Below are 72,089 nucleotides of genomic sequence, written 5' to 3'. Positions count from 1 at the left end.
GATAAAACCAGAATATCTGAAACAATATACCTCAATTGACAACAGTTATGCAATAAATTGGAAGTGCAAGCAAACTTTGACCTTCTTTTTCTCTCAGTAGCTCCATGGCTGTGGTTGTGATTGGCCAAACATTTGTTGAGTCCCGCTGAAGCTGTGAACAAGAAATAGGCCTATTCCCCAAATCCGTAAACTGACAGAAGCAATTTCATATTTAAAAGACTGGGACCTGGCCGGTGAACATGACTTGTCTCTGCGGCCTGTCTGGGTAGCGTGAAACAAAACAAGACAGGACAAGACGACAAAGGTAGCAGGAAACACATCAACAGAAATGTCTGCATCATCAGATTAAACACAATGCCTGGTCTCCAATTTCATAAAGCAGTGGACAAGCAATATGTTAGATTAAAGAAGATTAATAAAGTTTAAATAAGAAAATACAATTAAGATCATTTCTGCGCATTGCTAAGCTAAAGCAAGTAGTCTACGGATTTTTTTTTTTTTTAACTGTGCACCATGTGTGTGAACTAGTCGTGAAAGGTATGTGTGTGAGAGGTTGAGATGACCACTCCCATGATAAAACACTGTAGAATCCAACATCTCCCTCTTTACGATGAACCACTTCCTAGATCCGTCTATCCAGCAGTCTATGTGAAAGTTGTGCATTTTACTCCTCCTCCATCCGAGCACACAGTGCAGAATCATCACTGTCCCTGCTGGTACAGGACAGTCCTGTAGGTGTCTCTGGTTGTTTTTTGTAGCCCCTATTGATGGGCAGCTGTCTATATACAGTACAGAGCTCAGTTGATCCATCAATCGTACTTTGGATCACCCAGTGGTCAGCTCTGAATGTGGGGGTGTTTCCAATGTCTCAGCGATCTCCCCCAGTTCATCCAACAGCTCTGTGAAGGCAGGTCTCCTAAAGGCCTCCATCTGAACCAGGGGGGAAGAGGAGGATGAGTGAGAGTATTGTTTGGCGCTTAAATTGAACCGGGGGCCCACATTTGATAGAAAAGGGCAGGCACCAGAGTTGTGTTGCAATCTTCCATTTCACGGCATGCTATGTTTACACACATTTACACACCTCTCTGTAGCGGTCAGTATAGACATACTCACCAAGCAGCAGCTGGATGCCAGTTCTAACACACGCGGAGGGCAACCTCTCACCAGCTCCCTGAATGCACTCACGTCCAGCCCATAATCCTGATAAAACATCCCGTGAACAAACACACACACAGGCCGACAGACAGACAGATAAACAGACACATGAGCTCAGTTTTAACTATACAGGTGGCTTATTTACACTATGCAAATCCATAATATATAAACAGAACAGCGATACTGTAAATCTTTCAAACCTAAACATTACACATTCTTTCTGTGTGTGTGTGCGTAGTGTATAGTGTACAGCCTGTGGATAGTATACATGCATGTTTATGTTTATAGAATTTCATTTTGCCAGGCTAGTTAGCCATGAAGTTCAGTGGAGGTCTACCTGAGTTCTTGGAAGAATCTCTGGGTCTGCAGGAATCCTCGCCAGTATCTCACACAGAACAATCCCAAAAGAGAAAACGTCAACCTGGTGTTAAACAGGAAGTCCACATGAAGACAAATCAGTGTTTAAGTCAGGTTCGATATAATTATGAAGTCCCATATGCAGTCATCCACCGGTCTCCATGACACTGTTGTCTCCTGATATGAACTGGGTGCCATGGTTACCTTGCGGTCGTACGGTTCTCCACGCAGCATCTCAGGGGCCATCCAGAAGGCGGAGCCAACAAGGGATAGCTTCCTTTCTGCGTCTTTGACAGGAAGTTCTACCACCTCCCTCGCCAGCCCAAAATCAGTCACCAGGGCCTCTCGGCCACGGGCCGTCACTCGAATGAGACAGTTCTGAGGAACACAACAACCAAGATCAACTCAGTTGTTTGACTTCCACCACATTATTCCTGAATCATTCAAGACTTTGACACAAATGCCTCCTTCATATATCTCGGACCTTTTAAAATTGCACGCACCCATTAGGTCACTGAGGTCTGCGGACAAGCTTCTTTTATATACTCCCCGATCACGCTGTGTACGTACAGGTGATAGGGCCTTTGCAGTTGCTGGTCCTAAGCTGTGGAATCAGCTTCCCCTATCTATTAGGCAGGCTCCTTCATTGTCTGTTTTTAAATCCAGGCTTAAGACCCACCTTTATGTTCTGGCGTTTCCCACCACTTGACTTGTGCTGTTGCTTGTTTTCTGTTGTTGACTGTTTTGTATTTTGTTTTACTGTGTTTTTTTATAGTGTTTTAAAAATGTATTTGGATTCTGTTTTTGTGCTTTGTTCGGCACCTCGGTCAGCCTTGCTGTGTTTTGAGTGTGCTTTATAAATAAAATGTACTTACTTACTTTACTATTGTATAAAATACCTTGAACTGCGGCTGTACATTTCACCAAGTCCAATTTATGTCTAGAAAGGATGACTAGTTTATGCCAGCAGAGGGCAGTGCAATACAGTGACATAATTACTGTGTTTGCAAGGATCCTTTAAAAGGCATTCTACACAACAGAACAACAGTTGCAGAGAAGAATTCAGCACAGACAATTCATTGCTCCTGGTAAATGTCTGCTTGGTAGCTATAATACTTTTCTCTCTCCTTTACTGATCAGAGAAAAACTCTGAACTGACACTGAAGAAAAGACATGTCTCTTAGACACATACAACAGAGGCACAGCTCTGTATTTTCCACCTTTAACTAGGATATAATGTACTGTGTATATGTCAGATCAACTAGATTTAATTTAATTTTGATTACTAATTTAATAGGATCTCTGCTATGCAAAAGTATTCACTAGTCTAGGCCTCTGATAATTGACAACACAGTACATAATCTTGCCATTACGGATTTCTGTCTGGAACAAACAAAGCCAATCAAGGCCCTGAGAGGGAGTAGTCATGGCAGAACGCAGTAGGTGAAAAGAACAGCAGTCGGTGGATGTAGAGTGGGAGGGCTTTGCTGGGGGATGCTAGGTACTGAAGTTATATAAACCAGAGTGGGTGGGTGGCCAGGAGGAGACACAGACAAAAAGGCAGGCAAGCAAACAGGCAGAACTACAGTGTGGCATACATTTATACACATACGTATGGACAGACAGACTACAATACATACTGTACCTGTAAATGCAAACATACAAATGTATATGGATGTATAGGCAGGCAGGCAGGCAGGCAGAGGGACAGACAGAGAGACAGGCAGACGTGCAGGCAGGCAGGCAGGCATAGAGACTGTCAGACAGACAGACAGACAGACAGACAGACAGACAGACAGACAGACAGACAGACAGACAGACAGACAGACGAAGGTAGGCAGGCAGGCAGGCAGGCAGAAAAAGAGGCAGAATAGGTAGACAGAGAGACGGATAGTTAGAGAAACCAACCATGGAGACACACAGTCCAGGCCAGGGTGTACTGCAGGAGCTATATCTGCTGATTAGTGGAAGCAGGCAGAGGGCCCTGGCTAACGTTGGAGCATCTGGATCCCATTAGAAGCCTTTAGAGGCAACAGGCCCCTCTCTCTCCCTCTTTCCATATTTCCATTCAGTAGCCTGTGATTGGGCTAGGCCCTCCAGGGATCTATCAAGTTCCAGACTTGACCACTAAATTTAGCACAGGCCCTCACTTCTGAGCCAAGAAAAGCAACAGTTTCAGAGAAAAAGGTGACACGAATAAACAGAGCAGCTGTATGTTCCCCAAAAAAGAATTATAGACTTAAATAGTTCCTTGTAGGTTGTACTAGAAAGATACGCCGGTAATGCAGCATACTCATTCTAATTAAGTACACTTTGATTAGAGTATCTATTAGAAACACGTCACAGGTTGTGTTCTTCATGGCCTCATGATTCCAACTGCATCACTAATTGGATTAGCATTACAGGTTCCAGAAATCAATCAATGTTGTTTTGTTGGATGCCTAGGTCTTGGCTCCAGACTAATTTCTAGGGAATTTAAGTTCCCCTTTTCAGCACTGAAACAGTTTCCACATGAGGAGGTCTGCTTGACTAATCCGTGTTACCCCTGCAATCCATCCTGCCAATACTCACTGGAAGCACAATCACTAGTTAACTGTTGTGGGAAGCTGTGAATAGATGTGCAACCTTTTGTCGAGCCTAATGACTAAGGCTTCTAGAATAGGATAGACAGTGTTGAATTTTCATTATTTCAGGGGACATGCCACAGTTGAGAAGACAGTGATGATTCGTCTCTCTGGGTGACGTGTTGAAATGTCAGCATGGACCAACGTCAGCAACTCCATCTGTATTCCCCTGGTCAAGAAGTGTGTGTGTGATTGTGAGTGTGCGTGTGTGTCTGAGTGTGTTTGAAGGGGGCGGGTGAGAAAGGGTGATGGTCCACTACTTATGAACCCTTCTTTCTCAGACAATTGATACTGTCTGAGTATGTGTCATGTATGGTATAACATCTCTGAAAGTGGCAGTGCATTAGCATGAGAAAGGGGGGCCCAGTTGCTTCATCCCCCTGCAGTTCAGTCTGCCACTTCTGTAGAACCTGGCAAAGTGACAAATCATCCACACAGCCCACTACAGGAGAGAGTCTGACTCAGTCTGAAATACAGTCTCCTAATTCATTCAGCTAATTTATGTCACATTATTCATCTTAAAAAACAATATAGTAAGTATATTGTGGATTATATCACAGAGCATGAGACTTGGCAACATGAAACATGATACCGACATGACAAATGAAAGTAATCAGAGTTAAGGACACACCTTACAAGTGGTCCTAAGGTAAAGGTCAGAACATTCTTTGTAGAAGTTTTCTATTGTACCTTGGAGTTGAGGTCTCTGTGGTAGATGTTCTTATAGTGCAGGTAGATCATTCCTCTAGTGATGTCACAAGCCAGGTCCACCTTCTCCTTCCAACAGAGGGACACATCCTTCCTGGCCAGCAGCTCTTCCAGACAGCCTCCACTCACGTACTGAAAGACACACTAGGTAGTTAAGAACCTGGAATGGTACCTTCTTATAAACACACACACTGGATTTAAGTAAATAAGCTGTTTCTATAGCCATCCTCGTATACTGAACAGACCAACACACTCACCTCTAAAATTGGGTACAGTTTGTCTTCCTTCACACAGATTCCCAAATACCTACAGTTAGAAAAAAAACATTGTTTTTGCCCCGAACAATATACAGAACAATGATGATAAGCGATTAATGCAAGAGAGAGAAACAGTCCATGACTTTCTCACATATCTGACACATGATTTCAAGGACCATATCATGTATTTTTGTTGGGCTTGGCATACAAACACTTCTTGTGACTTGAAAGGTTATGACCAATGCCTTCAACAATTCAAGTGTCATTGTCTCCTTCACAATGCTCTGATGCTGAAGCCATGGAACACAGGCCTCCACAAACACACACAGATGCATGCTGTAATCAGTGTTTGAGTTAGGCCCACTCATATCCAGCTGGCTCATGGACTCAGATCACTTTCATCCGAGACTCCTTACACCACTGAGCTCAGCAGATATGGTGTGCTGTGTGATAAGCGCTCAGATTCAGAACAACGTTGTGAAAAGGCTAAAACGAGATTGCTTTGATAAACACGATCCCTTCGCACCTTATGTAACCACGTTACCAAGGCCAAAATGGCAGTTGGGAAAAAGTGTGTGAATATAGCCCGCAGCTAACCTTCAAAACATTCAATTGACTTTATTCCTTCAAAAAGCGTACATTTATGATAATCCAGCAAAATAGCTCAAGTATCTGTTAAATTTGCATTTGGGCTATCAAGTGTCACGCATTGAGCGTGACAGTCACTCATTTCGGTCTTTTGTCATGCACTCTCACCACACATTGTATTTCTCACGCGGAAAAAACTATTTATAATATATTTAATATGCTGCAGCGCCCAACCAAAATTTCTCTGGCCGCGCCGCTCTCACTTAGCCTGGTCCTAACCAGACTCATATACATTGCATTTGTACAGATAGTCTGGGCTCGATCCATTGACAAGCGTTAACTTCCTTGAAGGCGGGTACTCTGTTGAAGTTTAAAACTATTGGATCTGCCCAGAGCCACTCTGGACCTGGCATAACCAATCGCTAGCGTTCGCCCCCTAATACTAAAACTTCCTAAACTACAGATAACAATAGATAGTACACTATACTAACCCTAAATGCACAAAAACCTGTTTCAACCCTATAACCTATTCTAACCTAAGTGGAGTACAGTACAATGGTGCAAATTTGCAGATCAGTGACTATGTCAATGACCATACAGGAGCCTGTTGGCGAGGTACAGTGAGGTACAGTATAACATTGACAAAACAAGTAACGAACACTAAAATGACGAACAAAAAGCTAGGTTTTTGCGGAGCTCTCGTCAGTGCGGCCATCTCTTAGGCGCACCGGATGCGCCCTACATATGATAAAGGAGTCCAAAAAGGCAATCAACACTTACAATAAACAACACCAGTCATAATCTCTTTTGTTAACTGAATAAATACTTTGTATTTGGTTGAATTGTCAGTGCCATGTGTCAAATATTTTCTTCTGCAAGTCAGAGCAATTATTAATAACAACAACAAAAACACTAATAATAATATTATTAATGAAACACCCCCATTCCCACGACCCGTCCAACCCGCCCCCCTTTTGACCCCCTGACGGGAGAAATGTCACTCCCGCCTGTCTTTAAACCTTGAGAGCCCTCCATTAGGGATTTGTATGCAAACTAGAAAAACTGTATTGTAGGGGCTTTATATTGGTAAAACTATTTGAGTAAGAAGTGAGCGAAGGAGTAGGAAAAGCCAGAGTTGAGGAGAAGCCGTCAGGAGATCAAGAATCTAGAGAGCAAACCTCACAATTCCCTACTACTACCCAACAAATTAGACCACATCTTGACCCGGCTGACTTATCAATATATGACTTGCAATGTAACAGTACCGTATTTTTCGGAAATAATACCGCGGCTTGTACCCCGATTTTACAGTTTTCTTGTGGTTATATGGCTTATATTTCGAAGCGGCGTATAGCCCGGTTTTAGAACAGAAAAGTGTCTTTGTCCCAAGATCTCTACAGTTAATGCTCAACACTGGAACGGGGCTTATTGAAATAGGAATTATTTACTGTGTCGTCTCAGTTACTCTATCAAGGCTTGGAAATACAGTGATTTGCTAAAGTAGGAAAACGGCTGGTGAAAATAACGTTTCACAATAATTTCAGTAAATCAAGCAGCTGCAAGACCCAGTGAAATGTTGTAAACAGCTAGAAAACCAACGTTAGCTAGCATTGCTAATGGCTTTGGCTAATTCAACTTCGGTAGGCTATCCTTAGGATTTGCAAGCTGGGGCACGTGCCCCAGTAAAAAGGGTCTAACGACGCCCCTGCAAATGGTTCTTGGCAGAAAAAAGGTTCCCCACCCCTGGCCTATAGCCTACTTGTGCATTCCCTTACGAAAAATAAGTAGCCTGTAGCCTACTTCAAGTTTAATCTGTAAGTATAGGCTACTTAAATATTAAAAGTATACTATTATCATAGTCCTTAAAGTATACTAACAGTGTACTTAGGCTATTAATATACTATTTTTTTTACTCACTTTAGGTAATTTAGTACACTTTAAAGTAAACTTAGTGTATTTGAGGTGTACTTTGGAATACTGTAAAGTAGCCAGTATAGTGTACTTTCAGTTCATGAAGTATATAGGCCTACTTCAAAGTATAGCTTGGAATACTCTAAAGTAACCTCTGCAGTGCACTTTCAGTTCATAAAGTAGGCCTATACTTCATAGAGTACCTCAAAGTATACTTAGGAATACTTTCAAGTGCAGTTTCAAATAATGTCAATACTTCAAGAAGTAGTTAAATGTCCATTTACTATTATTTACTAATATATTTAAATGTGTAGGAGCCCCTCAAATGCCGCCGATCTAGCGTCACGTGACAAGAACAGGGGCCCTCGCCAAGTGACACTGCAGAGAATTTGAGAAAAGCTAATTACTGCGAAGAAACTCAGGTTGTAAAAATCCAGCTTTTTTTGATCAAAAGTAACAGTTATTTAACTCATGGTTACAATGGTAAAACATCACAACAATGACAATTACCTCGCAACAAAACACTACATTCTACAGACATATTTAAAAAACTAAATTCATGAACTTACATTTGTATTTCAAACAAACGGCAAACTTATCAGCAAATGTTAACACCGCCTTGCATCATGGGAATTGACCCACGCTATCTTTATTTTTTCACTGTATTTAAATGCATAATGCTTTCTCCAGTAGCTTTTTCGTTTTTTCCATTAATACTGATAATTATTAGTATAAGAGTATAGGGCTTCAAAATGTTTTGGCAGTAATTAAGGTTACAGCTTCAGTACTAAAAAAGATTCAATGTGCAATGCATAATAGATTTTCCTAGACATGAATACTTAGACTATACAAGATGGATAAAACATTTTTTACCTGTAATGTACTTGTAATGTAAGGTATTTTGACTGTTTTTGCTGTATAATAATAGAAAACGTACATCCTATTCCAGAAGAAATGTATACCATTTTCTGTTTCTAAGCATACTTCTTAAAATTATATCAAAAGTGAACTATTTTCAAAGCATACTTAAAAGTATATCAAAAGTAAACTATTTTCTAAGCATACTTCTTAAAAGTATATCAAAAGTAAACTAAATGGATACTATCCATATTTTAGTAAACTTTATTATACTTATTTTTTGTAAGGGTTGCTTGGTATCATTGTTCCTGTATCAAGTGCGGCATATATTTCAGTGTGGGTTAAAATCCGATTTACAAACACAAAGCTCCCATTCTGTTGGGGTGCGGGTTATAGAATATGCGGCTTGTTTTCAGAAAAAACGGTAACTTGCACGAGGTGTGAGACCCATCAGCTCTGTCCAGCAACTCCAGAGTTTAGCATATGAGAGGTTGGGGCAGGGTGACACAGCCTTAAGGCCGATATATGCTTCTGCGTTTTTCGAAAAACAGACACATGGGAACGCCCTCGTCTCCATGGAACGCCCTCTACAACCTCTCCGTCAGCCCTTGTAGAGCCTCGGACAGCTTGACGTGCACCTCCTTAATTTTGTAACTCTCCGTCGTAGCTACGGAGAGCTACGGAGAGCTACGGAGACCCCCTTGGCTGTGATTGGTCAGTATTAAGTACCGCTTGCATCAGGGGTAGGGGCGGGGTTGCCGTGATAGCAGGACGAACAGAATCCTTTGACCGCCATTGCGTGTAAAGTTTTTACAATTCATATTTCAGCTAAACGGTACATGTAAATCAGAATCTGAATTAAAATGTGACGAGAAATGGGCAGTGTAGTTGCTGAAAATGTGCGTATTTTATTGATGGAACGGCTAATTTGTAAATTTGCTCCGACTTTTCGGTAACCTAAGTAAATAAACACTCAACGACGTCTTTACAAAAAAACGTTGCGCCACCTATCTTCTGGCAGTGAATTGTTTTCAGCACCCACAGCCTACGGAGAACCGTAAACGCAGTCTATCCGTGCGTATCCGTGCGCCCGCCCATCCGTAAACGGAGACGCAGAAACATATTTCGGCCTTTAGAGTAATGAGAGAAAAGGTAACAAGGATATGTGAGGGGGAGGGGAGTGAGCACTGTAGTGATGAGTGGGTACAGTACCTGACTATGTTGGGATGGGAGAGTTTCTGCAGCAGACTGATCTCTCGTACGATGCTGTCCTGGTCCACGTCATTCTTATAGATCTTCACCACCATGACCTTACGAGTGGTGCTGTGAATCACCTGACCAATGGATGACAGACAGAGTCACAGGAAGGCAGACAGATAGTCACCAAATTTAGTATTTTTCTTTTTCTGTAACCACAAGCTCTCTCTTTGCCATTTCTAACAATAACACGATTCAGAAGACAGCACCCCTTCAAACACATTAAAAGGTTTGCCTTGTTTTCAACAAATCTGGAAACGATAAATCTGCAATCATCCCATCTTTCTTTCTACCCCCAGAACCTAATGGCCTGCCATTTTGGTGTTCCTCTTGCTTTGTTCAGTATAGCTACATATTGGCTGAGTTACATAAGAAGCACAGCGGGGTATGGTTGTGCACCCCCATCACTTTGCATGCTCAGGCATCCATGCTGTCTAGAGGCTTATCAGGGAACTGCAAAATGTTTCCAATTAGAGCAAACACAAGGCACGCATTGACGCAACGTAGACCCTGGTCTACACAGTTGGCTAGTACAGGCACAAATACCTTGTAGACTTTGGAGAAAAAGCCACTCCCGATCAACTCATGGGTGAAGTTCTCCCAGAATTCCAGCTTGCGTACGGCGGTGCGTAGCTTCTGCCAACGGTCCACATGGTAGTATTTGTCGGAGGATTCGCTGTGGAGTGTGGGGCTGGTGGGCTCCGAGGACAAGTCCACATCGCACATCCTGGAAATGTCCGCTACAACACACCCCGACCCAAGTCAGCAACAACACCAAGCAACCGCAACAAAAAACTCTCAATACCTGGATTATGGTTATGAATTCCAGCCAATTTCCATTTACTAAAATACAGTTGGGTGTGTTTGTATTCGAGCTAAATTGTACAAAGGCCTTATTTTTGTCGCACATTCATTATCTGGATGAGAGAGAAAGTGCTTTTGCTTTAAGGAGTGAAACAAAAGGATAGGATAACAGGACCATAAAATAGAGGGAGGAGAAAGGGATGGAGGGCTGGTCGACTGTAGGAGAGAAGCACTCAAGAGTTGTCAAGTGCCCTGCTCTTTCTCCAAGGGAATAATGAAGATGTCGAGAAGGCTAACTTCAATGAGAAAGGAAATTATTCAGACATGGTGTAGGCTCCGTACTCCATGGTGAAACATTTGAAAGTCAAATGTGATCTTCTGATGATCAATCAGAAAAAATTCTCCCAGAGAATGAATGAATCACAACAAATTATACAAGTGCTATATCTTTATGTTCATAACTCAGTGTTTTTCAGTGTGCATGAAAAAACTCAAATGATGGGGAGTTTGTCACCCACGGGAAATTGAGTCAAGACCAAAACAGGAAGTTGGAGGCCAAAAAAAACACCCATTATGAATGTTTCCGTAGCTGTGACTCTAGCTGTGTACACATGAGGTTGTCTAATTCAAAGAGAGAACACTAAAGACTCACAAACCTGGTTTAACATCCTTTCCTTGGCTTGACTGGAAAAATGTATCACTAAAAGTGTGTTGATATGACCTACTTTATTTGCTGTTTGACTGTATTTGTTTTCCAGGAAAACAGTCCTGACACTGACAATGACAATGGTGCACTGACTGACACGCTGACACAATTGGCAGAGCTTTGTCGATCAAGAGGGGAATCAACCCTAGTTTTCATGATGGGACAGGCTTCATACACTGCCATTGTCTTTGCAGCACAGACTAAACAATAACTGGACTTTCAGCTGTTCTGAACCTCCCTGCTCTGGAGCGGGGAAAAAACGCTTACAGTGCTGCCTTAACTCTCTGTCTATCTATCTGTCTGTTTCTGGCTCTTTTTGCCTCTCTCTCTTCTTTCTCCACCTCTCTTTCTCTTACAGTGAGTGAGTCTCTGCCTACTCTAATACCACATGTATTTCTGTGGTCAAAGTTCATAAAAATAAGTATTTATCTGAATTTACTGATAGATTCGATTTACAAACATATCTATTTTTTTTCTTCACAAAAGTATGCCTTCTAACTGTGCCAACTGGGTATTACATTTTGCACCGGGGAAGAGATTTTTCGACACAGTCCACAAAGAGGTTAGAAACACAAGATGAGGTTTTGAAACATCCTGTCGAAAGGCCTGTTCTGATTCACACTTCTTAGTGAATCAGAACTCTATCTGAATGTCGAGTTGCAAGAATCACTCTGACGTCAGTACCACTGATAAGGAATGTAAGTTATGAGACCTAAACAGTCCAATCATCTCACAGTAGGGTGAGACTATGCCACAGAGGGATTTTCTTCCAAATCCCCACAGGAGAAGTCCTTCAGATTTCTATGTGATGTTAGCTCAGGGCAGACGGGAAAGAGTTGTTTCTAGGATGTGTGTTACATGTGGTTTAAGACACACACACACACAGGCGCCAGAACCAAAGACTTCTCGGGCATATGCCAATGAAGATGTAATCCCGTCAGAGGGTGAGGTTAGCAGGATGACACAGGCCCACGAACACACACAGGCTTTCTTGTGCATTGGCACGCAACCAACTCTAGTCGCACAGCAGACTGTGCTTGCAAAGTCACCTCAAATGTTCACTCTCAAAAAGATGAAAAAAAAAAAGTGTTGAGACAGCAATTACTTCCTTTAATGCCTCGCATTAGGCCGCTCGAGTCGATGAAAACTACCATAGCACATTACATCTGCAGTTACCTCAGACATAGGAAATGAGGATGTGGTGAGCAGCCACGTCAATATAATCCATCTCACTTAAAACTACCAGATACTCCAGTTATTTTGCGATACAGCTCTGTGCATTAAGCTCAGCACTAAACATGTCTCCACGGATGACTGCTGAAGTGTTAATTGCCTTATGGATCCTCAGACACAGGGCAGACAGAGGCCACACAACCACAGGAGCCCTGATTCTGTACGTGTTGGCAGTTTCCTGACCACCACAGGAACTGCATGGAGAGATCATGTTGTGTGGGTGTACCTCTGATCAATAAGACTGGGACATCCAGGTCCAGACCTCAAATAACTGTGGGTCTGTAGAAGTTCCCCCTGCTGGTGGGGGGGGGGGGGGTGTACGTGTCGTGCACATTCAAGTTTGTGCGGGTGCGTGTGTTTGACTGGCAGAGTGTGAGTGGACACAGTGGCATTCTAAAGGCCATCTGTGGAGTATGTTTGGCTGTGGTTCTGTAGGTTGATTATTTTAAGTATTTCCAAGCCAGTAGTTTGTGGCTGGAAAGTCCTAATTAAGGCAGGGCTCAACTATGTAACGTGAGTTGTTTCAAGAGAGGGAGGAAGAAAGTGAAAGTTATATAGTGAATTGTAATAATATCACTTTAAAGTAGTACATTAAACTATCATTTCTAGTGATGCTTTAAAATCACATACAACTTTGTTACTCAACCAACCCCCAACATGGTTACGTAACAGGAGGCAAGGATTCTAAAAATAGTCCTGTACTGGACTCCTACTGTAAATTCACCCACTATCAAACCCATCACAGTAGTGGCAGCCTACGGCAAGAACCAGCCTAGGTTTGTGGCCAGCCTGCCATTGATCATCCTGGCTTAACTCTACTGTACATGTTTTGTATTGAAGCTGGCCTACAACCCTTGTATGCAATAGCACTCCCTGAATATGTGTACAGAATGCGGACTGTACACTATGAGAACTTCAGACAAATTATCCCTGCAGGACAGTTGTGTAAAAACCAAACAAGCTTGAAATACTGTACGTGAGAGAAAAAACACAAATTTCGGATGAATATGTGGACTAAACTGCAGCTTTCACATGCAGCTATGTGCATTTGATAATCAGGATAAATGTAGACAATAGACAAGATAGACAGTCAAGTAACGGGCGTTCTGTTTAGTTGTTTTCTTCAGAATGTGGGAGATACAATTCACATTCGGCATGCCACAAATATTGCAACCAGTTCACTAAGAAGTAAAACATGAATTCAACTTAAACATTAAATTAATAATTACTATTGCACTTTAATCCTTTTAGTTTGAATTTTCCAGCATTGGCGCTTCACCACAGTATTCTAGAATATATTGATTGCAATGAAACAATTGCAGAAATGTCATATAGAGTTGACTCCATGGTCAAGGTAAAAAGAGCATGCAAAACCAAACGGGATAATAAAAAACAGAGGAATGTGATAGATGTGATGGATGGTATAGTGTAACTGTAATCTACAGTGGAATGACCCAATAAAAAGAGATAGGGGGTGGGGGGATTATTCACTTAGATCCAATAAATAATTCAGGGTTCATTAACAGATCAGCCTCATGGCTGTCATCACCCACATTGTCAAACTGTAACCCAACCACCTTCCTGAGGCTGACGATTACTGAACTGGCACAAGAGCAGGCAGTCAGGGTGCATAATACCTGCAGAGTTAAATGTGATATCAAGCTCAATAAGACCATGGATATTGGCTCAGACGAGAATGAATTCTCTGAAGTATGAACCATATGTTCATAAATTCAACATGTTAGAAGTTAACAAACTACTGTATGTAAATAAGCAGTCAAAGTAATCATATTCCCTGTAAAAGCTTTTTGTGAAATGACAACGCAATTCAGGGACTGAAAATGTTGTTTACTGTGTTACTTTCTGACGGCCATGAATTCGGCACCACAACATACTGTACTGCGGCCATTGTGGATATGCTGGCAGAGTGGAGCTTTCCTCATCACAGATCAAATGTGCACAAAAGGCTTTCCGCAAGCATAATGACTTTTGAGAACAACACAGCGCTTGTAGGATAAGAGTGGGCTGGATGATGCAGTGTGGAGGTCATGCAGAATGTCAAGGGAACACAATAGAGTCCCTCTCCAACTTCTCACCACAAGTGCAGTGCCATAGCAAAATGTCCAGTCAGTGTTTGTTTGGTCAGGTTTATCACAGTACCACTGTGACAGACTTTTGGCCAAGGTAAACATTGGTCTCTAAAGCTAACAGGATTAACATTCAGTAATGGAGAACAGACATAGCTGTTAACTCCAAAATAAGAATTAATGTTTGAAGCAGTGACACATTATTGATGATAACAAATATTAATTAATCTAAGTGTGTTAGCCAGAGCTGACATTTCCAGCAGAACAATTAATAACTGGATTGTACACTAGCAACATGGAAGGATCTTTGTAAGTCATCGCTAAACCGAGGAAGGAATGGTGTATTAGAGAGCCACTGAGAGGAAAACCCAAGAAACCTCTTCGAAATAGTTTTGATAAATATACACACTCCTACATCAGTGAAAAAAACTAAACAAAATACTTAACACAATGACGAGAAACTACAGATAAAAGAGCCATATTGGCTTCAATGTTGACCGATGACTGCAGTCCACATGCCATCTGTGAAGTAAATGGGCTTAAGTCTGAGAAAAAAATGAACATTTGTTCTTCTGATGTTGTCCTGATCTTTAGGAGGCAAACTCCAATCTTCTCATCACATCATCATCAATAACCTGAAGGAGGGGGATTTATCAAGCCTTCCATGCCGCTGCGTCTCTCCCTCCATCCCTTTTTCTCTCTATGCTTCTCTCCCTTCACTTTACTGCATTTACTCCCACATACTCAACCTCCACATGAATCAGACCACGTGTTTCTCCTCTGGTCTGAGATGTGGGTAGCTAACACAGATGGCTGGCAGAGACTAAGAAAGGCAAACAGATTCTGTAAACAGCACCTTAGCAAGTAGGCATTTACCCACAACCAGGAATTCTCACAGAGCAGAGAATGTCTATTTATGATGATCCATTTTGGTGTTATATTGAATACATGAAATATCTGGAATCTGTCAAGACAGAGAGATGGCCCCCAAACTACAGACAATGTAGTAACAAGACACTTCCCTGACTCAACACCCCCGAACAAGTTTTGACAGGCAGAATGCTGACATTACGTTTCTAATTTGATACAATGCACTGTTAGACACACTTACTTTTGGTACATGAGACACATCAAACATCACAATGACCAACTATACAGAAGCAATATTTGATAGCGTACAACAAACATTGGTCAATTTCACACCACACAAAACTAAAATGTTAGTGGACTGCTCTCTGTTTAGTGTATCACTCTCTCCCTGTCACACCGTAACCTGCTGTCTTGAGTTGCGAAATTAACAGTGAGGAGAAGTTAGATTATATGAGTTTACAATACTTACTCCATTGATTTAGTAAGCTATTCATATGCATCTTGAGAGAAGTGGGATATACAGTCCGCCAGCAGACAGTACCCAAATAAGCTGGGCAGCGATTAATATCTTTATCCAGAAGCTGGGGAAAACCACATACACATGCAACGATAAGCACTCAAGCACATACTATGGAATGCAACTCTGAATTACAACAGTAAGGCTTAGCTTTCATGCAACATTTAGACTTGAGACAGATGTACACAACTTAAACAGTCTGTATTTCTGCACATAGACACAGTCAACTACATATTGCCTACAGATAAAGTCACTGTAAATACAGGTCAACAGGTTCTGTTAACAGAAAGACCATTGAAGTGAAACTGCGTAACTTCAAATAAAAAATAACCTGTTGCATTTCATTATCCATCCAACCCACCACCACTAAGCTGTTGTATAAATGTCAAGGTTGGTCCTAAATAAGAAATTAGGCCTACTGTGCTGCGTTTTTATCCCCGAATACCTTAATCGATGTATGAACAATTCTGGAATGGTTTTGTAAACTAAAATGTAAATAAAAACAGAATCGTTAAAATAGCAATATGTGTTTACAAACATAAACAAATAGCTACTTACATTGATAAAACGACGGCGGGCTTCTTCAATAAAGATAACGATTAAATATAATCGTAAAAATAAACGATTTAAATGTATTATTCTACTTTGCAATGTTCATACTGCATTCTGGGTGCATTGCAGAGGAGTTTGCTGTCAGTGAAGCCTTGATAGTTCCGCTTGCTATCGTCAATGCGCTTGCCACACGATTGATTACTCAGTCACTTAGTGCGATGGATGGATTGGAGCGAAAACAAATCTTGATGAAATACATGTTTGAAGGGTTGTCTTAGGAACCAACTTCGTTACGTCGATTGAGATTGCTCAGCTCCACCCACTCCACCAAAACAAGCCGCCCTTTGCTTGCTTCACGATTAGTAAAAAGTTGTAATTACATTGAGTTTTGTAGTTTAATTGTAGCCTAATTGTTGTATGTAATTTGAATATGAACATAGTTTTGTTGTTTCAAGGTGTTGAAACAAAACTGTTACTGCAACTATGTCGTGCTTTTTATGCACCTTGGAAGTTATTGGCAACGGAGACTGATTCAGTACAACCTTCCTTATTCCAAACATCAACACCCAGACATGAACATAGTTTTGTTGTATCAAGGTGTTGAAACAAGTTTTTGCATCTCAAGAATAAAATGGCTCGAACATTTCGTTGTGAGATCGAAGTGGCATCGTACGTAATTAAAGAACGGCCCATGGGAGGGATGACTATTGCCTAATTTGTGCAGACTCAAAAACAAGTAGCTTCATTTACATTTAGTAGACGTTCATATCCAGAGTGACTCACAGTAAGTACAGGGACATTCCCCCCGAAGCAACTAGAGTGAAATGCTTTGCGCATAGACACAACGTCATTTGACTCGGACGGGGATTGAACCGGCACACTTACGATTAATAGGCACTAACCTCTCAGCTAGGGTTGCCACCCGTCCCGTATAATACGGGACCGTCCCGTATTGAACAATACAATTTACCGTCCCGTACTGAGTCAATACGGGACGCAATATGTCCCGTATTTTCGTGCTAAACCTACTCTAATGCTTATGTTACGTTTTCACATGCTCCTACATGAGAAATAATATCATAAAACCAAGAGTTTCACGAGACATGGTAACAATGACGTTGAGTAACAGTGACTGCCTGTCATTCTGATAATCAAAATAAGATAGTCCCACGTGTAGCACGTCGATGATGATTGTAATGACTTGGCATTCTAATAATCAAGTTCCTGCCTCGATCTCTTAAAGGAGCCCTGCTCTTTTAACAGTTGTTCTGATCAGCTTGATGCATTTATCTTCACAACTAATTGTATTGTTAATTTAATTTCACAAATAAATTAAATATCCATCATAGTGGTCTTTGGTGGTCAACCAGGTCATTTGCTATTTTTGAGTTTATCAATGGTTTCTTGCTTCTTCCAAACTAAATAGTAAATTTTGACAGACCAAACAAATTTCACATGTCCACGATCTGGTGTTTTAATCCTTAAAGCCCCCACAAACAATAAAAAAAATACTTAACTGTGATTCATATTTTGTTCAGCAGTAGACTTCCAGTATAGGATTCAGTATAGGATTGTGAAAGAAAACTCTTCAAATTGCACAGATGCCAGTTTATTATTATGTTTAGTCATGGGTCAGATGGCTGAGCAGTTAGGGCGTTGGGCTATTAATCAAAAGGTCGTTGGTTTGATTCCAGGCCGTGCAAATTGATGTTGTGTCCTTAGGCAAAGCACTTCACCCTACTTACTCAGGGGGAATGTCCCTGTACTTACTTTAAGTTGCTCTGGATAAGAGCGTCTGCATTAATGTTATGTTTAGAGTGGCAGAGGAATTTAAGTTGATGCATAAAAAGGCACAATTTGGTTATGAAAACAATCACCAGAATGCAGGAAATGAAGTATTTAACACCGAAAATCTCCTGGGGGACAACCCCCAGACCCCCGCTTAAATATTTCCCCCCGACATTGGCCACAGCCAAGGCGTCCCTTATTTGACCACATTGGAGGTGGCAACCCTACTCTCAGCCATCAGACCCCCCAAGTAAAAGGACGCAACCGAGGACCCAAGAAATATAACAATGTGGGGTGGGGGTTCTCACACAGGAAAACAAGTCATCATAAAGACTTGTACTTCTCATCAGTCACTCTGTCAGCTATGGCTGGTCTCACAGTCTGAGTGTCAGCCATCTGTTGAGACTGAGGTGTCTAGTGTTCATGAATCACCAGCCAATTTCTGACCCACTCACTGGTACCGAGATTGCTGTGAGAGAAGCTTTCAGACAGACACCTTGCAATTAAAGACCATCAAAGGACCCCCCCCCCCCCCCCATCCTCCAAACACACATACACACACTGTACACAACAAACATTTCATGAGTTACTTGAAAAGTGCTAAATAAACCCTCAATGGCTATGTTTGACCAGACCTGAGTATGATTTTGACATCCAGCCAGACAAGAGAAGTTGATTTGTACTATTTTGCCAGTTCTCTTCCTTGTCACATACAGTTACAGGAATAAGTGGTTACATTATGCCATCACCTGTTTATCAAGTGTAACTACATGAAACTACCATGAAAGCAGGCTTGATCTAAACATACAGTAGCCTATATAATGACTTGCCAAGCTACAAATGAACTTTTCTTAATCTGGTATCAAAGTAATGTGTAATTAAGAGGTAGTTTATTATTCATGATTTACTCTGCTAATTTTAGGTATCTTCGTAAATGTAAAATTTCCCATTCAGTTTATTGTGCAAATATTATTAAAGGCAATAGGAAAATAGCAAAAGAATATAGTCTTGCAACTGTAAACATTCTTGTACATTGTGAAGGTATACACAAGTGTTTTTCTCAATTCAAAAGACTACTTATGGATTCAACATCAGCAGGTGAGATGCCCTTTATGAAAGTCATGCCAAATGTGAAGCAATTCCCGTGGATTAAAGCCAGTGACAATGACACGTGTGGCATAGGTGCACCTATTATATTCCAAACGACGGATTTCAAACAGGTTTTTCAGGGTCAAGTAGCTTTGAGAGTACACGAGTCGCACACCAGCCACACGTAGACACAAACCCACATAGACATCCTCCAAGGGGATCATCTTAACAAACCTGGAAGCCCAGGATATCTTCCTGGCCAGGTCCATGGAGAAGACATAGCCAGCACCAGAGACATAAGGAGGGAATGTATTCTCTGGGTAGATATCCTCTGATAGATCCCACTTACTGTTCTTATTTCTCCGAGGGCGGCCATCAGTAATGACTGATCCTGTGATGAATTCATGTCTAGGAGAGTCCCGCAGCATGTGATTGACAAGGTAGAACACATTGACAAATATATCTGTGTCAACCTTCATAGCGTATGAGGCTGTCTGACAGTGTGTGGCCAGCCAGTTCATGACCATCATGGTTTTGATTGTCAGGTTCTGGTAGCTGTCTAGGAAGTCCATTTGAATTATGTCTGCATGTTCCTGGCTTTCCTTCCTAAGGCTCGCCTGAATGTTGGACCTGAGGCCTTCCTTGGGCATACCAAGGAAAAACATTGTGAGAATATCCATGTTTGGTATCAAATTCTTTGATCCCCATGTTTTTCTAATAGCATCCCTTGAATCCCTGTCTCTTGGTGCTACCGGAACAATTAGCACCAGGAAGGGACTTCTTTCCATGCATACATGAGACTGGTTGAACACATAGTGATACGTTTCTGGAGATATTACCCGGTAAAGCTCCTGCGATATTGGATTAAGTGTTGTGGAGTCACGTCTTCTGGAAGGAGTGACTTTGCTCAACAATATCTTTCCAGAGAAGGTGAGGACTACTGCAACGATGAGAAACTTCACTAACCTTAAAGAGTTATTCATTTCAAAATGATATTATATAAAAAAATTAAATCTTGAGTGGTTAATGCAATATAATCTTTTTCTTGCATTGTCTGAATACTTCTGAAGCGGAGAAACCGAGAAAACTAACAATGAGCTTGAAGAAAAAACGCCTTCTTTACAGTGTTCACCTGTTATGGTCTTACAGAGGTCAGTCACTCCGTCTAAATATAAACAGCATTTGTGTAGTAGCACAGCAGTATCCATGTGAAAATTGCACGTTAACAGGTCGAACGAGTTAGGCTACTTCCGCAAAACGACGCAGTGTTCAAAAGTCCTTACCTCGTTTTCATAATCTGCGCAAGAAGAAACATTGTGCAATACACACACGGTATAGTAAAAAAGGCGAAAGAATATTATGTGTTCATAAAAAGGAAATGTATTTCATGATATTGAATATAGGATTACTGATTAATTGTAAACAATGCCGCCGATACTCATGTTAATTTTGCCGTCGGCAATTGTAAACTACATTTCTTGTTTTTCTTCTTCCTGGAAGTTAGGGAGACTCGGGCCAGAGTGTCGAATAGGGGGAGAACTGGCACTCTCGTGAAACTTCCGTGTTCTGGTTGCAGTTCCACTGTAGTTCCAGGCAGTGAAAAAAAAGGTGCTGGTACTCTCTTGCATTGGCAAATCATTATGACATTTCAGATTTTTACAGTGAAAAACAAAACTTGGATTGCTGGTACACAGGGCCGTACGCAGGGCCCAAAAAATACTGAGGTCATGAGTCAGAACTTCTAGGCGGGTTCGGGGGCATGCTCCCCCGGAATTTTTTTAAATTACATTATTTAAATATGGCCATTTTCTCTTATTGAGTCTTAAGGAGCAAAAACATCATCATTATGACTTTTGAATATGGGGCGGTGTGGAGCTTTTGAAATTTTGAGGTAAACATGGGGCATTCTGAGGCTTTTTGAAGGACCTTTATGGGACTCATGAAGTAAGGGCAAGTTACCACCATTTTTTTTTTATTATTATTATATGGCAACGACGGTACGAGCGTTCTGATTGGATAATGAGTAGTCACCCCAGCCGCGTATTGCCCTCCTCGCCGGTCAATACGGATCCGTATTGCCCTCTGACGTCAGCTTCAAAATGAGCGATATGGACAAGTCAGCTGCTGAGTTTTACTATCCAGATGATGCTGAAAAGCTTTGTCATCGAAAGTGAGGATGAAGACCAGACTCTTTGAATCACTTGTGTCGTTATTTTGTGATGAAATTAAAGCCATTTTAGCAGAATCATGTTGTCAGCTTTCTATAAAAAGTATTGAGTTGCTTGGCAACACATGAAACACACCGTGAGAAGACTTGAGAGCTAGCTACAATTAGCCTAAAGGTACCATTTATTTTCGTTTACAAAATGAAAATAATCTAAAATTGCCATATAATAAACTACTTACTAACCTCGACCGTTCGGTCATGCCGGGAAATATCAAACTGAGGCTGGAACGTATCGACCGAGCGATAGCGAGTCAGTTTGATATTTCCCAATTGCCACTGAATTTCATTTTCAATCAATCACATCAATGACATATCAATCGCAAAATGAATGTTGATTCAACCGGTGGAAATTGATTGACAACCGGTACTGACGGAGTTAACCAAACTTTGATTTGATGTTTCCTTATCCGAGTGCTGCAATACAAATATTTCCACATGAAAATGAATCTTTCTTCTCACAGTCATCTGCCACTTAAACTTCTCTTAACCTACATGTTTAGTTTGCTGCGCTCCTCTTCCAGTGACTGTAACTAACATAGGCTATTCACTAACAGTAGCGGTATGTCTATGGCAGAGCCATAGAAAAAGATTCTGCAAATTCTTTTTCTATGGCTCTGGTCTATGGCGGTAACATCAGCGTCCGACTTGTGTTTGGTGGTTACCATAACGACAGTACGTTTTGTTGATGACGCGCAGCACGTATGTCCAAACTCTTGAGCTACTCGGCTCTTCAAGTATAAAATCACGTTACGGTTTGTGGGAGACCAAGATCATCGTCCTGCAGTCAGTTTCACGTGTACTTTATTTTGAGTTTATATACCACGATTTAAGCACACAAAAAAACTGAAATACGAAAAAAAATACTGAGGACACGACCTCGGTGTCCTCAATGGTAGTTACGGCCCTGCTGGTACAACAACAATTTATTGTTAGCCTATTTATTAACAACATAAATGCATAGCCTCGGCTCGGGAACATATTTTATCAGGGGGGTGGCTTAATGTTGCGGGGCGGCAGGGACGGACTGGGAGTAAAAATAAGCCCCAGACTTTTATCCAGACCAACCCACCAGAACCGGCCCAGCCCCCGTATAGCTACGCCACCACAGCTGCCTGCTAATGCATGCATAGTCTGTATTTGATGTGATGCTAGTTCGGGAGTTCGATATTTAAAGGCCAACTTTTTGTGTAAAATAAAAATGGCTGTTTTTTAATTGGTAAAACCTTGTCTAACCTTTATTTTTCAGCCCCAACCTTACGTTTCTTATCCTCGTTTTCCATCGTTATTCTTCTCCCGGTGTTCCCGATGGCCAGTCCGCTCCTGTGGGGCTATTCCACGGTGGTGGATTTTAAAGTCATATCATTCAAAATTCTTGTGCTGTCAGAGGGTGTGGTCATTTGTGGTCATTGGCCAGGACGGTGTAGTGGTTTTTGTGAGGCACGGCGGCACCTATGTCCGGGGAGTTAGGTGGCTGAACGGTGAGGGAATCGGGCTGGTAATCTGAAGGTCGCCAGTTCGATTCCCGGCCGAGCCAAATGACGTTGTGTCCTTGGGCAAAGCACTTCACCCTACTTGTCTCGGGGGGAATGTCCCTGTACTTACTGTAAGTCGCTCTGGATAAGAGCGTCTGCTAAATGACTAATTGTAATGTAAATGTACATCGTTCCAGGCTGAGAAAGATTGATACTCAGCTGACGGTGGTGGAAGACATGGAAACTCAACAAGATGAAACTCAGCAGGCGGTGTCCGAAGGACAAACAATGTTACCACACTCTGGGTTCAAATATGAAAACTGTGACATGGACAGTGTGAAAGAGATGGCGAGTGTGGAAGAGAGGTCACCTGACTTGGAGCACCACAATCAGTCTGAGCAGGATGGGTGTGCACAAACTGATACATTACAGACAGCCACTGTCGCAACTCCTAAAAGACTGCAGCTGAAAGCTGGAAAAGTAGTGACGTATACAGACATTGTAAGTAACGGGAAAGATTCTTGGCCGTGCAGGAAAGGCCACTGGAAAAAACAGAGACTGGTTTAATATGCAATACATTGCATACTACAGGATCAGTCAATCTGAGTCAAATGGAGAATGTTCACATGGCTCCATCTGAGCATGCTGACCTGTGCACAGACAGTTATGAAGATGACATTCTTCTGATGGACGATGATGTTTTCCACCCAGCTAAACAAGCTGAGCTATGTAACTGGAAAGAGAATGACGTCTTTGAAGAAGTGAGCGATGAGGGTAAAAAATGCATCTCGACACGGTGGGTGTGTAGATTGAAAGACACTCCTGATGGCGTTGCACCTAAAGCTAGACTAGTTACTAGAGGTTTTGAAGAAATAAACAGGGATGAGTTACCAAAGGACTCTCCTACATGTGCCTGTAAGTCTCCAAGAATTATCATGGCAGTCATCTGTCAAAGGAAATGGCAACTGAATTCTATGGACATTAAAGCAGCGTTTTTACAGGGCAAAGAATTGACTCGAAACATCTACATTCGTCCACCACCAGAGACTCCGAGCCAAGGAATTCTGTGGAAACTGAAGAGATGTGTTTACGGACTAGAAGACGCCTCTCTTTATTGGTACAATAAAGTGAAAGACACCATGTATCAGTTGGGAGCTGTCTTGTCACAAGTTGACCCAGCAGTCTTCTACTGGCTGGATGATTCCTATAATGTAATGGGAGTCCTCGCTTGCCATGTGGATGACTTTATCTGGGGAGGTTCAGGAAAGTTCTCCACAACTGTCATACCACGTTTGAAAGCAGCTTTCCAAGTAGGACGAGAAGAGCATGACACCTTCAGCTACATTGGTATAAAGTTTAATTCTATAAATGACGAGATACGGGTACAACAGAGTACTTACATACAGAATCTGCAACCCATTCCAGTGCATCCAGCTAGAGCTACTCAGCGAGAGGCTCCTTTAAAGGACAAGGAAGTTGACATGCTGAGGTCAAAGATCGGCCAAATTATATGGGTCGCAAGACAAACAAGGCCTGATGTAATGTGTGATGTATCCATCCTGGCTTCCAGTACAAAACATGCAACTGTTCAGACTGCACTGTATAAACAAACTGGTCAGGAAGCTCAAATCTGATGACCTTGACCTTGCAGTTCCAATACCTAGGAAAAGATGGCTCCCTGAAGCTAGTTGTGTTAAGTGATTCTTCAATGGGCAACCTTCCAGATGGAGGGACTCAGGGTGGGCATCTTATCCTGCTTATGGGAGAAAGTGGAAGATTCTCACCTATATGTTGGCAGTCAAAAAGAATCAGAAGAGTTGTCAGGAGCACTTTGGCAGGAGAGACTTTGGCTCTTAGAGATGGCATTGACAATGCAATATTCTTAGCCACACTGTTCTCAGAACTTACTGTAGGCGACTACAGTAAGAGGCAAGCACAGAGGTCTACCTATCTTAAGTGTCACTGACAATCACTCACTGCTTGATGCAGTTAAGTCCACCAAATCAGTTACTGAGAAGAGACTGCGTCTTGAGATCAGCAATGTCAAAGAACTCATTCAATCTGGAACCATTCAAAACATCATGTGGTCAGCTTCCAAAGAACAGCTCGCTGACTGCTTGACAAAGAAAGGAACATCAGCACTTGTCCTGTTGAGGGCTCTCAAGGAAGGTGTATGGCAACTTAAAGAATGACAGGACAGGATAACAAATCAAAGAGACTGATGTGATATCAGAAAAATTTTGTTTGTTTAGTGAACTAAGTTGTAAACTGAGTTGTTTAATGTTTTCCTTAAGAAAATGGGGGAGTTTGTTAAGTATGACTGCGCATGAGCAGTTAGGGGCGGCAACAATCCCAGTGATGCATGTGCTCAAGTAAAGTGATACATTTTGATACTCAACCTTGTCGTCTGTTTGAGTTAACAGGTACCCCACACCAAATATGGGACACATTCGACTGTAGGGGGCGCCACAGGCCACGCCTTAAAGTCCAATTTCAAAGTGATGGCATTTCCACCCCATTGCTCAAATTTGGTGTACATGCCTTATTTCTGATAGGGAACAAAAAAGCCTCAAGGACCCATAAGGTCTGCCATGATAGATTTTCCTGTACAGTGAAAAATTGTGGAAAATCTTCAAATTTAATCTCCTCTTATAAAAAAAGGTCAAATTGACTTGAAATGTTGTACAGATATGTAAAATTGATGTCTGTATATAGTAGGGCTGTCCCCGACTAAGATTTTCTTTGGTTGACCAAAACTCGACTAGCACTTCTGAAAATCGACTAATCGAAATTTGAAAGTCTTTTTTTCTTCTATAAATGTCACAATGCTTTTCATCAAACCATTTTGTGTGATGTTTTACCTCACTGTTTTAAGAGATAATATGAAAGAAATACATGCGTAAGAAGGGAGATTGACAACTCGACAAACATTTTCCCGATCTGACTCGATGTAGCTGCTGGACATTCCAGATTTTTTTTTCTTCCAGTTTTTAGAGTCACCCGGTACTTTGTAAATGTAAATGTACTGTAAATGAAAGGCTGCCATAGCACAGATTTCTTTGCCATTTTGCCTAATAACACCGAAAAAGTAGGCTATGGCAGAGTTTGTAGTTCGGCAGACAATTGTGCTCGTGCCGTGTGCAAAAAACTAACAAAACAAAGCACAGATTAACGAAAGGGAAAGCAATAACACCTTTTCTTTTAAATATATATTTGTTAGTTGTTTATTTGTCTTAAATAATATAATCTACAATTTCTGTAGAACATTTCTTTATTTCAGCAATGGTGACACAAGCAAGAATCAGATCTCACACTGTCATACGGCAGCTCGACTAAAAAAATCTTAGTCGACCAAGAGCATATCGACCAGAAAATCGAATAGTCGACTGAGTGGGGACAGCGGCAGCCCTAGTATATAGACATGGAATAAGAAATGCAATACAAAATGGCTGAAAGGGGTGTATTTATGTAAATGTCCACATTGCCTCAATATCCTTGTGTCAATAAATCAAATATAATTTTGACCGATGGTTTTTCAAACCTAATTGGGTTCAAGATGACATCACTCTGACGTACCGTAAACAATTTCACCGTGGTACGTCAAAATAGAATTGAATTAGAGGTGTTTCAACTAAGCTGAATCTGACAACACTTACCACAGGAGAAACAGCACAGTAACTGAACATGACATTATTCAACACAGAGAATAGTTCACTGGGCTGGGACGACGAAAGTATAAAGACGTAGGCTCGAATACAGCCACAGTTGTTTAGCCTGTCTTAATTTTGAATATCTGTTTAGTTAAACAGGATGACATTGTTCTGAAGTACCAAGCACAATTTCACCTTGATATATCAAAAGATCATTGAATTACAGCTGTTTAAACTTTGGTTGAATCGAACAATCCGTGCTACAGGAGAAAAGGCTTCCTTTTTTTACACACTAACTGACCATACATTCTCAGCCTTGAGGGTAGCTCAATGGGTTGAAATGTTGTCCTTCAGGGTTGCATGTTTGAATCCAGGCCTGTCATAATTTTGACCACTTGTTTAGTCAAACAGGCAGACATCATTCTGAATACCATGTGCAATTTAATGCAATTTCACCTTGAAATGTCAACCGTTTTTTAATCTTTGTCACAAAGCTGACCAAAAACTAATACTCATATCACGCAGATGGAGCACAGCTAGACTCAGCATCCTTGGGTACCCAGCATGCAGTCAGTGCGGCATGTCAAAAACGCATAGACTTGTAGAAAATAGTTTGGTTACAACAGTCTTGCGAGGGATTTCAGTTGTTGTGTTCGTTCAGTCAGATGTTTATAATGTTACTTTTTGTTAGTTAACATAATCTTGTTGGTCACCCTGATTGTGTAGTTTAATCGGACCAGAGTGTCGACTGCTGTACTACCACAAGCTATTTTTGCAAGCAGCTGGACATGAGCTCTGCCAAGCCTGTTGCCCACATGACTATGTTAGTTGTGCAGTAACTGATATTCTGGAAAGAGATCAACCCAAAAAGAGTTTCGATATCCTATTGAAAGCTAATACTCTGCCCTTTCTATTCATACAATCTCAACAGTTGGTGTATAGCAGACAGGATAGAGAGACTGGTGTACATGTTTATAATATTTTGCCATTTCGCGGAGGAACCCGCATCGCTGCTTGCAGCTATATTAGTCACTATTTTCTTTTGCATAAAATTTATTCTGTAACTTTTTCGTTGAACTTATCTCTATTTTGTAACTTTTGTTTAAGAGCAGAAGGGAATAGCTACACTTTCAGTACATTTATCAGATAGTAGGTCAAGCCATGTGGTTGCTAGCTAAACATTTAGCTCAAGAGTTCAGATGGGGTTGGTTGTCACAGTTTAAATATACAGCAGTATTTGTTAGTTTTTAAAGTGTTTAAACTTTTATTGTTTATGACTCCTTTTTTTTACTGATAGTTAATGTTATTTGTTATATGTTTTGCTTTATTAAAAGCATTAATATTTCTACGCCTGTTTCTTTCTGTGGATAAATAAACATCCAATTAAACACGAAGGGATTTAAAAACATATGGCAGAAACTGTATTGGTTAACACATTACATCTTGTTTTAAGAACATTTGTAATTGTTTGGTTTCTCTAGGTAAGAAAAACCATTAATTCTTGTTGCAAGTCGCATTAGTATTGACAGTGACAACCAACCCCACCCCCACTTTCTCAGTGTATTTTGTGGCTTGTGACATCATGTTAAAACGTGTTATATTGATAAAAGTGATATTAATTCACACCCAAGACCTTAAGCTTTGGACCAATAATAAAATTGGGCTTCTATAGTTTACTGGTGCTGAGAAATACTGGCTAGAGTAAAAAGTGTGACAACCAGCCCCGGTCTCCCCTGTAGCATACCTTACTATCCTACAACAGTGTTTCCCAACCGTGGTGCCGCGGCAAAGACAACAGGAGTAAATCAACTCAGTTGTACAGGAAGGCAAGTTTTAATTATGTGATGAGCTGCATCCCTTAAGCAATGTGTTTCAGTTATTTCCCTCGGGTTACCGGTTTGTCGTCCCGAGATGGAAAACGAAACGCTACAGGAATACGTTTCCTGCGGCAATTGAGGTTTTAAATAATAATAAGAGGATAGATGTTTTAGTGTGCAATAGTTAGTTAAATACAAGAAGGGGGGGGGGGCACAAAATGAAGAAACCTTTCTAAGGGTGCCATGACTGAAAAAAGGTTGTGAAACACTGTCAAACAACACACATAAAAAATCAATAAAATGAAGAACAGGATTTTACAGCACAAAATATGACATAGTAAACCTGCATTTTAAACAATTTTGTTTTTATTGTAATACCGGTTACAGAGAAACACCTGTAGTTCACGCAGTTATAAACAAACACAAATAATCGAAAAACAAACCAAAAATCATTAATTTACACAGGTATTCCATAGGGGTCAGTGGTTTAATCCTCTGTCTAAACAGATGGAGTGGGAGGAAAAACAACTTCTCTACTTTTGGTCCGCCCAAAGTGTTTCTTAACAAAACATACCTACTGTATGTCAACAAGAATGGAAAATCTTGAACATCCATCACTTGTTTTCCTTGAATTTAAATCAATATTCCATTCTGACTTGTTCCATATATGTATTCACATTTTGCAAAAATGTAAGCATCCATTTCTTAATATATTGAATAATAGGTCCTGCCTTGGAATTTCTAAAGGAAGTCAAACAAAGAAGAAAATTATCTGAAGAAAAAATCTGTCCTGGGTAAATGCATGGTAACTTTAAAGTAGCCCAGATACACAGTACATGTGTGAGACAATTGCACAGTGCCTTCAGGGCCCACACAATCCATGGAAACTTCATAATTGTGTGCACAGAATGCAGCAAATGATTTCCCTAATGTGTATTTTGTTCATGCCCATATATAATGTCAGATGACACTTTTGATCTGCTATAGGGACTAGGAGGTGAAACAGTGAGAAGGAAAGAGGGGAGATGGAATGAGCATGTCGCACAAGGGCAAATAAATGACACTTAGAGACTCTTCACATAACATAGACGTCTGAATAAGAGGATCCTGAAGAGGGTTAGGATTAGCCCTAACCCTATCATTTTCTTTTATACTAGTATATTTGAATTAAGATGATTGTGTGTGCTCAAAGCAAAGTATTCCTTTAAAGAACATTTTTGTATAATCCAATTTAGAGGTTACTCGTATTAGTGAAGAGGCCCTGACACTAGACAAGACTACATGTAAACAGCGTGCCCTCTCTGCAATGACCCTATGGATGACTGTGGCCGGACGGGACAAACTGTAGTACAGTAACAGACACCGTCAGTCCTCTACATGCTACATGGTACGCCCCAAATCATACTCATTTACACCCCTCCATTAACGCTGTGAAGTGAGAGTGAGGAGCAAAAAATGGAACAAGCATACCTGGGTGTTATAGAGTGTGCTCTCTTTGGTGTATGTTGAATCCATGTGTGGGCTCGGTTTGTGGTCCATGTATCCACATCAGATTTGGCATAGACAGTACTTCTACTGCACACAACCAGGAAGGAGCAGGACTGTGGGGTTTGTAATTTAACATTTAGTTTTTGTAGTGTATTTGTGCTTCTATCAGTGAGTGAGCAGATGGAGAGGTGTAGGTTGAGAAGACAGGGCCCTTGGCAGTGACTTTGGTAGCTGCAGGGTGTGGGGGTGGATTCAGCAGGGGCAGAGGACATAGGTGGGGGTCATGGAGGTGGGAGGGAGGGGTGAGGTGGACAGGACCAGGTGGTTCATGATCGTTTCCTCCTTCCCTCAAAGTTTCTGAAGTTGGACGGCCTGATTTTCATCTCGGCAAACTCAATGGAATGCTCATGGCCTTTCCAGTGGAACCAGTTCACACCCTGGGAATAAGAAAAGTTATTACAGAATAAAATCAATACATAGTAACCAAAATGCATAAATATTCAAGGATCGTGGTTTTTTTTAAATATCACTCTCAAGCCTTAATATGCATGTAGCGGTGCTTGTATAGGATTTTTATTTGAACTTACCTTGCTGTGACTATTGTCTCCATATCGTCCCATAAGGTTGACGCGATGACAGTTCTTATACCAGAAGGCACCCTTGTAGGACAGGGCACAGTTGGTAACAGCGATGTCATTATCATGGTCATAGGTTGAGAACGGACGGCCATGGTGGTACGTCATAGAATCACCTGCAAGGGTGGACAGAGAGAAGCATCGAGAGGGTAAGGAGAAAGATAGACTTTACTGACAGATACCATAGCTTACTTTAGCTCCATAATTCAATTAACAACTGGAAGCAAACTTTTTACTTCACTATTTAACCTTGCTGTGTTCACTGTACAATGCTGGTGAACCGGGCTTACCAGCAGTACCACTATAGCCTCCAACGTGCACCTTGTAGCGTGTGCGGGGTTCAGAGATGGAGAACTTGTCATACTGGGCGTATGCCACCTCTCCCTTGTCCCTGAGATCCACACGCAACTCATATTGACCACCTGCTGTAATCTTGTGCAGGTTGGACAGACCTGGACATAAATTGTGGCAAATTGTTAAACTTGTAAACAATGACAAAAATCTTGTAGTATATGTATTGTAGTCATTCATAAAGTAAAGTTGGGACAGAAGCACCATTCTGGGATTGAATAAACTGTTTCTACGTGACAATGTGGAGAAACTGTTTGCTCTGATATTTGCACATTTTGGAATATTTGTCAGAATTTACCGAGCCAGAATTCGTCATTCATGTCTCCGAAGCCTGAAGTGTAGTTCTTCCAGTTACGGAAAAACTCGAGTTTTCCACTCTGACGCCTCACAAACACCTGGCAAAGTAAACTATGTTAGTCCTTCATTACAAATGTCAATTCAGAACTATTACCGTTATGAAAATGATACACCAAAGAGCTTTGAAAGTTTAGCTCTTGACATTAGCAACTGACTTACTATCCATCCACCTCCATCGGTGGTCATGTCACAGTAGACCTGTATGGGCTGGCCCTCATCTCCTCCCAGGTAGATAGTGTACAGACCTGAGACAGTGTCCCCATTCAGCAAGGCCTGGGAGCAGTCCCTGGGGTGTCTGTATAGCACACCAACTACATGCAAACACACGCACACACAAAAACAAACAAAAACACACATGCAAGCAAACACACACAAACACGGGATTAGTTAAGGAGCAACAGCATCTGCTTGACTAAGAGGAGATGAGTAGAGATCTTCCCAGTAGGGGGTTGATATAAGGACTGGGCTCTGCTGGACTCACTGGTGGTGAACACAGTGTTAACGAGGCGGCTTCTCTTGGGCCCGGCGATGGCCTGCAGGCGAACTGTGTACTCGGTGGAGGCGTGCAGCTGGGCCATGTTGTACGAGGTGGCTGTTGGGCTCAATACCACCTCCTAGCAGAGTAGAGTAAAGGAAAGTAGAGTGAGATTGAGTAGAGAGGAGTAAAGTAGAAAATGCACTGTTAAAGTGGTAGTGACACTTTCTAGACAGATCAGTTAGAATATGCAAAATTCATCGGTAAATACAGGAAATAAAAAATATTTAACAAATGTATAAAAACACTAATTACTGAAACTTGTTTTTGAAAGTGTTCATTTTGATTGTTAAGAGTTCATTTACTCTCATGAGATGGAGCCATACAAACACTCCTGGGGTTGAACTCTTCGAAATGTATCTGCTGCAGATTCAGCAGTACATACTGGTCGAAAAACATGTGGAAGATACCAACAATATCTATTCTACTGTATGTTAGGGCCTTGATTCCTCCTCCACCCCGTCACAGTCAACCGTGACATTCTCACCCTGACAGTGCCGTCGACGGACTCAAAGCTGAGGATGTAGCCTGTGATGTCGGCCCGTGGGGCCTTCCAGCTCAGCATGGCACTCTCCGTCTGGACGTTGCTGGCTGCCAGGTCCTGGGGGGCATCCACATCTGGAGCAGAGCAAGTAGACGGGGGTCAGAGGGAGGTCAGGAGGCACCCAGCAGAGAAAATATACCAACGAGGGCTTTTGAGAGTTCCGGTTGAATTGTGTGTTTAAACACGTCTTTAGTAGTTAGGCATTATTTCATAATAATTTAATGTAATATTAATTTATTATCGCATTGAATTATGAATGTGTTGGTTTATTTGATACTAGCTTCTTTCTTATGCTGACTGAGCGTTCTTGTTAATGTTGACACCAGCCCACACTCACCAGTGGTGAACTCAGTTGTGGTAGCAGCACTCTTGGCAGCATCCCTGACTGCATATACCCTGACTGTGTAGTGTGTGGCGGGGGTGAGGGAGCTCATCTCAAACTCCACAATGTTGCCCAACACTCTCTCCATCACTGGGGCCACTGCAAAATGCAAGCACACACAGACACACACAGACACACACAGCAGGCACAGATCAGCATGCTCAAGATAAGCAGATTACATCAATCTGTAGACTTACTCACAGCAGATTTCCCCCCACCCTCGAAAAACATGGAGTGAATGTGAACACACGCAATGTTATACATAATGTCTTCCCTCTTTTAATCCTTCATCACGTTCAGTCCAACCAGATGGAAGAGCTGCTATTCATTCCTCTGTGTGTAAGTCTGTGTCACTATCCCATGCATGGATGTATTTGTATGTGTGTATGGATCTGCTTGAATGCTTGAATGTGCCCGCACTGTCAAACATGATGAGTTAAGTTTATTCAACTGGTTTGATGAAATGTATTGCCTACAACTTTGCGAGTTGAAGAACTGGATCAATTGAGTAAACTGCACCTTCAACTTTTCAGGTTTACAGTGTGTGTGTGTTTGTGTGGGGGTGAATGTGTGTGTGTTGTAACCTTACCAGTGTCTGCGCTGTAGGATATGACGTAGCCATCTACAGTAGCGATGGCAGGTTGCCATAGAAGCAGAGCCTCACTGTCTGTGATGTTGACTGCCGTCAGGCCACGAGGCTTGTCCAGAGCTGTAAGACACGCAAACACAGAACCACATTGAACAGCATCCGACAAGCATGACTGTTGAATGCTGTTGTAAAGAGGGAAAAGATATCCATACTTGCACAGGCATTAAACCTCTGAACAATCAGCCTCAATAACCAGCATGGTAAAACGTTGAATGATTGGAAACTAAGCTCACTGTCACAGTCATGAGATACAAGATAAGATAATAGGGTGCGTGTGTGTTGGTGTGGGACTCGCAGTCTCACCTGTGGTGACACTGTCTGAGGTTGGCTGGCTCTCCTTTTGACCCTTGACAGCAATCACGGTGACCTGGTACGTGACACCTGGGATCAGGTTGGGCAGAACTGTCTGAGCATCGGCTCCATCCACCGTCAGAGTCTTTGGACTTCCTGAACACACACACACACAATACAATACAAAATACACATGTGATGTCAAATTCAGTTTGATCAGCATATCACAATTAATGCCTTGAATCAGTTGAAGTAATCTGCAGACTAAATGCAGGGATCACTTTTTACCCTGGACTTTAAATTGAGTTCTGCACTTTTGCCACCAGGGGGCAGACTGAGACTATCAAATTTGGACTAGCATTGCGTTGACGGATTTACCCAGAAGATATCTTAATACAGCATAAAAAACCTAATCAGACTACATATATGAAAATGAAACATATTCATTTGTAATTAATCAGTGTTCTGGTGGAGTAACCAGCCGGTATAGGAAATTACTGGCACTCACCTCCCTGAATGGGCATATAGGTGACACGGTAGTTGTCTACTCGGGCTCTGGGCACTGTCCAGTGAACTGTGGCAGAGGTATCAGTGACATCCGAGAAACGGATGCCCTTTGGAGAACCAAGGCCTGTCACAGAATAGCAAACAGATACAATTGACAACAGACAGGTAGAGAATCTGTGATTGAAGCTTTATCAGAAAGTAAGACACAGAATACAATAATATGCCAAAGAAGGAAGAAAATACAGTTTTTTCTTTAAATGAGCATCAATGTGAAGCTTTTTTAAAGACCATCAGGCAAAACATGTATTGGACAAGAATGGACAAATGTTATTTTTGTGACATCAACAAAACCCATTTGGTTAGAGAGTGAAGGGGGAGACAGGCTGAAACTAAACGTCTAGAGGAGTCCAGGACCTCCGTCGACTGTCACTAAACACTGAGCCACAGTATCTTGCGTGACAGACCCGGGATTAACTTGCCCCCATTTCAGGAACACAAAAGTGAAACATGCGCCATCGAACCCAAGAGTAAAGCCATACCCCCCTGGGGGGGAAACAGGGGGGCGGCCACAGACACCAATTCATTTCACACGCAGACAAGTCTCGCTTTTGAAAAGAAGAGAGACACCCAAGGGCTGGATAGCAAAAGACAACACTGTATAGGTGAGCACCGGATAGCGACAAACTGGGAAAATAACAAAATGAAGAGATGAATAAATCTCCTGAGCGGCTCTCTCTGGACAGCCATGAAGGGCATTACCATCCCAATCTGAGTGTTTGTTTACGCAGACAGAGAAAGCGTGTTGTCAGATACTGGCGTTGGTTTTAGATGAGATGGCTTGTTGACTGTATCCACTGGAGCCATTCAGGAGGGCTGACACACGGGACAATGACAGGACACAGAGCAGACAGGACCATGATGAGACACATACCCCGACGGAGAGGGAGAGAGAGAGGAAGGGGAGAAAGAGAAAGAGATAGATAGAGAGAGAGAGAGAGAGAGAGAGAGAGAGAGAGAGAGAGAGAGAGAGAGAGAGAGAGAGAGAGAGAGAGAGAAAAGAAAGAGAGAAAGAGAGGAGGAGAGAGAGAGAGAGAGCAGAGAGAGGGAGATCACACACATCTGCTGACAGGAGGCACGCAAGGCAACCAGGGTGGTTCTTAATCACATTCATGACAAACCAGGGACCCTCCATTTAAAGGGCTTAATTAAACTTAATTCCGAAAGATAATCCTTTTGATTTGACCAGATGGCTGCCTTCAGTGCCTTAGACAATATCGTTGAGATGTGGTTATTGGGTTAGTGAACAACAAGAGCTGCAATGTTGCAGATAATCGTTGGTAGTTAGAAGACTGACACAAATTACATGATGTTAACACTTAAGTAGAAAAAGTAGAAAACAACACAGATCTACAACATTGAAGTAATTCATAAAAATGTCTGGTTTTAACCAGATAGGCCACTGTGGCCAGTGAGACGTTACCCAACTGCAATACCATATACCTGTTCGTGCCAACTCCGACACAGTTTGGGAGCGTCGTTCCAAAATGAGCCCAGAGATCTCAACTTGGTATTCGGTATCCTCAGAGAGCTCGGTAATAACTGTGCTTCTCTCCTCGCCCGCTATAACCACCTCCTGTACTTGAGCGCGGTTGGCTGAGTCCCGGACCATGAGGACAAATGTATCAAAGACATCTTCTTCTGCAGCCCAGGTCAGCCTAAAGCTCTCTGGTGTGATGTCGGAGACTAGAAGTTCTTCCACCTCTGGTTCAGCCTCTGGGTGACAGGGGAACATATGGTTTTCCTACTCTGAGGAGTTCAAGAGCACTTGAAGATTTTTATCAAGATTACAGAAGACATGGAGGAGATTACTAGAGAACAATTTCTTATCAAAGTCCTATCAAAAAAGAGGAACGACTAACTCATTCTAAGGAAAGAGGTTAGTTTCAGGAAATGGTATATGTATATGTTAGTCATGTTGCACAGCTGATATAGATAACACTTTTTGATCCTCACAGTGGGAAATTTGGGCTGTTGAATGTGTCAGCTAAAAATGGCTTGTGTGGATGTTAAATAGAAGTAAACAGTCCATAACATTAAGAGTATTAATTTATCACTTATAACCAGTGCCAACCAGAGCAAATTCATCATGAACCTTGAGCTTTTAGTATACCAATGGCAGTTATGTAACTGGATTTAATATAGATCATGTTGACTTCAACTGAGTCTCTTAATTGATTCAATTGCAGAGTGCAGAGATGAGTCTGTGTGCATGGTACATATAAAGCTGCCCATGTTATGCAGTCATTACCAGTAGCTAATAATGGCTGGGGAGGAAGAAGAGGAGGAGAAAGACAGTTTCAGACAGCAGGAGCCTACAGCTGCTGGAGGAAGTGCAGTGCTGCAGAGGATGTGTCTGAACTCCTCGCGCACCACATGGCAGCCAATTAGCTACACACACTTAATGGAGAACATCCATGCAGAAGAAGAGATGGACTAGAGTGCTTTTAAAATTAGCTGATAAAGAGATGTACCCTATTAGTGGGCTCTTTCGGCACAGCCGGAGTAAGCCTAAAGACAAAACAAATTAAAACACGACACCCAACGTGAAAAAAGGTCAAAAGGTTCTGAACTTGGGCTAAGTTCTTTTATTTGGGGATTTGGGGTGTCAGGAAAGACACAAGGCATTTGTTGCAAGACGAAAAGGTGGAAATGGAAAGCGAAGCAGATAAATCCTGGGGAACTGTCACTCTTCATTACCCAGGCAGGTTGCTCTGGCTGGACTGTTAGCAAGGGAGGGATAGCAGGCATGGGGGCCTTCGAGGTAGCTGGCGTATTCTATCCACTGACACCCCCTTCTCTCTCTCCCCGCCCCTCCACAGAGCCAGACTTCAGGGAACGCTATCCACACTCACAAAGGGGTGCCTGTTATTGGAAGAGGTATGAGGCGCCAGCTAACCTTGCTGAATGGGGGTCTGCCCGCAAGCAGTAACAATTCCTGTCTTCCAGTCTAAGGCGATGGGGTCTTCAATAACTTGGAGCAGGAACAGCTTGTGTTGATCTACATTAAAACGGAGCTAACCTTTTCAGTGTCTAAGAGGCTCCATCTGGCTTTACAAGACTGTAAGACTTTTACCATTCCATCTTACCATTGTTGTTTTGTTTTTTCTTAAAGCTCACCCGATCCATTTACTAGGCAACTGACTTGACAATACCTAGGTACTCCAGGTCTCATTAAGTAGAGAGGAACAGAAGTATATTATTTTGCATCCCTTACATGTAGTGCTTGTATGGATAATTTATAGTGTTTTATGGACTGAGTGGTCCTAATGTAAATGTGGAGCTGGCCTCCTTAGCCCCTTAGCCATTAGCATGCAGACAATGGGCAGACTTGAGTGTATGCCATATTCTGCATTGGGGCCCCAGCAAGCCCCTGGCATCCTAAAGCCAGGCCTGAGTAGCAATGCCAGCATGAGAATGAGAGGCAGTTGAGGGCTGAGGAAATGGGCATGCATACAGAAAAGAGCCCTCACAGAAAGTAAAAAGCCCCAGGCTTTTTTTTTCTCTGTCAATCCCACACATTTTCTCAGTAAGTTTATCTTCAGAAGGAAAGTTATGATGTTGTACTGAATGTGAAATGTTATCACAGATAAAATCACAGTTTTTAAAATGTGATCTATGAATCTTTGACTGGATAAAAAAAAAAGAATAGATTCTTGTCTGACATGACATACTTGCTTGTTCCCAAAAGACAAATAACTAAAATATAGCGTGTGTGGAGGGGTGTGTGTGTATGTGTGTGTGTGTGTGTGTGTGTAAGAGAGAGTGAGTTTGAGAGAGTATAGGGAGAGTGGGTGTTATCAAGACACTAACTGGCTTAGAATTACAGGTATTACTGTAGTGAGTAATGCAGAACCTGGGTTTGCTGACACCCTAAGATGCCAAAACAGGTGGTTGTAAAACACTACTGACAAAATTGGCCAGCGTCTCACATTGACAGTGTGAATGTGTTGCTGTCAAACTCCACACTTATTGAACCTACTGTATACATTCTACTATCCATATTTTAACTGACAAAAAAATACATAATGAGAGACACCCTGTGTAAAGGTACATTTTTCTGTCAACAAATTATAATTCCCAGAATGTAAAGCATTGATAATGACTATGATTGGCACCTTGGGTGGATAAAAGAGTGCACCTGTTTGGCTTTAGTTTACAAGCCAAATTACAAGATGGGTGTTGACGGATCAAAGAAAGGTCCAGGTGGAGTTGGAGTCATGACAAGTACTGACAGGATGGAAGATCCACGGCTCTCAGAGGAACTGAATGGGATTGGTCTGGGTGGGACTGCATTTGGTTTCCACAATGGGTAAGTAGGACGTACAGTTTGTAGGTAAATCACGTGGCTCTTTTTGTCATTGAAATCACTCCCAGAGGCTGTATAGCAGTGAACTAAGAGAGTTAAGATATTCTAATTCTAAAAGAAAAGTTGCTGCTGGTTTGAACATGGCACAGTAATATATGGCTACTGCATGGTAATGTGTACAGCGTGTAGAGACCAGGTTGAAATGACCCCAACCAGGGCAAGGAACAGGTAGAGTAAGAAATAGCAGAGAGGAAGAGAGGATAAGACAAGAGTTCCGGGCCTCCAAGAGTGTGGGATACCTGTGATGGTTTCTGCAGACATGGGCTCTAGAAGGCCTCCCCTGTAAGCCCCATACAGACTGGCCTTGTACCAGGTGCTGGGGGTGAGGCCTACGATGCCCAAACTGCGGGCATTGGCAGACAAGGTATGGTTCTGCCATTCGGCCCCTGCTTCTGCATCAATGAGCTCTACCACAAAGCCCTCAAAAGCCCCCTCCTCGGCCTGCCAGGACACGAGGAAACTGTCCCAGGACACATCGGATATGTGAATATTGTACACTTCAGGTTTCTTCTCCTCTAGATGGCAAACACATTAGCAAAATGTTAAATGAATCCATACTGTGCACAAACAATTAGGGATGGTGATGGCAATGATACATGGTCTTTTTCCGAGACTGGTCCTCCATTATCTGATACAACAGTAGATAGTTGAAACTGAACAAATGAACGACGAGAGGAAAACATCCATGAACCTAGAGGAGAAGATATTTCCCTGGGGAAAAGGAGTTAATGTGTTTACATTGATCATATCTCATTTGTGTTTCAAACACTTCTGTAACTCAGAAAGAAAATTATGACTGGAGAAATATTATCCATACATTTCTATTACAAAAGACCACAACGAACAAACACGCTCATTAGCTCGGGGTGGGCTACACAGTAGCTCCATACCAGAGGACAGCGCTGCAGTCTGCATGCACCCCGACTGACTCAGACACCTTAAAGCAGCTTTCAAATTAATGGTTCTGAACGAGCCATAAATTGTTTGAAGGTTCAGTGTAGTCTACCTGAGCAGAAGTACACAGTCCACTTCAAAAGCCGCGGAGAAGCCATGCAGTTCCGTGCACCCTATAATTGGAGGCCCATTGTGAGGTGTCAGCATTCAGGGATTCTGAGAGGCAGATAGGGCACGTCAAGGCTGCCATTATCTCCCTTTCCACCTCACAGTGGAGTGGGAAGGAAAATGGAGAGATGAAGGGTAAATGGAATGGAAGACAATGAGAATGAGGTGGATGACCTTTCCTGGGACAAGCCTCACTGCTGCTCATGAAAGCTGAAATGGGAGTGTGTGTGTGTGTATGTCTCTGTGTGGTTTATGTAATAATGAACTTAGGGCACTGGGTGCATCAGCCTAGAGGAAATAAATGGGGTTTAAGAAGTGTTTGTGCACCATATTTCAGTAATGTGTTTATGACTGATGAACCATGAAAGGCCAATCATGTTTAGTTTAGTTTGAGTTTGTATGCAATGACTATCCCATGGTTACACTTTTTATAAACACTGCACTACTGTACTTCAATGTACTTCACCATCAGGCTCCTGTATGGTGACTGACATAGTCACTCTTAATAGTTACTTACACACTGTCACTTTCAGCTGCTGGTTGCACTATCTGTAATTTTGCTCTATTGTACTCACTGTACTCCACCTAGGTTAGAATATGTTAGAGGGTTGTAATAGGTTTTATGTGTATTTAGGGTTAGTATAGTGTATTATTTATTGTTATCTGTATATTTAGGACGTTTTAGTATTTAGGGTTAGTATAGTGTATTATTTATTGTTTTCTGTATATTTAAGAAGTTTTACTTATTTAAGCTTAGCATAGATGGCAATTATGTTCTGTGTACTTATTTGTTATGTTATGTCAGGTGCTTGCGTTGTCTTGTCTTAAGAATTTCAGTGGCCAGTCTGACCTTGTGTTGTTCTGTGTACCTGACAATAAAATACTTGAACTTGAACTAAACAGCTGGATATTGGTCTTAGATCTGGTCTCCACACATTCTGATGGGGATAGATCTAAGTTAGTGTGGGGATGTTTTGTACTTCTAAAGTCATCTTAGGTCCATGCAGTCCAACATTTTATACTTGATAGGCATTGTGTTCCCCGTTCCAAAATGGGATTAGTGATTTGTCATGCTGTATATGTTAATTCGAACACAACGTAAATGTCTTCACTCAAAATAACATAATTTTTTACTTTGGGTTACACAATTTTGTTTTCAGTTGATGTGGTGGTGTGATACCACCCAAGGAATTCAAAAACAGAGACGGTTGGTTCTTATTTTTACAGCAGTAAAGCAAATGGACAAAGCCAAACTGATATGCATCTCCATGTGTTATCTTTCAAATCTGGTTATTGACTCCTTTGACTAGTGCTTAAGATATTATCATTCAAAGACTTTTCATTTGTTTTCACAGGCCTTCCGTTTACACAAAGGCCAGACTCGACCAGTCTGTCAATTTCCTGATTAGCCTAAATTATGATAATCCAATTTTTTTTTGTCTTTCCTGTTGACACATTGTCAACACGGCAGGCTGGGGGGTGCATAATGTGCCATGGAATTACTTGAAGGCTTGCTGTCAAAAATCCGTACTTGAACACGGTTCATCAATTTAGCAATCCAGACTTGTTCTGCGAGGATGTAATATTTCCGTTGCACTCTCCAGTGGGTTTCACGAACACTTGAACTCATATTCTTGTAATCCTTTCAACGCCTGAAGATTGTCAAACACAAATGAAGCCCAGACCCGAAGGGGCTCTGGGACCTTCAGCCCCCCCTTCCCCCCTACCTACTACCCCCCTTCCACAATCCTTTTATATCCCAGCAAACGTGCCAGTGCTGTGTTTGCACTTTGTGTCTGGAGATGATAAAGCTTCGAGATTCGGTGGCTGTGGATTAGACGAGTGGAGATTTTGGAGACAATATCGTAACAGAGGTCCCAGCATGTGGCCTTTTATCTGACAGGCCCACAGTTCATCGTGGTCAAATCACACAAAACCAGAGGGGAGTGGGCGCACACCAACAATTATCACATGAATGAGCTTTGTATTGAGCTCACACATGTATGGACACACATGCTCTAGCGCACGCATGGGCACATGCACACTCACACACAATCATGCAAACACACATAGACATTCTGCAACTTTCCAAACAGAATATGAGTTTTTCTGAACCATACCAGGTTTTCCCTCATGCCATATCAATTCTGACCATAGCCATGCACTTAATGGGCACCCGTTACATAACTGAAATATATTCTTCAGAAATGTTTGGTTTGGAAGCACCCCGACCACAGAAACAAAAAAAAATCACAATCATCTTATTTGTCTTTCCATGTTTCAATACAGAAGAGTAAAATGAACCAGCATGCCTTAAATGAAAGAATGGAAGAAAAAACATAGAGAGAGTTAAGGGGAGGCTAACGATGAATTCAATTCATTCCCTTGGTCTGGCCACGTGGTTGCAGAGCTAAATCCACCAATGGTTGATGAGGAAAGTCTCCAAGCTAACCAGCACAAAAAAACTCACAAAAAAGGTTTGAATTCACTTGGGAAGAGGCTGAATAGGCTCTCTCATGTACAATCTCACGCTCTCACGTACGAAACATGTACGATGAACACTGGAAACATCTCATGTTTAATTTATAAAAGCAGGGCGTTTAATACTTATCAGACCTGTAATCAAAGGTGTGAGACACTACATGTCCCTTCCTGACTGACCTGTGGGGGACGAGATGGTGGTGGAGGCGCTCTGTCTGCGGCCTCTCTCTGCCGTGATGGTGATGGTATACAGCATGCCAGGGCTCAGATTCCGCAAGGTGTGTGTCACACTGCCCCCCTGGACCACAGCCTCGGCCTTGCGCCCATCAAGAGACATGTACACTAGCCGGTAGATATCAATCTTAGCCTGGGGTCTCTTCCAGGTCAGGGTCATGGTTGTCTCTGTCACGTCCGTTGCTGTCAGGTCCTTAGGAGCATCCAGCGCTAGAGGAGTGGTCAGGTGCATCAGTATTGGTACAATAGTACAGACAGATGTTTTGGATACTATTTCCTATTACTAGTTTATATTGGATTATGGAGCACAATTAGCATAAATAGATACCATCCATACACATTTTCAGTATAGGTTTCTGTTAACAAGTTAAACAGAATACAGTAATGAAACAGTCTTACCTGTCACTGCATTGGTGGTTGTGGGCAGGCTCTCACGCTCCTCTTTCACTGCAGTTACACCCATTCCATACTCTGTTCCAGGTCGTAGACCTTCACAACACAAGGAAAACACTTGTTGTACTACCATGTACCTCAGACTCTTACTTTACTATCCTAAGAGGTATCTGCACGCAAGCCAAGATTCTGCAGCGTGACCTTACATGGGTGCTAATCAATGTCTACGTCTGAGTTTTGGAGTTGCGCAGGGAATCGTTCGGCTATTGGAAGCTTCAGCGACAAGACAGAGTCAGAGAGGCTCCTGTAGGTCTTAATTGCATGATAGAATGAGGCATAATTGTGTTTAATGTAAGACACGTCATTGTGGAGCCTTAATTTGGAACTTGCATTGATTAATCTATGGGGCCTCAATGTTGCATAGAAACAACATTTGTGGGGATGCACAGAGATATTGAGATCCCTTTAGCCTGGACAATTACTCTGGCTCCGGGTCCAACTGCCTTTGGTTCCTTTATTAACTCCCACAGAGGTCACTACCCAGGAGTCTTACAGCATGAAATTACACCTAATGCAGAGGAAACTCATTATCAATAAAATCACAAGCGTGAAGGCAATTACAGATAATAAGTGTGTGAAAAAACTGCTGAGGTGTGTGCAGAGCTGAGGGGGACATTAGCTGAATAGACACACTGCCGTATTTACAGGGGATGGGCCTCACAAGGACAAAGAATGGGGCCAGACAAAGACACTATTACCCATTTAGAACCCATTTTTTCTCAGGGAGTCTAATCCTTCCATGCAGTGGCACATGATTTCGAGAAATGTGTCTGATTCAAAGCAGGACCACATAATGGGGAAGGCACAGGAGAATGAGAAAAGCTCAGCTTTTCTTGTTTGAGGATTGCACACTGAAACAAGCAGCAGTGTTATTTCCATTTAGGGAATTAATGGGAAAAAACTACCCTGGGGTTGTTTTCCAATAAAGTGGGGCTTTGTGGTCAGGCACAATGTTTTGTTACACAAAAAAACAATGAAGCCCCTCTTTCTAAATATGAGAATTGAATTGAAATATTTTGGAAGACACCACAAAGTTGGCACAGGGATAATCCTTCCCATTTACTTCCCCCTAATCACAGACAAAGTGGCTCCTTTATAAGTAATATCATCTGAATATGGCAAGCAGTTCAACTTTAAATTTCAGATCAAATGTAAACTCAAAACACACCAGTAAAATACTAATTAGGGTGCATTGCATTTGTAGAGTGAGAGGGAATTAACAAATGACTGAAGTCACACAAAAACGATTCCGCACAGATTTCATGCTAATGTTTGGCTAATCGCTAGAACATCACCTCCATCATTTCTCTAAGGGTTCTCACCTGTGATCTTGGCCTGGCTGGTGTCTCGGGGTCCAGAGGGGAAGATCAACTCTCCGTGGTCTCCCCCGGACAGAGGGCCGTACTTGATGCGATAATTGTCTACTTTGGCCAGGCTGTTCCTCCACTCCAGCGTGATGCTCTCATCAGTCAGCTCCGTAGCCTGCAGGTCCCTGGGGGCGTCCAGGTCTGGAAATTGTCCAGACACACAGCACATCAGCAGGGAGACTCTCCCCTCGGAAACACACCACCACCGGCTTACAGTCACAGACTGTGTGGTCCCCACCCCCAGCAGAGCACCCAACACGCTCTCAGTACAGCTTGTTGATCAGGTCTAATAAATATGGCATGATGGTCAAAGCATTTAGATTGAAGGAAATCTTTAGGTTGTATTTTATCGGAAATCTAAATTGGTTTTCAATGGTAACATCGCTTAATGGACAACACCAAAGCATCAGCATCAGATCAATTGCATGGATTCTACATTAAATCAATCAAGCCATCCTGAATGGTGTGTACACAATGTTCTTTCGAAGACACCAGAAACATCTTTGATGTGTTTCAACGGTGTGAAAGATGCATGTCCTCTGCCTCACCTGTGAGGAATGTCTCGTACACGGGCACACTGGTCATCTCCCCCCTGCGTGCCATCAGCGACACCTCATACTCTGTGTCTGGGAGCAGATGGCCCAGGTGGTGCTGGGTTTCAGAGGAGGACAGCTCCACTGTGTCCCTGTCTGCACGGTCGCTGCTGGGGCCGAAAGCAATGCTCACCCCATCCACCTGGGCAACCGGGTGGAACCAGGTGATCAGTGCAGTGGTGTCGGTGACGTCGCGCACGTCCACTGAGTTGGGGCCATCGATCACTAAACAGAAAAGATGTACATAGAGAAAGGTCAAGAAGGCCAATGAAGATTGTATTTTGATTGTGGTTCACTGTACCTCGCAGCTACTACAAGTGAAAGGCAGATATTCTTGTATTCATGAGGTTATTTGTGTAATTGTGGATTAAGACTCCTTAACCATGAAAGGCACTTTTCTACAAGGTAAATTGATTTGTCACACGCAAGCAACTTTAGGGGAAAGTCAAGTCTGCAAAAAGCTGATAAAACAGCTTAACATAGATTTGTCTCCAATGTGGCCTGGCAGTGTAATGTTCTGGTGTTGTGATTGTCTCCTGGGAGGCTGGCTTCCGTGGGTCTGAGTGGAGCAGCCGCCCTGTAAGTCTGTAATGGACTGTTTTTGTGTCCTTTATAAGTATTTGTGTGTGTTTGTGTGTGTTCTAGATCTGTTGTGTTCAACACTGTGCAGAGTAGCCATCTGATACAGATTCGGATATGTTCAAGAGCTCCAGTACAATAATGTGTCTTTGCTCACCATGCATATACAGTGTCTGTCATCACCATGTTTCCCAGGCACTAATGGCTTTTCCTTTCATACTCCAGTTTACTCTGGAAACGTGTGGGCAATTTTAAAACCATAAATAAACACAGAGCACTGGACATGGCATTGCACGGAGGGGAAGATATGAACATTGCTCGAAGTCTTGAAGTTGCTGTGTTCAGATTTGTTAAAACAGAAATCTCACTTGATCGAAAGGTAAAACTGTTCAGCTCCAATTTCTAATCTGGAATGTTCCATCTCACCTTATTCAGAAAGAAAGTACACTCTCAGCGATTTGAATGGGTTGGTGCCTTGTTTTAACCTACCCTTGAGTCATCTAAAAATAGCAACGCCGGGGGAAAAAGTTGCTAAAATCGTAGGTGAGGTTGAGTTTCAACTCCTTAAGCCAAGTCTTATATTGATCCCAAACCTCAAGTACTTGACAGCGATACAGACCAATAGGCTTTATAGCAGGCTGATGGAGATATGATTCCCTCATAACTGTAAACCCACTAAAGGGAGTTGCAGTGACATTTTACTACCTCTGCTAAATCAGAGTTACAGCTACAGCATGAAACTTAACTGTAATGAACTAATCACTCAAAGTGAGCACATGAGCAGTTCTTAGATAGAGGAAAGCTGTAGAGTGGATATCCAGAAGGTGGTGGGGGGGTTGAATTTATGCCTGACATCAAGGTGAAAATGTGTTTTGTGTTTAACTGTGACCGCTGGCTCCAAACTGTGTCTTAATGTCTGCATTATTCTCTGTGAATCTCAGGCAGTCAGAAAAGGATAAGAGGGTTTTTAGGCTTATTTTCACTTGAATGTGCTATGAATGTAAGGATTAGGATTGAGGTTGGCAGATTATTACCATATTTTGATATATTGCCTTAATTTACTGGTTTAATTGTGTGTAGCCAGCATAGATGAGGATCACATACCAAATGGGTAACTTCAAATACTGATTGAATTATGAAATTCAAATTATGTGCTTATTCTCAGATCCATCATTTAGGCATGACATATCACAGGCCCATACACTGTAGTGCCAGGCTCTGCTCAACATGCATCAACACATCACCAAAGCTTCAATTTAACAGTTGCTGACGATAAATCACTTTGTAAAGAAAAGCTCACTTGTAACAACGTTCTTTTTTGCTGGTGGTCCTCGAGTCTTGTTTTTCACCACCTCCAGTTTGACTTCATACTCCTGTCCAGGCCCCAAGCCCGACTGCTCGAAGGTGGTCTCGGGCCAACCCAGAGAGTTCATAATTTCCCCATTCTCCTCTTTCTACCAACACCAGAAAGAACCAGTTATTATTCACTACACAGTCTGGCCTTGCAATAATGTACAGTACTGATAAGAGACTGACTTTAATGAGCTGTTGCTTTTCATGTCTCAGAGGTACTATTTTCTTATGGTTAACATAAGTTCTTGCAAAAGAAAACAAAGCATGAAATAGATTTTTTGGCGTTCTGTGGTCAGCAGATCTGTCAACAGAAGCGTTTTAGGACATTTAGCTCACTTTGAGACAACAGTCTTGGCACACTGGTTTGGCTAAAAGTTATTTTCCACAGGATAGACCCCGTCTCACAGAGACACATTGGGCAATTACTGGAGTTTGGAGGGGTAGGGGGTTTGCCCTGGGGTGTAATGGTTTCAACCACAGGAGAATGTGGATAATAATAGGCTTTCGTCTGGGGATCTCAACCTCCTTGTGGAATATAAAGATATATTAACAACAAACTGGGGCTTATGGGAAGAGAGGGGTAGTGGGGGTGCTCAACTGGTACTGGTTGTAGCTGACTTACGGTGTTTCTGAAGATGAGGTTCCAGCCATCAAAGTGGATGTTCAGGGGGTCCCACTGTACCTCCACAGAAGTGTCCCTCACAGACTTGAACTTGAGACCTTCAGGCTCAGGGAGATCTGAAGGGGATATGAACAAAAAATAAAACAGGTTTGGTGCTGCGTTTACTTAACCCCAGGAACACGCTCACAGCTAGTAAGATCCAACCATGGGTTCTGTAAATCAAAAGTAACATAATAATAACATAGGAACGCTTGCTACATAAAATATCCACTTTGATTGTTTGATTAAATTAACATAATTCAGAGACATGAGGCCCATTACCGGTTAACAACAAGTTTTATAAACTACATTCATTAAATATCTTTCTTTTTTTGTATATAGTTTGCAGCAAAGTATTAGCCTTGAAGGTAATTTCCCGATGTTGGTCAGCTGTGATGTAGGACAGTTGTGATGTCAGGGAGGGACTTACGTGTGGCCACTCTGGCACTGACGGGCACACTCTTCTTGTTCTTGAGGATGGCATAGACGCTTATCAGGTACTCTATACCAGGCTCTAGCTCTCGGATGGTGGCAATCTTCTGGTCTCCTGGCACCCGCAGATCCAGCTCCAGACCCCCAGGGGCGGTGGGAACATAGGTGACCAGATACTCGGTCACCGTCATCTCATTGACCCAGGAGAGGTCCACCGTCTCTGAAGTGACCTCCACCACTGTCAGGTCCTTAGGTGGAGAGACTACAGACAACAAGGTAAGTTAGAGAGCCATGCACTGTGGGCCCCTAGCAAAGATACAACATTGCTGATGCAATTTGCCTGGTTGTATTGAAGATTTATTGAAACATAAATTAATCCTAAACTGTATCAGGATAAAAATCATGACCCACTTCAAATGGAGAAGACCTGTCCTATTCATGTAGAAATATAATTAACTTTACTGCAATGTCAAATTTCCATGAGCATTTGCCAAGCCACATTTCAATATAAACTAAACCATGCCATCAATCTACCAAGGCCAACAACCATGGAAAATGTCAAAACATCTGTCAAAATGTCACACCCATATTACAGTGCATTATTCATTAATTTAAATACTACTACTTTGTGGCCAGACACATTAACAGTTAACCATCAAGGAAATCATCTTGCAATCTTACAATTCCAAAACAAACAAACAACATAAAAAAGCTGTTCTCTGAGAGCCCATATGACTCAAGTGCTATCTTACCCTCAGAGCAGTCTTCTCCAATGAAGCCCTCATCACAAACACACACTCCATTCTCACAGCGACCTTGGTCCTGGCAGTCTCCCGGACAGGTGAGCTCTGAACAGTCGAGGCCTGTGAAGCCTTCAAAGCACACACACTTCCCATCCACGCAGTAGCCTCGATCCAGACAGTTGTTCGGGCAAGTCTTCTCACTGCAGTCCTCCCCAGTGAATCCCTTGCTGCACATGCACTGTCCGTTCACACAGCGGCCTCGATTCAGGCAGTTGTTAGGACAGGTCAGCTCTCCGCAGTCCTTGCCTGTGAAACCGAGGAAGCACACACATTTGCCGTCCACGCACTCTCCACGCCCCATGCAGTCTTTGGGACAGGTTTTGATGCTGCAGTCTTCTCCGGCAAAGCCCTTGTCACACATGCAACGGCCGTTGATACACCGCCCACGGTTCAAGCAGTTGTTGGGGCAGGAGAGTTCGCCGCAGTCGTCCCCTTGGTACCCAGCTTCGCAGATACACTCGCCATTGACACACTTGCCCCTGTCATTGCAGTTGTCAGGGCAGGACAGGATAGAGCAATCCTCACCCTCAAAGCCCGGGTCGCAGATGCACCTTCCGTTGAAGCAATGGCCTCTCTCACGGCAGTCAGCGGGGCAAGTGAGCTTAGAGCAGTCCTCTCCGCTGTAACCTAAATTACATGCACACTGGCCATTGACGCAGACCCCACGGTTGTTGCAGTTGCTCGGGCAGGTGAGCTCACCGCAGTCTTCACCGGTGAACCCCTCATCGCAGTAACAGGTGCCATTGATGCATCGCCCACGATCGTAGCAGTCGTTAGGGCAGATGAGCTCAGAGCAGTCGAAGCCCGTCCAAGGCTCGTCGCAGATGCACTCATCGTCCACACAGCGCCCACGGCCCAGGCAGTTGTTCAGGCAGTTGGTCTGGGAGCAGTCCTCGCCAACGAAGCCCTCCTCACACAGGCAGGCACCGTCGATGCACTCGCCGTTCTCCCCACAGTCCACCGGGCACAGCTCTACGCTGCAGTCGTCACCGGCAAAGCCCTCAAAGCAGACACACCTGCCGTCCACACAGCGGCCCTGGTCCTGGCAGTCATTGGGGCACTCGGGCTCGGAGCAGTTGGGCCCCTTCCAGCCAAGCTCACACACACAGCTGCAGGTCTCAGCGCTGTAGTTCCCACGGCCATTACAGTAGGGCTTAGTGGCCACCTCACCTGAGAAAGCAAAGAGGTAAACAACACAATCATCTTTAAACCTGAGTATTGAACCTGTTGAGCAGGATGTCTGCAGACGACTTTCAGTTGGTGAATGAATACATACTGTACATGTATGGTGCAAGGGAAACAGGTTTCATTCCTGACTTTTAATGGACAGTTGGTTGAGGATGTAATGATATGTGTCCTATAATAATGCCCAGTCAATGGGTTCTAAAACCATGTCGATGGGCATACCTGTGACTTGAGCTCCACAGCAGCCCGCCCCACCAGAACACTGATCCCTCAGACTGGACACCTCCGCCTCCAGCATCTCCAGCCTGTTGAGGAGACCCTTCAGATCTGGCAGCTGGTTGTCGCAGCCACAGGCCTGCTTGGGGATGTTGATGCGGTGGGTGAAGACAATCTGGTTCTCCCCGTCCACCGTGTGCTCCATGTGCTGCAGGTCTGACTGGGGAGCCTTGTTGTGGGGCTTCATTTCTGTGGCTCCTGCAGAGTCCAGGTCCACGGAGCAGAGGGGGGTGGAGGGAACGTTGATGTTGTAGACGTGGTTGAAGACCACCGGTTGGTCAGGGTTAGGAAGGGTGACATTCTCCGAGGTGGGGGGCATCAGGGTTTCTCTTCGGTGGCGGATGACCTTCTTCACCAGGCCGGCACCAGAGAAGTGGAGAAGGATTGACACGGTCGCATAGCCTAGGAGAAGGCTTTTCATCCCCATAGTGGAAGCCTGTCACTGGGCTAGCTTCTCTCAGCAGCGAGGGAGGAAGATGGAGTTGTCTCTCTGTGGGATAGAGCCGATGCCCTCGTGTCCTAAAAGAATACAAAGCATGATGGGAATGGAAGAGAGCGTAACCTTCATGTCTGCAAAAATTAATTATTTAATCAATAATAGATATACGTACTTCAAATGAAAAACAAAATAAGTATTTAGTAGGTATTAATCGAACAAATCCACCTGGAACAAGAGCATCTATTACACTCAACTGTCTCATTGAGTACTTTTTTGGGTTGCCCTTGACAGTATGGATCCATCCACACAGGCTCATCCACTAGGGACCATGTGGGTGCAGTGAAATGTCATAGTATCCCACTAAAAGCAATTAACCTTCCACAGTTGCCCTTAACAAAAGCCCACCTCCAATACATTACCCTGTTGCTGTCCCATTTCAGCCCCTCTGTTCACAGTGGAGTTGACACACACTTAGTGGATGACATTGGGGACATTCTTTTCACTATTTCTCAAAGGAACAGGCCAACACTGGCAATTACAACGGAGGCGGAAGGGGTGACCTTGAGCAATACAGCTTATTCTCTGACCATGTTTCTCATGACAAGCTGCCATGAACAGCAGGCAACACCTGCATGGGGGGATGCCCTCCCCTCCCGACAGACCAGACCACAACCTAAACTGACAGATTAATACTTGTGAGGGAGACACCATCTGCAGCGTTCTTGCTAGCACGGGGGTGAAGAATTCCCACTACTCACAAAGCAGCAGATCAGCGTTCTCTGACCGCTCTCCAGACGGCCACTCAGTTTCAGTTAGGCAACATGATTCTTTCCACAGGAGAAGTTACCGTGCTGTTTCGCAAAGCCCCAGAGACACATTGTTTCTTTTAAAAGTAACAGCCTGCCGGAGAATGTGCTGAGATTGAATTGTGGTTGGAGGCAACTGTAAAACTTTATGCTTCCCCTACCCTTTGATCTTGTTGTAACATAAAATATAGAGGTTGGTGGAAGTATGCCCCCTTCTGTGTGCAAGAGGGCAATGTACGGTGTTCTGGACTCTGTAGCAAGATAAGGAGAGATTCGGTCACTTAAATGAAATAAGCTAAATTTAAGAGGAACAGTAATTGGCAACACAAGTTTTTAACACTTAATAAATGACGTCCCTTCTTTAAAAAAGTCACAGCGACAGCACAGCACCTTGTCAAAATGCTGACACCATCTCATTTGTGTCCCACACCTTTGAAACAAACAAAAAGCATCTTAGAGTTGCACTGAAGCAGACAAAAATTAACTTTTCTATATGGTTAAAACCAAATTCCAACTGCAAAAGAATACTGGTAAATGTCAACATAAACTACACTATCTGTTTCCATAATCTGACATATCTAAACATACAGTATAAAATTGAAGATTCAATAGATTCAATTCAAGATTTGAATTGAAGATTCAATTCAATCTGACATATCTAAACATACAGTATAAAATTGAAGGTTCATTTTCTTGGGGTGATGACAAACGGTTCAAAAGCAACATCGAATGTACTAACGGCCAACAGCAAATCATCAATCTCCCATGTGCTCTTCCTGGAGAGATGGCAGGGGGGAGGACTGCCACTGTCAGGGAGGTCACAAGCAGGTAATTTCCTGTGAGGAACAGCTCAGTCTCCTGAACCTGGGCAGACCCGTGATTAGCCAGGCTGACAGATGAGCTCCAGTCTGAGGGATCCCACGGCTTCACGAGCCCCAGCTCCCAGCTCCCTGATTAGACAGACAAGGATGAGCGCTTCTGTGATGGATGCACTGTAAGAGCGCTAATGTAGCCTGCCTGATGGGAACGCTAAGATCTGGCCCCTCAGGGGTGCGAGAATGCTACCTCCCCCCCACACACACCTCACACACTCGCACACACAGTCTGCTGTGTCTGAGCATGGCAAACCAGGGATTAAATCAACAAAATAGCCAGAAAATTGCTTTCAGTTGCAGCTAGGGTTTTAGTGATGGGCGGATGGTTGGCTTTCGCACTTCAGAGGCTGGCTGCTCTCCACAAGGACCTTGGAGGGAGACAACCCTGAAAGAGCAGACTTGTCTTTGTATGAGCATTGAGCAAATCTGTGGCACAAGATTAAAAAAAACACTCAAAGGAAGTGAAAAGAATGAAAACAAGCAGAAATGTAAAACATAGTACTAGTACACAGTGCCATAACGAGAATACATTTACCCAGTTTAGCTACTTTTTTAGCATGAGAAAACCTGGAATAAAGCCTCTGGTTTTTGGATTTCCGTCAGGACACCCCCGTGGCTATGCAGCTGGTTACTGGCACAATCAGGTGGACTTGACACAAGTTGACTGCTGCTGCTTTCTAATTCTCTTACTTGTTTAGACTCTATTGTTAGTTTTTCAGACTGCAACAAAGCCGGTTGGCTGCGATGTGGCCAATGTGAGGAGAATTATACCAGGGGAAACCTGCTGGCACACAGATTTAGTGCAAGTGATCTAAATTAGCCCTGTATTGAATGAGTGCTTGAGGCAACCATAAAGATCTTTTTACTTCACACTGGGCAGAGCTGGAAACGTTTTCAAAAGATTGTATTTTAAATACAGAATAAAATAAAAAATGACAATCTTAATCATAATACAAGTCAACAATTTTATTTCAAGTTTGTATAATGGAATAAAATGAGTAATTTACAAACTAAAATATAGACATTGTTTGGGGGTCAAAAGTGTATTATAACATTTAATAATGAAAAAATTAGTAATGGTAAACTGCATGAATGCACGCATTGACACATCTACTGTATGTTACTTGTCCATGGAATATTAATATAAAACTGGTAGGTAGGCTGACCATGTGCAAAACATTAATAAGCATGCATCTCATTGAAAAGAAAACAGTGATGTTACATGCAGTAAAGAATAGACACCTTCCCCAGAAGTGTCTCTGTAAAAGTCAGCCTTCTACACCTCACTGGTTCCTACATGAATGTAATGTAAAAAACATGGTATCGGCAACCACAGTATGATACGATATCCCCTTTGTGCAGTTTTTTACTACCATGTTGTGTAAATCAAGTGAATGTACACATTTAACACAAAGCAGCACCAATAGGATCAAGCAAAGAAAGAAATCAGGGCACCCATAGGCTACAACATACCATTTGAGTTTGGCATGCAAAGAACTGTGCCCTAATGGTGTTATATCACTCAATGTTGATCCTGTTTCTCATTGCAATCTATTGTTCGATGGGAAATAAAAAATCGATATTTACCAGTGGGCTTTTCCTTTCTTCTTTTTCTGTCATTTTTCAGTTGTACATTTTGCTTTCACATAGTTCTGGAAGAGCACTTTGTGATTGACGAGAAGGCTTTCCGCCTTTGGAGGATTTCAGATGTCATACTACGTGCAAATGCCAGGATTTCTCTCAAACCTCAGCCTCATCACTGTAGTCGACCTATACTAATACTCTGCCATATGGTGAGCCAAAGATAAATCACTGCAAAGACAACTGCTCACCATGCATTTTAGCAACGCTGTCACGGCAGCCAGTTTGGTGAGGGATGTGAAGCATGCTTAAAAGGAGAGGTAACTTTGGGCAACAACCGCATGTGTTGTATGACTTAATGCAGACCATAATCCTAAACCGAAGATACACAGAACTGAAATACATCATGACCTAAGCCCACCACAACATTTGTAAAGATAACACAACAACAAACAAAATGCATAATGGAGCAGTCTGCCCCCACTTGATGTGTAAAATCTGTAAATATTCAATGACTTACAACTCAAGTCCCAAGACTGTATGTTAAACAGGGACAGGGGAAAGCTTGCTTTCTTTTCATTTCTGAAGAATTATCAAGCTTGCCTAGCTTTGTAGGTCATCCATGACAAAAAACCTGCTTCCCTTCTTCGGCATACAGTCCTAATCTGGGTCGCTGGTGAGGACTGAATGAACAGTTATTGTCTGGGGGCCTTTTCACCTTGAGAGACGCCATACAAATGCTATGACAGTTATTGTTATAGTACACCAAAGTAAATGACCAGGAAATACCATTCCATCAAAGCCTAATGTGCAACTACAGCAAACTGCTATACTGGGGCCCCACATAGTACAGTACAGTGCAATACTGAAAATGATCAATTAAGGGTCCTTGGTAGCAATCTCTGAAATATTTTATTGAGAAAGCAGACATCCCAAGTCTCCCAGAAGGTCCGGGAGTCTCCCGCATTTCAATAGCGGCTCCCTGACGTCCGCAAATGCTAGGGGGAGGGGGGGGGAAGCCACCTCCCGGAAATGAGTCTCTGCAGGTTGGGATGTCTGAGAAAGTCCACAACAAGGTGGCTCATTTGGAAATCAGTTGATGTAGACATAAATCACAATCAAATCCGGGTATGGTCTACTTATACGCTGTTCAGAAGCAGTTAAGTATTGATTTATTTCAATCCACACCAAGGTTATTATCAGAGAGACAGAATGCTGCTGAGGACAGCAATATGGTTGTGAGTTATTATCATCAAACAGAAAAATGGATTTCCAGGATTACTCTTAACGTGAATCGACCGCGAGACGCTGGGATCGATTCCTCGGCTGTTCATGGTCTTCAGAACAGCTTTCTGAGTTATCACCTAGCCTACTCTCGCTGTCTGCCATTTGTGAGCTCGGAGCAAACAGCGACAAAATTGAAGATTAGCTGTACCAGGATTTAGAACTGGATATCCAAACAGATGAGAAATCAATTAATGGAATCTCGTCTTTTCATGTGAACCCAATGGACAGACAGAAGAACCAAGAGGGGTGGGATCAAGTACTACACTTCCCCTGACCTGACGTTGTAGCACACTATTGCACCAGCACAAGCTTTCTCAGTTCGAGCTAGCCTAGCAGAGCTCATTTATTTTGCCTGGGCTGCATCACTTCAAAGAGCAGTCAGTTGTGAAAGGCTTGGGCTCCATAAAGGGACTACAAATTTGTATGACTAGTCATATTAAACATATCTTTCTTTGGTGTGGACCAAAGACCGGTAAATGACAGAGAGGTGGACCAAGGGCTCAGCCTCTGTTTTAATAACGTGGCATGACAGTTAAGTCAACAGTACTTTCTCAACCAGGGAACAGTTTCTGCAACAATTATGATTAGAGAAACTAAATAGAATTCCACTTAAATGAACTTTGAGGAACTTTGAAGTGTAGTATCCTTATCTAAATAAATTGCTTAGAACTTGGTGAAAAGCAGATGGAGGTCATTACATCAATTATGTGTATCAATAATTTTATTATAACCCTCTTGGCATAGCTTATCTGGGATCTTTTTCCTTCATGGCACAAACATCATTTGACTTGCTAAATGGAAATGAAATGGGAATATGGGCTGTTTTTGACTGATGAAAAGGCTTGCTGTCATTTTTTTTAAATCTGTGTGTCTGTGCTCTGTGACCCTGCTGGATCTGATGGCACAGATAGCGAGGAGTGGTGGGGGTTGGTGTGTTCGTGTCTGATAAGGCAAAATGTGGGTGGGTGTCTGTGATAGCAGCAGACACACTTATCTAGATGCACTGTGCCAAGGGTGAACAGAATCCCACTGAAGGGACCACAAGGGTTATTTAGAGCTCACTTTTTTTTTACTGATACCAACATTTATTTTACCGAAAACAATTTTCCAACTCTGACACCAAGATAGGAAGACAAAGAATGAGGCCATCTATGCACACGGCTGGGAATTGCAAGGTTTCAACGCCTAAATCTCAATTCAATTTTATTGCCTCAAGATTTTTTCTCATTTCTTGTCATGGAGCCCATCAATTTTCTTTAGGGCCTCTGCAGCCCCCACTGTGTTACAGTTTAAGCTGCTGTTTTAGAATGATCCATGGGAGAGAAGGGATGCTAGTCTATTGGTTGTTGGTCTTTTGTGTATGAGTTCTCTTTTACATATTGAGGGCCAGTGACCTTCAGTCCAGTTTTTCAGTCCAACCTCTATGTGGGCAGTGAGAACGGAGCTGTCTTTTCATCTGTTGTCTTTACAACACAACCAACCTAGGATTTCTCCAGACACTCATAACAATGCTACACATGCAACATACTTCCCTTAGCTTGGCTTTTAAACTGCCCTGCTATTACAAAAAAATCTCCTTGTATCCTACCTGACCAGCCATGTTGTAATGCTGTCACAAAGCCATTGAGGCCAACCTTGAAGACAGATGTGGATAGACTTACAGAGTAACTAACACCTTACATCTCAGGTGGTCAACTGCAAGAGGAGATAACCAGCATTTCCATTGCAGTGATACAACAAGACTGGAGCCAGCTCATTTAGCATATCAGATAACCTCAAGTGAGCTTTTGTAAACTCAATTGGTTAAAGTGTGTCATCTAAAGTGGCATCAAAAACAGATATATGAGGGGTTGGGGTCGGATACTGGGATTCCTCAGTTACCCAGCAAGACCCTGGAATGTTTTTTTTAGCATTCTTCTGATTCAATGATTAGGACTTCCTGTACTGTGTTAGACAGGGACAGTTTGGATTTTCCTGTTTGTGTAGGACAGGAAACAATCAATCAACAGTGGACAGAAAGTTTCCTTTCCTGGGGAGTGCCTCATAAGTATGTGGTGTGGAGAGAGAATGTGCTGCTGCTAGACTGGAGCAGCAAATCTGAATACTAGTGTTTTCTCTGTCCTTGGTACTAGTTCCTTCCTTACATAATGCACTGTGAATACAGTCCTTTGAATGGACCAAATGTACTGGCAATGACTAGATGATGAGGCAAAGAGCACATTTAGGACTTAAAGGGGTTAGACAAGGACAGTTGATGACAGACAAGAACAGAATTGTAACAGAATAACCTAAATACATTAATTTAGGGAAGGGACGTGTTCCCCCCCCCCCCCCCCCCCCCCCCCCCCCCCCCCACCCCCCCCCCCCCCCCCGGAAACAGAGGCAGGCATGTTGGCTATGATATGTGGACATCTGTTTGTCTTTGTCTGTGATGAAAGCCCAAAGTGTGTCCCGTATCCAAACTGGGAGTGGCATCCATTCAGACACTTGTAAGAGCTTAATGACCCCAACCCCTGAGGTCTGCTGATTATTGGGGTTCCACGGTTTCCATTTTCACCAATCTAAATAACTACCTCTTTCAATAGGCCTGTCTTGTCCAAGGCATACGCATTCCAATGAGATGGGGCATGTTGTTGAAAACATAATGTCAGAGCACATGTGTTGATTTTCTTGACTCAACCAATGGAGGCCCTGGTTTGCACAATGGAAGCTGGAACATTGAGTCCAGTGCCTCGCTGCTCTCTCCCGCACATTGACATCAGAGGAACATTAGAAACCATCTGGGACTCCAGCACTTAAAGACATTGGACTCTATTGAGGGAACCTTTGTTCTCTGTTGATGACTAATCTGCCAGGATCTTTTTGTCTCATCAGAGGCCAGTCGGAAGAAATGACAAGCGGAAAGGCTTTTCAATGGCTTTTCTTTCTAACTTGACAGAGCACCAAATCAAAGTATAAAGAAAGCACAATCATTTGAGGTCCATCTACTGGGTTGCAACTCTGACATGTACGCCAGCCTACATCCCCCAAAGAGAAATGTGGTATTCCTTACAAGTGGTGGCTAGGCATGTGGAAAGGTTGAACCACCTACCACAAGCAAACAACATGTTCCTTACACTCAGCACCAGAGCGCTTGTGCTTTGTATATTGTGGCTCGCTCTCAGGTACTCCAGTGGTTTGCACAAAGCTCTTTGTGAAACCATCTGGCAGACAGGTGACTATGCCAGCGAGTTGGTTGGATATGCTCGGTGGATTGTTTACAACCTCGATATAACTCTAATAAACACATGCCTGTACTGTACAATTTAAGGTGGAATTGCCAATAAGTGAATCCAGTGTAAGGACCTCGGAACATGACATTTTCCGACATACTTCAATAAGACACCAATGAAAGTGAGTGGGCAGGGTGAGAGAGGGGGTTGGGTGTGGGCGGGGGGGATGGGTGGCTTGAATTGCAGATGAAAACTCATCAGAGACAGCACTGACCATCCAGAGTTCCTTGGGCAATGCACTCCAGCTCAGCTCCTCACCTGCCTCATGTCTGTATTAGCATGTCCAGAGACACCTCCTTGGATCATTACAGAACACCACAGATCCTATTCCCTCAGCCAGAAACCCAGGAGCTAAGTGGGCTGAATGCAGTTACTCTCCACACACACCAGGCACGAGACAAGGGAGACAAACAGCTGTCTAAACAAAGGCCCATTTCCCACTCATTCAAGCACCGGGTGTCAGTGTCAATGGCTATCCTGCATTTCGCAATAGCACAATAAAACATTTATTTGCAAAGCCTGAGCAAACAACACAAACAATTGTCATAAAAACATCATAATAATCTTAACTAATGTCAACTGATCCAAAAATTAAACAAAATTTAATTTTAAATTTAATTTAAAATGCATGACAAAAAAGATGGGTAGGTAAAAGTTGAATTTAGCAAACAATCTACAGAAGTCAACACAGCATAAAATATTAAGTTTACAGTTCAAACTGTTATCCACAGGTATTAAATGTACATTTACATTGTGACTACGGTACATGTCCCTATGATGAACTACCATCCAACAGAAGAAGCCCTGGTATCCTGTGGGTCTCCTTCTCTTGTAACCCCCACATTCACACACAACACACTCACTCACACACACTTCCTGCTACTCCTCCGGTTTGGTTGGGTGGTGTCCCCAACCCCAACTCACTTACACACACCTCTTATTCAAGGAGGTGTGGTCCCTGTGTGGGACGCTATTACCAAAACCCCTGTCAAGTAAGCTCCTTACAATTTAGTCCTCTGGTGGAGGAAATGTATGAGAACCCCATGCCAGGCTGAACAGTCAGCACATGGCTCTCAGGGAGGGGGGGGGGGGGGGGGTAAGCCCCGTGTCAGTGGAGCCGCCAGCTTCGACAGCGTACAGTGAGAGGAGCCGATAGAGAAGGGAGGGCAGAGAGTGGAGAACAGATCGCTAATGCCGAGCAGCTGTCCATCTCCCAGGCTACAGAAGCCTGCTGTCTGCTGGCACACACACAGTAGCCGGGAGAAATAGAGAAGGCTGTACACACAGACTATCACCATTCCCCTACCCCCGGCTGCCCGTAACTCAACACAAGCCACAAGTCGGGCAGAATTATTTAGAAGTTTCTCTGCTTATTGGATCACACAGTTGACTCAATCTGGCAATTAATGTTTTCAGGTCAAGTTTTGCTCAGGTGGCAAATAATACATTTGCAAATGTGTGCAACACAAATTTGCATTGGCATGTCTGAGCATGTTTGCAAGATTCAAGCAATAACTGAAGTTTGAACTTGTTAAAGACGGACACAAATAAGTCCCATTTCTTTTGCATTATTTCTACCACAATTCCAATATTTTTTATAAGATGTCAGTGAAGAAATGTTCCCTCAATGTATATTTATGAGTAAGACTAATTAAAATCCTGAATGCTGACTAAACTCAACACTTCAATATATATCAATTTAGAAGCTGAATTAAGCATGGAGAAGTAATAATGGTATTGCAATACTGACAAATAGACATGCTATACATTTCAACACGTCTGTGTAGTCCAATTCAAAGAGCATCCTAATATAGCACACAGGTAAGGAGAGACAGGAGCTTACCTTTGAAAGAATTCACTACAACCTCCACTGAAGAAATCTTCTCTGCTAGTTGAATCGAGCCCTCAAACTCTGGGACAGACTGTTTTAAATCAACCTGCCTCAACAACTGTTCTTGTGAGTCTGTGTGTTAGCCTTCTATAGCAGTGACAGCTCAGTCATCTTTTCTCACTGGTCTCCTCTCAGTCTGTCTATTCTATCCACCTAGAGAGCTTTCTGATGCTGTAGCCAGCGAGGGGAGAGAGAGCGAGTCACAACCAGGAGAGAGGGAGTGAAAGAGAGAGGGGAGGGAGAATTCCCTTTCTCTTAAACAGTAGACACTGCGGTCAGACCCCACTCCCACCTACCGCTTTTAAATATCCCCCTCCTCTCTGACTGGAAACTAAGGACTTGAAACAGGATGCCTCAAGGCTGGCTCCCACTCACACAAAAAAGAGAGAGAGAGACAGAATAAAGAAGGGGGATGGATATAAGCAAGAGGGGGGAGAACCATTAGCCACAAAGTGGAACAGCCAATGGAAGGAACATTAACATACTATTTTTGACATTGGGGGTTTATAGGCTGCCTCCTCTTCCGATGACAACAGTTACAATAACAATAATGCTGACGGTCCTGATGTTGGTAGTGATAATTACCATGAAAACAGGCAGGGGGGAGTTCTCCTTGCCAATACTTGACTTGCCCCCTCAATAACTACCTTCACCCAGTTTGTCTCCAACTGTCTGTGAGTACACAGCTCCTTGATTAGTGTGTTTAGGCATCTACCTACATTTCCCCTGTAGCTAAGGCTCTTTACACGCTGGCTCATCAATTCAGGCTCCAGGTAAAGCAAGACTCAGAGGATGCCGGCTTCAATTACAAGCCAAGCACAGACTAAATATCCACCTCACCTCAAATAAACACGGGAACAGAGAAAAAGAAAATCGAAAAACACAGATACATGCAGCTTTCAGGACCCCCCCCCCCCTCCCCCACTACATATACACACACTCCAATCTACATAGGAAAGCAGGGTAGCAGGGGACTTCCAATATGTGCTTCAAAGATGTTCCAGAAGAGCCAGCAACATCGAGGATGGAGTGACACTCATTAAATCAGAGTGTGACCCCATAGACTAATAGAGGGGCTACAAAGAAGCTGGTGTTGATGGTGTTGGTGCCGAGGACCTTCCCTGGGGGATGTTCAAGAAGCCTTTGACGAATAAATCAGCCCACATCAGTTTCCTGCTTTATGTGTCATGAAATGGAGATAAGCCCTGAAAAACATTTGAATTCGGAGGCCATATTGTCTGCCATTGTACAATCCCGTTGGTTGACATGCATTGCAAACATACACAAATTCAAATCTTATTTATTTTTGTCTAGGGTGACTGAGACTTGTTTGGTATTGTCCTTCTTTCCAAAGCGCAGCCACTTGCGGGCAATAAGCATTGCTTGTGTCAGCCTTGCTCTATGCAGGAGGCAGTGGTGTGTGGCGAGGAGACACGGCCGGGCTGAGAGCAGCTTTCTCAGCGGGGGAAATGATCCTCGCCTTGTTATTGAGAAGCAGTGACCAGTCAGGCAGAAAAGATCCCTCCTAATCCCATATAGAACACAATGGCACATATGTATCACCACTATGGGGTAATAGAGCATATTCAATGACTCTGGGCCTTAAATTCATTTTCCTGCTGTTCCCTTGGGAATAAGGTAATTCTATACATTTCTGTGTGGGATAATAAGATTTTTTTTTCTCTTTCTTCAGAACTGGGTTGTAATGAGACTTGTCATTTGTGTTGAAGCTGTACAGCACATCCGCATGTCTAAGTATAGCACCTGTTTTAAATGAGTATGTCTGTACATGCAGAGAGCGTCAGAGTCCTCGCGACCACGGGAACACGTAGCGCGCCTCTCCATCTGTTCCTCTTCTCACCTTCCTGTCACTCTCTCTCCTTCAAGGCATCGCAGGGATTCACGGACGGGGGAATTGCTGTGGGAGAACACTCTCCCTGTTTGTGAATCTTTCCACCATCTACAGACTCTCAAAAAAATTATCATGGAGCAGGTTTGATTTCCCCGCTGACATCCATGTGCGCATCCTTCCCTGTCATCCAATTTCATACCTTCAGAACCCAGAAATTTGCTGGAGGAAACCTATTTTATTTTTATTAGCACAGTTGTTCACATTTATCCACTGACATTTAAATGCGAAGTGCACAGCTACAATGTATTCATTTCATGAATATATCAAGTAGAAACGATAGAAAATGGATCTAAATGCTACAGCATTGCACACAACTAAAGACAACCTAAGAAACTACAGAACTAGTAGAGGGACCATACTTTTTCACTTCATGGGTGCTATTAAGCAACTTGCTACAACACAAACAAATTGTTTTATTGCCATTTCCCTGTCCCTGCCATTTCCAAGCAGCGTAACAGAAAGCAATCAATACTGCCCTGTTGCTTCTCACTTGCAGATGCACTAGATTTTGTATAAAGCACTTCGAACAGAAAACTTAATCTGGTGAGACCAAGGAAAACTGAGGCAAAGGTTGCCTCGAGCACATTTAATAAGGTCTCCATGCCACTGTATAATTGGTGGCTTTCAACTTATAGGCGAGGAGAAGGACTCTGTGGGAAGTGAGACACTTTCTCTCAATGACAGTGAGACCTAATTATAAGACGGAGCCCCTGCAGCAATTCTCTGTATCAGAGCGGGCAGCAATAAGGCAACGGATGGGGCGGACACACACACACATATCCACACGGACACACACCACCCTCTGAGGGTGTACGAGGCTGCAGTTGACCTGAAGAGACCTGTTTATCTCATTAAAAATGTAGTCGAAGGTAATAATGGCCCTATGCTGTCACTCCCTTCCCTCCCAATGTCTCTGCTTCATCCATTATGCAGGTGCTAGCCGGGACCACACAGGTTAAACTCTCAGGGAGGGTCACAGGGAAAGATCACGGTCTGTAGAGATCCAGGCTCAGTGAACAGGTACCCATGTTGCATGATGCAGTAATGAGACAATAACACAGCGATGGATGCTGCCCTGTAAGTGTAATGTCGATAGTATAATGCCAGTAAAATCAGCCATCAGCAAAAATAAGCCTGTCGTTACCGTAAGTTAAACAAGGGTAAGAGAGCCTATTAGGAGTGATTCATAATTCATAACAGCGGGGAGAGACACAGCTCAGTAAATATGTTGGAGGAGACAGAGGCATGCCAAGAGATCTGGGAGAGCAAGGCATGGAATTCTGTCTCTTTCGCAATTAACAAATCTGAGCGCAGTAAGATTGATTCAGCCTAGGTACTGTATAGAAAGACAACCTCACAATAATTCAAAGGTAATTCAGTAAGGGAAACAAATGACAACACATAGCTCTGACAAACTATGAGACATAATTGTTTTCCTTCTTGCAAGCCGCCATTCTTTCCCACGGCAGAGTATTATTTGGACCACACACATTTCTACTGTGTCCAGCCTTGAAAAAAAGCTTGTAAACGTACCAACACAATGAGAGGACCTTGCCACTTTACAGCTGCTCCTGACCTATGACCTGTATTAATGCAAGGTCACCCACACCGTTTGTGTTGTTACAGTTGGAACCTTGTTCCCATTGTCAGCTGTGGTCACTACATCTCTGCTGTATCTCAGGTCTCAGAAGACATGCATGAATGACACATTGGCATTACACAAAAGGGTGTGAAATAAAAAATCAGATAGTTGTTACACCATATCACACCAGTTTATATTTGTGACAGGAATGGTTGATCATTGAATCATTAACATAATTTCCTGTGTTATGGATTAGGTGGGGAAGGAGAGTTCAAACATAAACACCAAGATATGCTTCATGGTATGATTTTCTATCGAAACATTTTGTATATTTTGTCTAACGAAAATTTAGAATTCTCCAGTTTGAGCTTCCTGTAGAGGCTTAATGCTAACTTCTTCAAACAAACAAAGGTTGCACAGAACATGTAAAACAAGCAAACCATTTCCGCCTGACTGGGTTCCTACAACGGACTCGGCCGTGAATGAGGGAGTCTAGGAAGCGAAGATAAGGTTGCAGAATTATTTTTATTGGGGAACCTGAATGGACTGAGGGAGGCTATACCGCATGTTGCCACTCCAGAAACGGTGTACAAGTCCTAACCTTGGATTGGTTCAAAGTACTTTAAGAGAGCCAATTAAGGAATTGGTTGCTCTGCATTAAAACACTGTTGCTGTACAATGAACATGAATAAAAGTGTATGTGCAGTGTGTGTACACATTTTAATAGTTGAGTTTCTATGGTATTCGACTTTCACCAGTAATGTGTTCTCTGTGGTTGTAGCAGTAACTGTCAACTCAACTTGTCAACCTGTGTTGAGACTTTGTAGTAACTAAACTCTGGACATAGGGTTCGGTTTGTCACTGAACAAGGAGAGCATAAAAACTCTGACAAGAACACCTTCATTTATCCTGTCTGCATTTCCAGTGTGAAATGAACCAATGCAACATCCCAAGGCCGTGTGGATGATGTACTGTACGTCTACACCATCAGCTCATATCGTACTATGTTCTAATAACGTCTATGGAGACCATCTCCATATCTCCACAAGCTCAGCTCTAAGCTCGTCATAGCTGACGAACAGCATGGCAGTTCACGCAGTGCATCTTATAGCTCAAATGTTGATTTATTAATGCCATACTGCACAGTAAGAAAGAGAGAGATTGCCACAGTATTTGTCAGGGTTTATTTCAGTGTAGATTAACGTATACCATAAGCTGATGGAGATATATGGGATGTAGTTTGTGCCACAAAGCATCACGGAGGCCTGGAAATTCTTCTGACAGCATGGCTTCTGTCTGCAGGCTTTCCTATCAGGATATACTACACAGAATACGAATGTTTTGATGAAATTATTGACCAATTTATAGTGTTCCATTCACAGCCATCCTTCATATGACCATAAGACCAAAATGCAGTCCTAACCTTGTTATTACAGATAAGGCAAAAAACTAAAGGACATAGCAAAATTACGTTTTACAGTAGTTTGACAATGCAATTCAAGCATCCTGCCTAGACAGACATTGGCTGGGATGGGTGGGGTCCAAACAGAGAATTGTCCGGATTTAAGGAATCCCCACCACAGTCCCATTAAAACACACCAACCCGAGTCCTTTATGGCCCCTATTTCCCAGTCTGTCTGGGCCATGGGTTCAGCTCCCTCTTTGACTCCTTTGTCTGCACTCCAACGGGAACATGAATGGGAGGTGTTGGGAAGAACAAAAGGCAGATCACGGGTCTATTGGGGGGACAAACAAGCTTAGTTTGGGTCATGGTAGCCAATGGAATAGGGAGGTCGGAATCATATAAAGCATCATGTTAGAGCGGGACGGGAAGGAGATGAGTCTAACTGAAACAGCTGAGTTCCTCATTTTTCTGTTTTCACATAGTGTGTCTTACTTGTTTTGTATTCATACTTCAGGCATATTCATACCTCAGCCATACCTCATTCATATCATGAATGTCGATGCCGACAGGTGGAGAATTGGCAAGCCTGCTGGCTAAAAGTAAAGTGATCTGGGAATTGAAGAGAGTGGAGATTCGTTAATATGCCGATAGGCCATGGTAATCAGGCTTTTTCCTGCATAGAGAACATTTTGGCACGCGCCAAAGCCGTTTTCCCGAGTGCCAATGACCAATCCCGAGCGCCAAAGGCAAAAAAAAGTGCAATGAAGAAAAGAAAAACCTGTGTTCATCACGTGTGCAATGCATGTCAGCGAATATGTTGTCAATAGTATGTTTAAAGTACGCTACAGCTTAACACTCGTTCTGTTTTAATCAATAGTTATCGAGTTAATAAGTGTGTCTTCTTGTCTGGTCAATATGCAACTGTGAGGTGCGCGAATGGACAAAGTGGCCACTAAACCGAGTTCCGCTGTGAGGACCAGCCCGACGTGCACGAATAAACCTTTACAAATGCAAATGGATGTCCACTCAAAATGCTGACGAAAGTTTGATTTACGATTTCCAACGCAGCATCCTTTGGTATTCTTAACCTGGAATGATAATATATAGTGCAGTGTTTCCTCTATGGCTAAATTTCTGCCACCACGGTATCACAAATCTAGCCTGGTCCTAACCAGACCCTCATACATTTCATTTGTACAGAGGGTCTGGGATCGCTCCATTGACAAGCGTTAACTTCCTTGAAGGCGGGACCTCTGTTGAAGTTTAACACTATTGGATCTGCCCAGAGCCACTCAGATCTGCCATAACCAATGGCTAGCGTTCGCCTTAGCCAACTTCACCACTACTGTAACGGAGCTAGCTGCCGTAGCTGGAAAATCTAACTGTTCCCGAACCCCGTGGAGAGGAGGGCTACAACATCATGGCCACCAACAAAACTCAGCAAGGAATGTTCTTGCTCCGGCTCTAACTTATGGATATTCGGCAGCGTTGCCACAACCGCAGAATAGCTTCGCTCGCATCTTTCTCCGCCGCCATTACTGAAATACTCAAACTAGTGCACGACACTAACGTCATTGTTCTCAGCCACTCCCTCTGTTCGCTGATTGGACCTACAAAAAATGTGTTTCTGAAAACCGACTTTAAAGCCAAACTCCCAGAATCAGGCTGTACAACATTTTAGGCCGTCTATCAGTAAGTGTTAGAGTGTATGTCGGAGAATTGCACCAACACACGCTTCACCCCGCAGTTGAGATTGCGTGTGTGCATCCTTGAGAACTGTAAGTCGTATAACTTATGTTGTCAGTTCATTTAAGCTTGTTATTGTATAAGTCTATAGTTATAGCAAATTTAAATCAAGTTAACTGGTGATTTTCATTGTTTGTATTCTTCCCAATCCCCTGCTAGCTAAATTGCACGTCTGTTGATTTGATAGCGATTGCTGCCCTTGCTCAGATTTGTATTTTAAGTGCATTATTATGCAGAAGTAGTTTTAATTAATAAAAAGTGGGTTTATTGTTATTATTTGCTACAGAATGATTAGCCTATCAAGATCAAATGAAGCAGGCAGTGTACATGCTTCAGTGCCTTACCTTAATTGATAGGCTAGGCTACTAACCATTTATAATAAGTTGTTACGTCAATTATTAATTGGCAGCATTTATGCCGTTTAGAACATACTTTATTTACATTTACATTAATGCATTTAGCAGACGCTTTTATCCAAGGCGACTTCCAAGAGAAAGCTTTACAAAAGAGCATAGGTCACTGATCATAACAACGAGGTAGTCCCAAACATTGCAAGCAGCCAAAACATGAAGCAAACATTGTGAAAAACTAAACAAGTGCCAAAGGGAAAACCCATAAGAGCATGCAGTTATACAAGTTACAAATTAAAACAACATGAACCCCAAAAAGTACAAGACTGTAAAAGAACAATCAACTTTATGAGTGTAAAGTGTCTTTAAGTAGCCTAACTTTATTGCTTTAGGGGAAATAAGACAAAAATATGTGCAATATTACATTAGCTGTTAGACTATTACATTAACCTGTTCGAAATATAAGTTTAGGGTCGGGGGGGGGCATAATACATTGATTGGAAAAAAGAAGAAAAAGAAAAACCCTAAAAACAAAACCCTAGAAAAAAAGAATATAGCATTTTTTTTTTGGGGGGGGGGGCACCGAAGAACCATTTTGACCCAGGAAAAACCCTGGTAATGTTCTCAATATTATGTTTTAAATGTTCTTGTTCAGAAATGATTGGAAATCTGTTCAAAATAAATGATATCACATCGAAGCCATATGTTCTGTACTAATTACTTTGAAGCAAAATTGCATGTCCTTCATATCCGTGATAAACCTTTCCTTTTATAGGAGATATGGATTGGAGATTTCTTTAAATGTCACCTTCTCTGTCGCCTTTTGAATTGAGCTCTCTTTGCGTCCTGTCTTCTTCAGAACTGATTTTTTTTTTGTTGCACCAAAGCCCTCTCTTTGTGTCCTCCCCCATCCAAGTCCCCCACCCCCATTCGTTCTTTCTTGTCTGCGTCTTATCAACACTTCCTTTCAGCTCCGTAGCCCCATTCCCCTGTGTCAGTAATCCAGCAGGGTGCTAAACAGAGGACAAGTCACGCCTCAGAACTGCCAATAAGGCGCATCAGCTCCTATTCCCGTACACACACACAAGCACATGTATAACACACAGAGCCACACACGTGTGAGAAGCAACATTGTACAAACTGTGAAACAAATTAACGCCCCATTACATTACAACGCTTCATTAACATTTCCACGTGAAGAACGTCATGACCTGGAAAGTGACATCCAATTGCTGTTTGTTAAACATGTACAATGACCCACAGTAAGGCCAGCTGTAATCATTCAGGATGATGACAGCCTACAGGGTGTTGGCTGACCGTGACCTATGGACATCAAATGAAGGGGCTCAGTGACAGGTGAGGACCATTGGTAAAGAGAGCTGTGATGTCTGAATAAAGACTATTGTCAAAGTATATCCATCTCCCAATATATCCAATGTCAGGCCCAGCATCAGTCTCCAGACAGGGGCACCACTGCCCAGCCTAGCCTAGCACATGATTGATGTCCACCTTGGGACTGGTCTGATAAGCTGTGGGTGGTCCACAAATGTAACATGCAGCCCATGTTGAAGAGATGTACCCAACAGTCTGTCCACTAAGGGTAACATGAGTATCAGTCATTCTCCCTGTGTCTGTCAAATTGCTAGTGTCTGATCATTTAATTCTTCATTTGTTGGTATCTGGGTGAGACTGACATGGAACTGACATGTTTGTTTAGCAGCGGATTATACAAGAGGCAGCAAAGAGAGGAGGGGAGTGACAATTTCACTACCGTAAATGTGATGCTTTTGAAGGATGGATGAGAACTTCAAATGAAATAGGCTCTTCCTATGAATCAAGACATGACCTATTTATATATTCAGACAGAAATTTGAGGGTCAAGGGGCTGGGAGGAAATTGAGGCTGATAATATTTTTTTCAGAAAGTGGTTTGGCCTCTGTTTCTCACTCTCTCTCTCCCTTTTGCCTCGGACGCTGCTGCTACTATCGTAAAGACAAGTAGAACAGGATGGAGGGAAAGTCTCAGTCAAGAATCCCCAGCACTTCCTTGTTTAATGGCGGCCATTGACTACTATAAATCATCTGTGAGCTATCAACAGAGAGGAGCTCTGAACACCCCCACAGCCAAGAAAACAACCATCCATCACAGCATCATGGATGCCCTGATGGATAATGGGTCAAATGTCAGTATGTGTGGTCAGCAAGGGAGGCCATCTGAAGACCAGGCCCAAGAGCAACCTATGCCAGAAATATGCCGTAACAACTAATGTTAGGGATTTGGAGGCAGTTATCAAGTTACACCATAGTTGATGGCAAAGGAAAATATAGGCTTCTGTTAGGAATGCTATATCTTCCTGTTTGTACCAGTTTAAATGTTTTATGTCTATGCCTCAATTGTGTCTGGCATTGTTAATGCTCTGGCTGTGGGTATAATGATTCCACTTAAGAAACTCATGGAATTTCTATTTCTATTACCAATACTAAAATATTTATTGACATTATTGGACTATTACAATGTCTTGTCTCCAGAAGCACTAATAATTCATTCGGCACTGGGATTGTCCGGGTGTTTATGGCCTAGTTGGGCAAGCTACCAGCTGTGTTACTTTTCCCCCGGGCCACCAACACTTTGACCCCACAGTTTCAATTCGCATTCTTATTACTCGCCAATTGATTTTCCTGATCCACGTTTGCTTGGTCACTGGAGACCTCACTGCAGCAAATGAAAAAGGGCTCAATTGCCACAGAAGTCTTGTAGTCACTGTAGCAGTGACAATAAGTTCCATGGTTTGTCTCTTTTATCAGGTCTCCTCTCCCTTGGAACAATGGGTCTCATTCACCAATATCTTCCTAAGTTATTTCTTATTTGTTTTTACGAAAGTTCCTAAGAAAAGTCTACGTGTGATTCATGACGTGTTCCTAAACAGCAGAATTGTTCGCAGGTGTGGTCTTAGAATGATGAATCCCAATATGTCATAAATTGAAAGCTTGTGCCCCATTGTCCTATTTAACATAGGTAAACGCCACGTTAATTCCCATAAAGGGCCATGTGCTCACTCAGAGAAATGTCGAAAATACATGGTAAAGACGGTGGAGGCCTCAACTCCAAAAGACAGAAAAACATTAATAATTCTGAAGTGGAAGTACTGCTGCAAGAAGTTCGCGAAAAACGACACATTTAGTAGTGTCAGCGGTGGATACAAAGCAGTAAATACGCCATTTTGTGGTGTAGTCCTAGTGTGCGGAATAGGCCTACTTTGGGCCTATAATATAATGTGATCAGTCACTTATCATTGGATGGCAAGGATAATTATAATTATGTGTAAAATAGTGAAAATAATTAGTTGCAAAATTATGAAGGAGAGAAATAATCCATTTTAAATTAGAACGGACGAAAACGGTATAACTACTTATTTTGCGCAAACATGTCAACATGTCAAACATGTCATGTCACTTTGTGTAAGAGTGCTCTTGAGTGTGTGTAAATTCTGTTTTTACCTAAGAACAAATCCCAAATAACAAAACAATGGTGAATGCCAGAATTTTCGTGAAAACTCCGTAAGTGGGGTTGAAGAACAAATTTGTTCTTAAAAACATTTAGTGAATGAGACCCATTGATACCGGGAGGAAATGATCATTTTCATTTAAGCATCTCACAAAATGTTGGGTCCAATAGCTTAACAAAACAATATATTTTTGAGCTTTTTCTCTCTATCTCTCTCTCTGTATCTCTCTCTGTCTTTCTTCCTCTTTCTGTCTCTCTCTCTCTGTCTCTTTGTCACTCTCTCTGTCTTTCTCTCTTGCCACCCTCAAGGCAGCCCAGTGGCACATCCAACCACAATAAAGACACCTAATGATTCACCCCTGACAGTGGAGGGAGGGAGAGAGGGGTAAGTGTTTATTAATTATAAACCAGCAATTCAGACTCCAGTGGGGTTCTGGGAATCTCCTGAGGTGTGCAGTCTGTGGTCTTTATATCCACAACCCAAATTACTTGCTGCACAAAAAGAGAAACAATTTGGAGTCCTGCTGGGCTCTCTTAATGTAAGTTCGGACCATTCAACAGAAAATGCTCATTACGTATACATTTACCCCAAAGCCTTCCCGCACTGCTAAAATAATACAGGGTACACAAATTCTACTGAAACCCAGTCAGAGCACAAGAAAGCGATTGAAACCATGTGTGTATCTTTTAAAGTGCATTGTATGTGTTCAGTTACGTAAACTGAATATTGTTATAAAGGTTAAGATTTTTTTGTGTGCTGAGCTCCTCACTGAGTATGACATTGTCCTGCTCAAATTCAAACTCCATTATAAATAAACCACTAATCCCCCGAATATATACATTGGTGCTCATAACGATAACTACACAATGATACAAAATCCAAATTTACCCCATAATACATACAGTGAGTGCAGCAGAAAGCAGATAATCAGAAACTAGAAGTGCAGTTCTACAGTATTGCAGTGGTTCATGACAAGGAATGGTTCTTCATTATCAAGACACAGTGCAACAACAGTATCATCTCAACTGTGGATCTCACTCATCAGCTAAACAACACTGTAATGTTGCATAATTCAACATATAAGTCATCCAAAGGTATCCTCAAGCCCACTGATAAAATAGTGCAACATCTCCTGTCAGTTCTGTGACACCAAATACTACATAAATAGCATAGAGAAAATGCTGCTGAAATTGTCACTTTGGTGTAGACATTTAATAATGTATATACGTGTAAATCAGTCTTTAAATACACTCAGAAATATGATGTA

At 42.6% G+C, this 72,089-nt stretch overlaps 3 protein-coding genes across 6 annotated transcripts in view; all 3 read right to left on the bottom strand.

Annotated features, from left to right (window-relative positions):
• The window catches only part of zgc:162952 (PKc_LIMK_like_unk domain-containing protein), a 17,025-nt gene extending 295 nt beyond the window's left edge, over positions 1-16,730 (bottom strand). The window contains exons 1-10 of one of the 2 annotated variants that reach the window (XM_047048573.1): positions 16,491-16,723; positions 15,885-15,996; positions 10,262-10,455; positions 9,671-9,792; positions 5,102-5,150; positions 4,827-4,976; positions 1,717-1,890; positions 1,493-1,576; positions 1,114-1,200; positions 1-930 (exon numbers count right to left, since the gene is read on the bottom strand). The exon at positions 1-930 is cut by the window's left edge and continues 295 nt beyond it. In XM_047048573.1, coding sequence (XP_046904529.1) covers positions 826-930; positions 1,114-1,200; positions 1,493-1,576; positions 1,717-1,890; positions 4,827-4,976; positions 5,102-5,150; positions 9,671-9,792; positions 10,262-10,455; positions 15,885-15,915 — 996 coding nt within the window. In that variant the 5' untranslated portion in view covers positions 15,916-15,996; positions 16,491-16,723 and the 3' untranslated portion in view covers positions 1-825. Of the gene's footprint in view, positions 931-1,113; positions 1,201-1,492; positions 1,577-1,716; positions 1,891-4,826; positions 4,977-5,101; positions 5,151-9,670; positions 9,793-10,261; positions 10,456-15,884; positions 15,997-16,490 lie in introns of both variants that reach the window. The other variant, XM_047048574.1, reaches the window with a different exon arrangement.
• Positions 16,731-17,944: 1,214 nt separating this feature from the next.
• On the bottom strand, positions 17,945-20,438 carry b3galt8 (beta-1,3-galactosyltransferase 8). Its single transcript, XM_047048575.1, has one exon. It carries the CDS (start codon positions 20,342-20,344, stop codon positions 19,364-19,366), a length of 981 nt encoding a protein of 326 aa, XP_046904531.1. The 5' UTR covers positions 20,345-20,438; the 3' UTR covers positions 17,945-19,363.
• Positions 20,439-28,875: 8,437 nt separating this feature from the next.
• On the bottom strand, positions 28,876-60,637 carry tncb (tenascin Cb). Of its 3 annotated transcripts, XM_047048569.1 has the most exons (23): positions 60,275-60,637; positions 50,118-50,690; positions 48,660-49,880; positions 47,906-48,169; positions 47,437-47,552; positions 46,762-46,915; positions 44,838-45,107; positions 44,245-44,430; positions 42,869-42,958; positions 42,416-42,679; positions 38,932-39,207; positions 35,767-36,039; positions 34,268-34,390; positions 33,772-33,915; positions 33,409-33,528; positions 32,775-32,918; positions 32,381-32,511; positions 31,840-31,972; positions 31,518-31,669; positions 31,300-31,396; positions 30,941-31,102; positions 30,603-30,766; positions 28,876-30,452 (listed from the first exon to the last, which is right to left on the bottom strand). In XM_047048569.1, exons 2-23 carry the CDS (start codon positions 50,596-50,598, stop codon positions 30,342-30,344), a joined length of 5,076 nt encoding a protein of 1,691 aa, XP_046904525.1. In that variant the 5' UTR covers positions 50,599-50,690; positions 60,275-60,637; the 3' UTR covers positions 28,876-30,341. The 3 variants fall into 3 exon arrangements, with proteins under 3 accessions (XP_046904525.1, XP_046904527.1, XP_046904528.1); XM_047048571.1 differs by lacking the exon at positions 38,932-39,207 and having other exon boundaries at positions 60,275-60,635; XM_047048572.1 differs by lacking the exons at positions 35,767-36,039; positions 38,932-39,207 and having other exon boundaries at positions 60,275-60,635.
• Positions 60,638-72,089: the final 11,452 nt, after the last annotated feature.

This window comes from Hypomesus transpacificus, chromosome 24, assembly GCF_021917145.1.
Source record: "Hypomesus transpacificus isolate Combined female chromosome 24, fHypTra1, whole genome shotgun sequence".
NCBI lineage: Eukaryota > Metazoa > Chordata > Actinopteri > Osmeriformes > Osmeridae > Hypomesus > Hypomesus transpacificus.
This window is presented reverse-complemented; position numbering and strand designations above follow the sequence as displayed.

What these genes read in the sequence shown, in the direction of transcription:
- b3galt8 (XM_047048575.1), bottom strand. Translation starts at nt 20,344, where the DNA reads ATGAATAACTCTTTAAGGTTAGTGAAGTTTCTCATCGTTGCAGTAGTC.
- tncb (XM_047048569.1), bottom strand. Translation starts at nt 50,598, where the DNA reads ATGGGGATGAAAAGCCTTCTCCTAGGCTATGCGACCGTGTCAATCCTT. An exon ending in CTCAGACAGTGTCACCACAG is followed by an intron (nt 33,529 to 33,771) that starts GTGAGACTGCGA and finishes CGTGTCTTACAG; the next exon opens with CTCTGGACAAGCCTCGTGGC. An exon ending in CCGTCGACGGCACTGTCAGG is followed by an intron (nt 31,973 to 32,380) that starts GTGAGAATGTCA and finishes CTACTCTGCTAG; the next exon opens with GAGGTGGTATTGAGCCCAAC.